We start from the raw sequence: 72089 nt of genomic DNA on the forward strand, positions 1-72089 counted from the left end.
TCCAGACCAATCTTTTCTAGATATAGATACAGTTTTCTCCAAGATCTGCTTAATCTCTCTGTTGGATACTTCCACTTGACCATTAGTCTGGGGGTGATATGGTGTTGTTACTCTGTGTTTCACTCAATATTTCCTTAGGAGCTTGTTAAATATTCTGGATATAAAATGCGATCCACCATCGCTTATAACAAGTCGTGGAACTCCAAATCTAGGAAAGATATTGTTCTTGAACATCTTGATGACTACTCTTGTGTCGTTGGTGGGTGCGGCTATAGCTTCTATCCACTTGGACACATAGTCAACTACTACCAAAATGTACTTGTTTCCCAATGAAGATGGAAAAGGTCCCATGAAATCTATACCCCAAACGTCAAATAGTTCTACTTCTTGGATGTTCTTTAAAGGCATTTCATCACGTCTTGAGATGTTTCCAGCACGCTGGCACCAGTCACATCGGACAATATAAGCATGGGCATCACGCCATAATGTCGGCCAATAAATACCGGCTTGGAGGATCTTAGCGTATGTCTTGGATGTGCTTGAATGTCCATCATAGGGTGAAGAATGACAATGCTCTATGATGTTTCTGACTTCTTCTTCTGGGACGCAACGTCGAAATATGTTATCAGTTCCTCTTTTGAAAAGGAGTGGTTCGTCCCAATAGAAGTATCTTATATCTTTAAAGAACTTCTTCTTCTGTTGATAGTTGAGGTCAGGTGGTATGATATCAGCGGCTAGATAGTTCACGAAATCAGCGTACCATGGTACTTTGCTAATTTCTGAAATCGTCCCAAGGTTGTCTCTGTTAGGTTCAAGGGGAGTAGTATCTATCTTAGCTACTAGTCTGTCATAGGTGAAGTCATCATTTACAGGTAAATGATCTGGCTTTAAATGATCTAACCTGGAAAGATGGTAAGCAACTACGTTTTTTGTTCCTTTTTTGTCTCTAATGTCTAAATCGAATTCTTGTAGCAAAAGGATCCACCTGAGTAATCTAGGTTTTGCATCCTTTTTTCTTAGAAGGTAACGGATAGCTGCATGGTTTGTATAGACTATAATCTTAGATCCTACAAGATAAGACCTAAATTTATCGATTGCGAAAACTATAGCTAGGAGTTCCTTCTCTGTTGTTGTATAATTTAATTGAGCGGCATCTAGGGTTCTACTAGCGTAATATATTACGTGTAGTTTCTTATCTTTTCTTTGCCCTAAAACAGCTCCTATAGCGAAATCGCTAGCATCACACATTATTTCGAAGGGTTTAGTCCAATCTGGGGTTTGTAGAATGGGTGCTGAGATTAACGCTTGTTTTAACTGGTTAAAGGCTTTGATGCATTTCTCATCGAAAATAAATTTGATGTCTTTCATCAGAAGGTCGGTCAAGGGTTTTGTTATTTTAGAGAAGTCTTTTATAAAGCGTCGGTAGAAACCGGCGTGTCCAAGGAAACTACAGACTTCTCTAACTGTCTTAGGAGGGTTAAGGTTTCTATAACTTCTATTTATGATTTATCGACCTCAATGCCTTTTTCAGATATTATGTGTCTTAATACTATGCCTTCTTTGACCATAAAGTGGCATTTCTCCCAGTTTAACACTAGGTTGACTTCTACGCATCTCTCTAGGATCTTCTCAAGGTTAATAAGGTAATCTTCAAAGTCTAATCCACACACCGAGAAGTCGTCCATGAATACTTCCATGATTCCGTTGAGATAATCTGCGAAGATTGACATCATACAACGTTGGAAAGTAGCTGGCGTATTACAGAGTCCAAACGACATTCGTCTGTAAGCAAACATTTCGTAGGGACAGGTAAAGGTTGTTTTCTCTTGATCCTCGGGGTGAATGGGCATTTGGAGAAATCCAGAATATCCATCAAGATAACAAAAGTAAGAGTGTCTGGCAAGACGCTCCAGCATTTGATCTATGAATGGAAGGGGGGAATGGTCTTTCCTAGTTGCCTTATTGAGCTTCCTATAATCTATGCACAAGTGCCATCCGCCTTCTATGCGTTTAGCGACATGCTCTCCTTTTTCGTTCTGCACAACCGTGATGCCTCCTTTCTTGGGCACCACATGTACAAGACTTACCCACTTACTATCAGAGATCTAATAGATTATACCAGCTTCCAGTAGTTTAAGGACTTCCTTCTTTACTACCTCACTCATCACATGGTTTATTCTTCTCTGATGTTCTCTGGAAGGTTTTGAATCCCCCTCTAGTGAGATCCGATGCATACACACGGATGGGCTAATATCTTTTAAATCAGAGATGTTGTACCCTAAGGCAGAGGGGTATTTTCTTAAAATGTTCAAGAGTCGATTCGTCTCGTCTTAGTTTAAGGTGGCACTAACTATTACTGGGCGGTTCATTTCTTCATCCATGAACTCATATCTTAAGTTCTTGGGTAGTTACTTAAGTTCTTGGGCTGGTTTTTGAGAATTAGGTGAAGGGTCTAGAGTAAGATCCAGACATTCGTTATTGTGAGGTTCTGTTTCCTCTAACTCGTCATCCTTTTCATTCAGGTTTGAAAATGGTTCGATCTTGGGTTCTCCCTGATCAAATTCTCTTACGCACTCATCTATGATATCGATCGCATAACATGCGTCTCCTAGAATTGGTGCCATCAGGAATTTCGAAAGCATGAACTCGATCTTTTCATCCCCTACTTCGAAGGTTAATTTCCCTCTTTTGACATCTATTATAGCTCCGGCTGTTGATAAGAATGGTCTACCTAGAAGGATAGGGATATCTTCATCTTCTTTTATATCCATGACCACAAAGTCTGTTGGAATATAAAGTTGACCGATCCTAACTAGGATGTCTTCTAAAATGCCTACGGGATACTTAACAGACCTATCGACTAATTGAAGGGACATCTTAGTTGGTTACAATTCCCCTAGGTTTAACCTTTTACATACAGCTAAGGGCATTACACTTACACTAGCGCCTAAGTCTAGGAAAGCTTTGTCGATAACATGGTTTCCTATAATGCAAGGTATAGAAAAACTGCCAGGGTCTTTCTCCTTCTTAGCAAGTTTATCCTCAGAAATAAAGTTGCATTCCAAGGGTTTTGGATCGTCGAGCCTACGCTTGTTAGTTAAGATGTCTTTGAGAAATTTGGCGTAAGACGGGATTTGGGTAATAACTTTGGTGAAAGGAATCTCTACATGAAGCTTTTCTATCACTTTTATAAATTTTTGATATTGGTTGTTGACTTTGGTTTGTCTAAGTCTTTGTGGATATGGGATTGGTGGTTTGTACGGGGGTGGTGGTTTGTAAGTTTTATCCTTGGCTTCACCTTCTTGGTTGGTTTGTTTCTCGGATTCCTCAGGTTCCTCTTCTTGGATGTTAGAAGTTTTAGACTCGCTCATTGCTGGGTTCTGAGGCCCTTCGTAAGTGGTCCCACTTCGTAACGAGATAGCGTTAGCTTGCCCTCGAGGGTTTGGTTGAGGTTGTCCAGGAAATTGGCCTCTAGGGGTAGTTTGTGGGGCTTGGTTTTGTGCTACCTGTGAGATCTGGGTTCCAAGCATCTTGTTGTGAGTGATTATCTGATCAACCTTGGTTCCTAATTGCGTTATAAGTTTGTTTACGTGAATATTTTGGTTTAGGAATTCTTTATTTTGCTGAGTCTGGCCCGATATAAAGCTTTCCATGATCTTCTCAAGGTTATACTTCTGGGGCACAACTTGCATAGGTTGATTTGGTTTTTGGGCTTGATAACCTTGCGGTCTCTGAGGTGCATTATTTTGGATAGGGTTCTGGTTTCTATAAGAGAGATTTGGATGATTCTTTCATCCAGGGTTGTAAGTGTTTGAAAACGGGTTACCTTGGGCGTAATTCACTTGGTCGGTATTTAGTTCGTTCAAAAGGTTACACTCTGCCGATTCGTGTCCTTTAGATCCACAGAGCTCGCACTCTGTGTGGACTACAGCTACGGTGTTAGTGTTTGTAGACATATGTTCGATCCTAAGGGCTAAAGCGTCCATTTTCGCCTGCATCACGTCTAGAGAGCTTACCTCATGTATTCCACCTTGGGTCTCCTTTTTCTCTATTGATGCCCGTTCAGTTCCCCATTGATAATGGTTTTGGGCCATATTCTCAATTAGGTCACAAGCTTCTGGATAAGGTTTGTTCATCAGCGCGCCACCTGCGGCAGCGTCGATGCTCATCTTGGTGTTATAATGGAGTCCATTGTAAAAGGTGTGAACAATCAGCCATTGTTCTAGGCCATGGTGTGGGCAGACTCTTAATAGCTCTTTATATCTCTCCCAAGCTTCGAAAAGCGATTCTCCTTGGTTTTGAGCAAATCTAGTTATTTGGTTTCGAAGAACAACAGTCTTGCTAGGGGGGAAATATCTAGCAAGGAATACTCTCCTAAGGTCTTCCCAGGTAGTTATTGAATTGGTTGGAATTGAATCTAGCCATGAACGCGCTCTATCCCTGAGGGAGAAAGGAAATAATCTTAAACGGATCACATCGGGTGAAGCGCCGTTAGATTTAAAGGTGTCGGCTAGTTGGATAAAAACTTTTAAATGTTGATTCGGGTTCTCGGTAGCGAGAGCCGTGTATTGGTTTTGTTGTACTAATTGCAACAAAGACGGTTTTAGTTCGAAATTGTTAGCAGGTATAAGGGGGTTTACAATACTCGAACTAGGTTCCTCATCAAAGGGTTGGGAAAATTCCTTAAGAGGTCGCCTATCACGATTCTCGAATATAGCTTTCTTAATTCGGATGAGTAAGAGGTGTGTACGAGTATAACATTCGGGTTCCGCTAGAGGATCTACTAAATTTCCGGTACTACAGGTTCTTCGCATTTACCGGCTAAAAATGCCTTAGTCTATACGGTGTAACAACAGGGTACGAAATTTGACGAAGTTGAACCTCGGCAACGGCGCCAAAAACTTGTTCGTTGTAATTCGCAAGTGCACGAATAACGTCAAAGTAATATAAAAGAATATCGATCCCATAGAGACCAATCATCAATCTATCGAATACTATCGTTACGGTGTTTATCTAAGGCGATATATAAGAGATATTTGGTTTGCAAAATAACGGTAAATAATAAATGCAGGTAAAGACAGGTTGAATATAATTCACGTCAGTTAAGTGATGTTTCGATTGTCTAAATAGAACTACTTATGAGGCAATATTTTCTACTCTTGAAAAGAATTCATTTAACAGGAAATGTCGCTTTCACATATTCAGAACCGAGTTTACCCTTAAATTAAGGCCTTTTATTGTCACTTATAAAAGGTGCGCAGAACGCTAAAGTAGTAAACCTATTTTTAAGAAATGAGACTCGTAAACCTAGTTGAAAAGTGATTTTGATTTGGAAAGTTTACCCAAGGAGTTTACTTATTTTAAACCTATCAACGCGTCCGAAAACAGTTTCAAAAATAGCTTTTCCTTAAAGTGATAAAGATTCCTAGTTACTATGCCAGGGTGCTTTCGCACTGCTCGAATAATTAAAACTAACTAAGTTTGTTTTAGAAAACTCAAGTTAAAAATCAAAACATCCTTTAAAGTATTTCTACAGATTTCAATATGTGAAACATTACTTTAACCGCGATCCTTACATTCTAACCTTTAAAAGATTTAGCCAGACATGGTAACACAAACGAACATAACGGTGTTAATCATGATGAAAAGTTTGTTTTAGAATGCGAGACGTAAAGAGCGAGTAAAGTGCGTAAAATAAATAAAGTAAAGCGAGTGCGGGAAAATAAATAAAGTAAAGCGAGTGCGGAAAATAAATAAAGTAAAGCGAGTGTGGGAAATAAATAAAGTAAAAGCGATGCGGGAAATAAATAAAGTAAAAGCAATGCGGGAAATAAATAAAGTAAAAGCGATGCGGGAAATAAATAAAGTAAAAGGAATGCGGGAAATAAATAAATATAGCGATAAGTATGAACATGCTCCAAACGAAAGCTTCGATTCTGATACAAAAATAAACCTCCGACTCCTGAAGCTAAAGACGACAGTGACTCGAAGTGACCCAACTCAATCTCACAAAGATGCGATAACCCCCCGATGTGACGGATTATCGCTATTACAAATGATAACTATATGCTTAGTGTTGTAAAACTAAGTTGGATGATAGAAAACGAAATGAGCTATTTATAGAGATTCTCAGCAGTTTGTAAAGACCATGGTGCCCTCCAACTTCCCCTTAGTGGGCTTTAGTGGGAACGTGATTTCCAAAGGTGGCGCCCGCCATCCCTTCATGGCGCCCGCCATGTGTGTAAATGGGGTGGATCATGGGAACGTGGCGGTTACCTCTTAGTTGAGGGCTGGTGACTCATGGCTTCCTCTATAGCGGCCGCCATGTGCAACGCCATGTGTGTAATTTCGCCGAAAAACCCTAATTTTAGGTCTTTTTGCTTTGTTTCTTCCAAAAGTGTCCGAAAGTGCTAAATATCTGAAAACAAGAGAAAATAGAGCATAATACAAAATAAAACGATAATAAAATCCTAATAAACATGTGAAATTCGAGTCAAAAACACAGTGTAATTCGGTGTGATCACACGGTCCTCTAGATAGTAGGCTATTACCTCTGGAGGGTCAATTTTGGAGAACGGGTAGAGTCCGTTGGAAATCTCCCTCTGATATTTGAGTGCTTCCTAGGAGGTATCAAGTGTTGTTTTGGCTCTGACTTGATCAATGATTCCCATGCTCTTCAGATTCCGAGCATTCAGAGGTGTTCCAGTGTCAATGGTGACATCTTCCATGAGTCTGAGCTGAATTAGATGTGAAATTCTGGTATCAAATATGAGATGTCGAAGGTAATGTCACGACACTAATATCTGAGTAAAACAAACAGGATAAAGATAAAGAATAGTAATGCAAGAGACACAAGCAATTGTTAACCCAATTCGGTGCAACTCATCTACGTCTGGGGGCTACCAAGCTAGGAAGGAAATCCACTAAATAGAATCAGTTCAAAGACTCTCAGTACACTCCACAAGTTACAGTCTTTTTCACCTAATCTCTACCCGTGTGACTTCTACCTAAGAACTCTTAGATATGAGAACCCACTCACCCCCCTCAATCACACCAGTGATTTTAAACAACAATTACTTATGAAAAGAAGACACTCTTCAAAGACACACACTTGATCTTACTTACCAGCTTCAATCAAGTAGACACACACTTGATCTTACTTAACAGCTTCAATAAAGTAGCTACACACTCATGCTTAAAAGCTTAGAGTGATAAATTACAACTCACAAATCAGACCAATTCAATCATCTATGGATGAATTGAATGGCTTACAAATCACACGACCACACAAGACACAAACCCTTATTTTCTCTAAATATTTTGCTCTGTATTTCTTGTGTATCAAATCAGGTTTTCCATGTCCTTTTTATAGAAGCTTTCAGCTGGGCTTGGACATCATAAAACCCTAAAACTATTTTCCATTCAAATCTTCTCATGACAGCTGATTAGATCTCTTTGGAAAATAAGTAAATCAGGTTGTAATTAATGATTGAATGCGTTTGTATATCAGATCTTCAATCATACATATATTGCCATTAAAAGCGCAATCACATAACACATAACATTCACCCTGAATGATCTGTGTACAAATGTCATGACATCGGGTCTGACATCCTGGAACAATCCTGCATAATTCCATTTTAAATATCCAGCAGGTACATTATATCAGATGTCATGACATCGTGTATGACATCCTGAAACAATCCTGCATAATTATATTTTAAACTCCAGCAGGTACAAGATATCTTAAGTTAAGACATCACATGCAACATCTTGTGAGCACTCTTTGTTGTACCGAAATTGCTGCCAACACTTAGAACCAACAAGACGGTCCACGAGGCCACTCTCGATCAATACATCAGATATCAGTCTCCCCAGATGGATGTAGTTCCTTGTCTTCATGTTATTTCTGGTGTCTTTAACTGAATCTCTAAGGTATTTGAAGAGGAGTGCAGGTAGACAGAGTTTCAGACCCTTGTGAATGCAGTACAAGATGCACTTCTGATCTGTGTTGATGTAGTCAGAAGAGTTTGAAGCAGAACGATGATGGATGGTGCCTAAGATGATCTTCAGCCAGACCCGGAGGTTCTGATGTAGTTCCTTGTTCTTGGAATGCTTGCCTTCAGCACTCTGTTGGAAGATGGTAGGGTTTATTTCCCGGGACAAGTAGTTTGCCCTAGGGTTTATGTTGTAGATGCGTCTTCCTCATGTCTTCTCCATGTTCAGAAGAGAGGCAATTGATTTCTCAGTGATGACTATCTTGACTCCTAGAACGTAGGAGACAATGTAGTGATCATCTGAGTCTGCGAAACGCCAGAACTCCTTCACCAGATTTATGTACACAGGTCCATAGAGGCGTTGAAAGTAATTTTCCCACCCTTGCATTTTCAGTTCTTCAGTGAGGTCGATGCCATTACGCTTCATATTTTCGAAATCAACCAAGGTTTCACATAGAACTTCAAGCTTATCAAATGGAGTTGCTAGATGAATGTGGGGTTCCCTGTAGATTGGAGTTGAGACGACGCCGGTGGTTGCAGTGGTTTGTTGGCTAGGACTAGGTGCTTGCTCTGTTGAGTTCATCTGTTGGGAGAAGTTCTAAACTGATTGTTATTGAGAATCCATGAAGAACAGTTGAGGATGATGATGAATGTTGAAGAACTTAATGAGGACTGTAGAAATCCTTTGAAGGAGATGAAGAACTGAGAGAGAGGGTTTTGTGAGGTCGTGAGTGTGAAAGTGTGCAAGTTTAGTTTGTGAAATGAATATATACACATTTAGGGTGCATGCAAAACGATAATATAAGGTTGAGTTTAACAGATAGGAAATTGAATGCAACACGTTAACCAAGTAAGCACGTTTAGAGAAGAATGATTACAACTCATGATGAAAGTCTAATCCCCAAATCAGCACACTGCTCGAGGAGATATCAAGAGGTTGTTTCTTGATTACTGCTAGACAACTGTCTAGAAGTTCCAAGGTCAGACGCAAGATGTACCACATGTTACTTTATCTGATCTTCAGGAATACCAAAGGGTTGGATCCTAGAGATTTCTAACTCAGATGACTTCTAACTGGTAGTAGCATCAGAGTCAGATACAAAGTCCAGGTGTTTACTCCAGAGTCTTATTTTTCTATTTTAGAGGCACATTTCATTCTGAACAATTTTGGATGTTTAGATTTTTTAAGATAAAAGAGAATCTATCTTCAACCAGGGGTTTGGTAAAGATATCAGTCCATTGATGGTCTGTATCAATAAGTTTTAATGTTATTACCCCTTTCTGAATATAGTCTCTAATGAAATGATGTTTTATTTCTATGTGCTTAGCTATGGAATGCAAAATAGGATTCTTACTTAAACAGATGGTGGCAGTATTGTCACAGAAGATAGGGATGTTACTCTCAAAAACTTGAAGATCTTCTAGTTGATTATTCATCCAGAGCATCTGAGTAGTGCATAGTGATGCTGAAATATATTATGCTTCTACAGTGGAAAGAGCTATATGGTTGATTGCCTTTTGCTGGCCCAGGATATTAGATTCTTTCCCAAGAACTGACAGTTCCCAGATGTACTTTTACGTTCCATTTTGTCCCTTGCGTAATCTGCACCATAGTAACTAGAAAGTCTATACTCTGATGTTTTCTCAAACATCAGGCCCGTGTTAGGGGTTCCTTTCAGATACCTGAGTATTCTTTTAACAGCTGTTAAATGAGATTCTCTAGGATCTTATTCGAATCTGGCACAGAGATATACACTAAACAGAATATCAGGACGTGTAGCAGTCAAATAGAGAAGAGAGCCTATCATACCACGATAGAGCTTCTGACAAACCTTCTGGCTAACTTCTTCTTTTTCCAGAATGCAGGTTGGATGCATAGGTGTCTTAGCAGGTTTGCATTCCGCCATTTTGAATTTCTTCAGAATGTCTTTTATGTATTTTCTTTGATGAACGTAGGTAGCTTCTGAAGCTTGATTGATTTGAATTCCTAGAAAGAACTTTATTTCTTTCATTAAGCTCATTTCAAATTCTTCTTGCATTAGCTCAGAGAATTCTTGACATACAGAAGGATCAGAGTCTGGATTTAGTAGTCTTTTATCGGAGCTTCTGACTTCTTAATGTTGCGCTGGTATCTGCATTGATCAGAATCAGAACCTTCTTGGACTCATCCTTTCTGAGTGGCATCTGATCATCGAATATTTTATATCTGATGTAATTTTATATCTGATGTATGGTCAGAATCCTGCATAAATGGTCAGAGTCCTGCACACTAAGAAAAAAATCTCGTTAGAGTACCATTTTTGTTTCATCCTTTGTTATCATCAAAATCTTAAAGATATATTGTAGAACCAACTTTGTTCTTACAATAACTCCCATTAGACTTTAATTAGAAAAATTAATCATGATTAGTCTTAAGAATTAATTTTTAATTCATTGGAATTTGATTCCATGACTTTACTCTTGAATGGTTTATTTTGCCACTTCAATGATTTTTCGTGTATGATCGATGGTTGTATGGTTTGTATGCTTGTATGAATCTTTTCAATTCTTGCATGGTTTATGATCCATCCCTCCATTGTGGGTAAAATGTTCTCAATCCCCATGAACGTGTAATAGTAACACTTTCCATTTTTTATCATTTTCCTTTGCGTGCTAATAAACAAGATAAAACCAAAAGCGATCTAAAAAAACTTTTTTCAAAAGAACAAACATAAAACTTGATCCAACATCAAGGATTTTTTCAAATCAATTTTAATTGAATGCCCACATGTGCTTGATCTAACATCAAATACTTCTTCCATTTAATTCACACAGTTCAAACCTCAAACACTTGATCCAACGTCAAGTCCTTTTCAAAATATTTTGCAATAAATTGGATGAAAAAGGATGGGGTGTACGTACTTGTACACACCATTTCTCAGGTACTTGGATTGTCGGTCGTACTTAGGTTCTGGTCAAACACTTGTTATCCGTTCAACAAACTAAACAAAATAGTTTATACTCACCTCACAAATTTCCTAAAAAACTTTTGGGATGAAAAAGAGAGGTTAGGATGCACTTGTCCTTTCAACTCCCGAGTACTGGGATTGTCGGTCATAATTAGCTTGTGTTCTAATTCTTGTCTCCCACTTAAAATCAATCACAACCAATCAAGTATATTTTTTTGGCTTAGGAAAACATTCAAACCTTTCATCATTCAAGCTCAACAAAAAGATTCTTCTTTCAACACCTCAACACTCTGACAATCAACAATACTCATCTCTACACCGTACTGTTTGGTTTAAACACCATCCTTATTTGCTCTCAGTTTAAACAACACTTTTAACACTTTTTCTTTGTTTAAACACCACTCTTATTTTCCTTTTTGGTTTAACAACACTCTTACACCTTCTATGGTTTAAACACTACCTTTTTGGTTTAAACACCACTTCTTTCCGATTTAAACACCACTTTCTTTTTCTTTGATTTAAACACCATTTCTTTTGTTTAAACACCATTAATTAATAACCTTATTTTTCCCTTTTGCAAGTAACCTTTAGTTAATAACACTCATTCGAGAAAAGGACAATCAAAATGGTTCTTGTTGAGTACAACTGTCGCATCCTGCGAAAAAACAACCGGCGAGCCTAAAAATAAAAACACACAGAGCCGCCACTAAACGTTATTTATCCCAAGATAGGGAAAGGAAACGCTCAGAGAAACCTGGAAAGACATGGTCTCGCGACCAGAGAGAAAAGGTTCGGGAGTCGGTTACGCAAGGGGAAGGTATTAGCACCCCTCACGTCCGTCGTACTCGACGGGATCCACGTCCTAGAATAAAGAAAAGGTTGCTAAACATACATCACACACACACGCGGGGAACGCAGGTGGGGTTAAGAGAAACGGGCTCGATAAGGCGTCGCACCTTATGCCTACATATCTTGTCTGGAACAAGAATCAGAGCCACTGTAGTTCGGCTTACGCACGCCAAACAACACAAAACAATCAAACAAGCAAGGGTGGCAAACATGGAGCCCGACAGCCAATCACTGGGCTTACGTCGGCATCCGAACCAAAACACACTCAAAAGGGCAAACGTGGAGCCCGACTGCCAATCACTGGGCTTACATCGGCATCCGAGCCAAAACACACAATCAGATAACAAATAGACACACGCAAAAAAGAAAAAGGTTGCCCGGAGTGGTCTCGCACGACCACCTGCCTACATACCTCGTCTGGCACGAGGATCAGGGCGATGTAGTTCCCCTGAAAGGGAAGAAAGAACACGCAAACTAGTAGGGAGTCGGGAACTCGAGCCTACAAGTCATCAAGCAAACCAGAAGAGACGCCGAGACGTCAGAAGAAATGGCACACACAGACTAACAGGGAGTCGGGAACTCGAGCCTGATAGCTGGCAAACAAAACACACGCAAAAAAGAAAAGGGTGCCCGGAGTGGTCTCGCACGACCACCTGCCTACATACCTCGTCTGGCACGAGGATCAGGGCGATGTAGTTCCCCTGAAAGGGACTAAATTGCTAACCAGAAACCGGGGAAAGATACACAACTAGGGAGCTGAGACTCGAGCCTAATGTTGTCATGCATCGTTAACCCTAAGTTCGGTTTTCTATCCTACTTGCATAAGCAAACTAACCTAACCAGGAAAGAAGCTAGCACACAAGCATACAATCATATATCATCAAATGAGAACAGGTATCTCAAACAAGCATGTCAATCAGATATCCACATAACACGCACTATAGCCAAACAAGGGGCTCAATCAATTAGGTTTGACTGCCTAAGCAAGTCGTCTGTGCAGGCTGTGTTTGCTCTTAACCTTGCCATTACGAGGCTAAGGTGAAGCAGATGAAAGGATGAAGTGAGGATCAGACCTCACAGCTCATATCCCTAACCAGGGAGAGCTGACAAATGAGCATGGGTCCAGAATGGGGGAACCCTTCTATACTCGACTCTGACACAATGTGCACTGCACAGGATCTTGGGCTTTTGATCTCAATGCTTCAACCATGTAATGGGAGCAAGGAGAAGACTCAACTGAATAGTGGGGGACAGGTTGCTTGTCCCTACCTTCCACCAATTGCCTTACTTGAAGGGCTTTTCCTGCTTGGCTTAAAAATAAACATACACAAGCATTGCCTCTTAAGGAGGACTTCAGACAATTTGCCCGGCCCGGTAACAGCCGGGTCTCCAGACTACATGAAGTTTTAAGAAGTTACCTCAATGCAAATTGCTTATGCAAAGCAAAGCAAAGCAATAGTTCACAAGGAACTGAGCAACTAAAGTACCTGGAAACAATCAAACTCAGTCAGTATTCAATCAGACAAATTGTACAGCAAACAATCAAACAGTTTAAACAATACAACACAAAGCAAGCTCAAGGCTTAAGCCCAAGCTCCAACACCTACAAAACAATGTTATGTTAGTGTACAAACATCCACAACATCAATTAAAATCAACTTGTATCATTCTCCATGTACATTGCTTTTTTGATCCTGAAAAATCAAGCAAACATTAGCAACTAGACCACTAGGCCAAGCCTAGGGTCCAAAGGCAATAAAAACTCCTAAACAGCAAGGTATCCACCATCCAACATCAAATTATCATCAAACACAAGCAAACATCATTGGTCTCATGTTTATATCATCCATCATATTCAATTCATGCACAAAACAATCCATATGAGGTCAAATGAACCACCAAGCATACAAACAGAAGTATTGCATTCAAATCCCTATCAAAATAAATCCAAAAATTCTCAAATTAAATACACCTAAACAGGGGTCAATCAAGGTCTACCATGTCAAATTTGAGCTTAATTGGGCAAATGAAACCATGTCAATGAAAATCATCAAAAACAGACACAATTTCATGCTTCAATTCACACCATCAATGCATACATCCAATTCAAAAATTCATATCTCATTGAAAACAAAAAATAAATGGATGAGACCAAAACAGGGAGGTCACACAATGTGTCTAGTTCATGCATATCAAATTTCATGGCCATACAATACAACATGAGCATTTCTCAATCATTCTACCAACCTAGGTCACATGGACTTGCAAATTCAACAACCAGAAATGAAAAATCAAGATTAAATTGAAAATACAGTGAAAAATCCTACAAAAATTCATCAAGCATCCTAACATGTCAACAAGTCATCATGCAAAATTTCATTCAATTCTAACATGCATAGGTTATCCAATTAAATTCAACAAGTTGACATCAAGAGGTGTGACACAAATTGTCACACCTATGTTCCAGAATTTGCTGCTCTCTAACCAGGTATCAAAAATTCATGAAATTTACATATAAATAATCCTCAATGAGTCTACAATCATCACAAAAATTTTCAAGAATTTATTTTACATTTTGTGCATTTCATGATCAAATTGGTAGAAGGTAGTAAAAATGGACACATGTGAAACATCCCTAGGTCAAACAATATTTTTGCCATGCACAACTTTGACCAATAGGTCAAAAAAACCTACACTCATCAACAAAGTCATAGAAAAAATCCTCACAATTTTCTGAATTTTCTCCTATTTTTTATGAATTATTTCATGTCCTTATGAATTTTTAAACAAATTAATTAAAAAGACCAATGGCAATTTTGTAATTAATGCGCGGGGGAGGGAAACAAGTTATTTGAATTTTCAAATGAAAATGAAGATCAAACAGTAACAGGCCAGCAAACTCCATCGTCTTCCTCGCACAACTCAACCTCCAAGTCCAAAATCGGTTTTGCTCAAAACTCAACCAAATCTCACAAATGAATAACCGTTGGAAAGGTCTCACTCTCAGGATCTCAATCATGTCTACGATTTAACCTACAAGTTCCTAAATCTCACGGATCGATCGACTAAAGTTTCACATTCAAAGCTTCGAGTTCAGAGTTCTCCACCTACGGTTATCCATTTCTAAAACCAACAGCACCACTACGATCTATGATAAACAAGCTACAAAACGCCTATAACCAATTGAAAAATCGTGTTACTCGAATACTAACCTCAATTCGAAGGCAGTCGCGATTCGTGGAGTTTCGATGCTTAATTCCTTGAAACAGATGGTCTAGAAGCTACAAGAAGTTGCGTACAAAGCTCAGGTTCGAGAGAGATTGCTCCTACCGCGCTAAATCTTGATTCACCATGGATGAGGCTATGTTGGACAGTCACGATTCCGAGCTTTTTCCAATCCAAACTCCACAAACAGTTTGAGAAGACGATGAGAGGAGTTCAATGCAAGAAGAATTCTCAAGATTGATCAAGAATTGATGATGAATTTTGGATTTGAAGTTTTGGTGTTCTTGAGGAAATTGAGAGAATTGGAAAGGTTTCAGATCTGGTTTTGGTGAATATGAAAATCTGTCATGATTAGATGATGATTATGAATATATACTTCAACTTAATCCACACTTAATCACCTTAATTAACCAAACCAAATGTAATTAGCATAATGTGGTTTAACTTAAGCAAGGGCAAAATGGCCTTTTCACTCAAGCCCTGTGACAGCTCATTGACAGCTCATACATTCTCAATTGATATTTGGAGTGTGTTGGCTCAAATGAGATTTTCACTCTTGTGCATGAAGATGGTGCATGAAGTAATATGGACATGAACAGTACTGTATGAGAGCTCAAAATAGAGTTATGTATCGATACATAACACTTTTTAACAGTATGCATCGATACATAACTTGTTTGCATCGATACAAGGCACTTTTTAACAGTGTGCATCGATACATAACTTGTTTGTATCAATACAAGGCACTTTTTAACAGTATGCATCGATACATAACTTGTTTGCATCGATACAAGGCACTTTTTAACAGTGTGCATCGACACATAACTCGTGTGCATCGATACATGGCCCTTTTTTGCCTTGCACGCATCGATACGAAATTCGTGTGCATCGATACATGGAAAATTTTGCCATGCACGCCCGGTGGTAATTTGACCATATCTCCTCAACCGTTCATCCGATTCTCACGATCTTGGACTTTTTGAAAATGGGAGAGAAAGATCTACAACTTTCATGTTCAACAAAATTCCATTTGAAGCTTTTTTGATGGTGGAAAATTGGGTTGAAGTCGCTCCAAAAACTTGCCATCCTTTTGGAAACTTGAAACCATAGGTCATTTTTCCTTTTGGAAACCTTTGCTATGACCTCAAATCCTTCAATGTGAGTATTTGAAATGTCAAATGAGACTTGTTTGAACATGAATGGAGTATCTCTTGCCCCCTCCCTCCTCCAAATCCATCAATCCAGGCACAGTTGACCACAATTGACTTTTCTGACAGATAGATGAATTTGGCTACGCACTGATCAAATTGAGCCCCAAACTCCTGATGAAATGGCTCAACCATGAAACCCTAGCATCCATGAGCTCAATATAATCACATTATGATCCTCATATACATCATAGCCCCCATCTCCTGATTATGCCCTGATTGGCCCAATGCAGATGATTAAGGTTGACCAGTGGTCAAAACCCTAATCTCAAGGAATCTTCTTCAATCTTCTGATGACATCCAACCATGATGATGATGATGTATTATTACAATCAAGATGAAGATCAACATCCGTTGAGAATCATGAAACCCTAATTCACAGCCCAATCCTCAGATGGCCCATGATCAGTCAATAAACCCTAGGCTTGCACTTAACTTCCTCATCTTCTGATCAAGACTTGGGAGGATAGCTTGCATAATGTAACCACATGATATGCAATATGCAATGCCTAATGTCCTAAAATGAAATGCAAATATGTTAATGCTAGTCCCAAGAGAGGAGGGCAAATTTTGAGGTGTTACAGCTGCCCCTATTCAATCCACTGTGAACCTGTCGATACGAAATAGCCTCGGCTTTCGGATGATCAGGATGAAGAGTGATTGAATACCAAGAACAGACGAACAATTTGCACTCTGATGGGATAATAATTAACAACGCCTGTCAGCATCAGCGAAGAAACAAACTCTGAACTTGTCGACCTGGATACCAAAATAAATGGTAACACAGGGATAACCATGGTCTGAACACCATATCCACTCGGGATTCTCATTCCTTTTTTGATTTTCTTGAACCCCGAAAATTTTCTCTTCTTCTACCTGGTCCGAAAACCACTTCGGTCTGAACTCCGAAAAACTGGCCTGAATACCATAAGTGCTTCAACCTGATAGTCGGAAACTTCACTAATCACCACTCTAAGGGCAACACGTCAGAGGGTACACCTTCAACCAGACACTGACTGATGACTGGGAAGAAACTCGACGTTTACTGAACATCGGACGATGATGTTTACTGACACCAAAAAAAGCTCGACCAGACATTAACCAATGACCGGGAGGAAACTCGATGTTTACAGGTACCGAACAATGATGTTGACATGACATCAAACAATGATGCGGACAGACATCAAACAATGATGCGGACAGACATCAAACAATGATGCGGACAGACATCAAACAATGATGCGGACAGACATCAAACACTGATGCGGACAGACATCAAACAATGATGCGGACAGACATCAATCAATGATGCAGACAGACATCAAACAATGATGCGGACAGACATCAAACAATGATCGACCAAACACCTACTGATGTCTGGGAAGAAACAGTGGTTCCAAACTCACAATGCTGAACTCCTCGGAGCATCGTCTTCGCTGTCAGACAAAACCAAACCTCAAGCGGTAATCACGGCTTGAATCGCGCTGATCGCGTAACGTCTTCTGACTATATCCCCATCTCTGTCCGACGGGAACATTTCCTCCAATATCGCACTACTGGGGAACATTGCTGATCTGACGTTGTGATGCTAATCTCCTCAGAGTAACATCTTCACCTTTGGTGAACCCCAAATCTTCAAGTGGTAACCACAGTTTGGGTTGCGTTGAATACATCCCTTTTCCATCTCCGTCCGACGGAAGGAGTCTTCTCCAGTGTCGTACCACTGGGACAATACCTGTGATCCAATCATGAGGCTATACTACTCGGAGTAACACTTTCATTTTCGGGCAAAATACCTCTCAAACAGTAACCACGGCTTGAGACTAGCTGACGTTTGCAATGATGCATGCTTGATTTCTTCTGCGTAATGCTCCATAATTATGGAAATGCTACGCGATTATTTATTTTTCTATGCAATATGCAATGCTTATTCTACATGATGAATGCATAAAAATATCCCCCTCAAGGGAATTTCTGGGGAAAACGAGACTCTCTGCTGAGGAACTCGCCACTGCTCCGATTTCCACCTTGCCGGGGATAGCACTGCTGCTAGGAAATAGACAACCCTTGCTGGGGATACAGATCCTTTGCACCCAACCCTCTCGAGGACATGCTGGGGAATACCTCCTTTGCACCCCACCCTCTCGAGGACATGCTGGGGATACAGATCCTTCACTGCACTCTGTGGGAATACCACAGTCTTTGACTTGCTGGGGATATAGATCCCAACTCTGCTTTGGGAACCCTCACAGATACTCCCGCTGGGGAAATGAGCAATCTTCAACCTGCTGGGGGAATACCATCCAGACCCTGCTAGGGGAACGACAACTACTCCGCTGGGGAGGACCCAATCAATCCACATGTAGGATACCCTCGGCTGGGGATGCAGATATTCGTCTGCTACGGAAACTCGTCCAATCCACTGGTAGAATGAACACTGTTGGAGAGATATGTCATTGAAAAAAACCCGCTCCACTCGGGGAATTGCTGGAGATATATTTCTTTGAAAAAGACCCGCTCCACTCGGGGAATAGCAACCTTCGGGCCTGGCTGCTGAGGAAACACCGTTGTAAACCTGTCAGGGATAACCATCCTGACTCGGCTGGAGAAGTCACAGATCTCAGATCTGTTGGGGAGCTAGCCCTATGATCCTGCTCGGGGACTTAGCTGGGAAATGAGAAAAGTTGGCACCGAACACCCGTCGACTCATCAAACCACGGTATCCACCTCCCAATCTCGTATCAGCTTTCCACTTTTGAGAATTTCCAGACTCGTCTGGACCTTTTCTGCTCCATCATCTTGCATCTCAAATCGCTCCGCGCTCGACGAGAGACGTACTCCTGGGATTTATACAGAAATTTCAATTTTCCGACTTTGAAGAGTCTTCTTGGTTAATTCCAAAGTTCGTCGGACGTCTCGTCGTCTCTCCGTCCTTTCTTCATGCACTCGTCCCTGATCGAACTCTGCGGGGAATTACATACTTTCCAATCTTCCGACTTTGAAGAGTCTTCTTGATTATCATCAAGGATCGTCGTACACCGCAACGTCTTCGTCATTTCTCACATATTAGTTCCTGAGCGAACTCTCTGGGGATCTATTACAAAGCTTCCACATCACAACCTGCAAGTGAGTGAAGAATATCTAACAGTTCCTGCAAAACAGATTGTTAGATAAAACCGTGCCCCAGGCGTGTCAAGATTTCAACACTTGGGTCACTCAACCTTCCAAATACGATTTCAAGCTTTCCATCTTATAAACATGCATTGGAAGGTACCTGTATGTCTTAAAATGCAAAATTCTTTATCAAAAATATCTGGATGTTTTTGCAATCAAAGCGGTAATGAAAAACAAAAACAGAATTATTTGACTGAATGTGCATTTTATTGATTTGAAAAGTGTGGCTCCAATGAGCAATACAAAGGAAGCAATTCCTGAAAAGAGGTAATTGCGCACAAAAGGAAAAATCTATCCTAATGGCAATGTGAAACCCGCAATCTCATCGAGTTCCAACTCGGTTACACCCCATATGTCCTCAGACTCTCCTTGCTTTCTGCCTTCTGAACAAGACGATTCCAACTGATCCCTACCGGGTATTATCCATGATGCCTTAACCAAAGCGCAAACGATCATGCTAGACGCAGTTGTTCGTTTCAATCCCTCTTTTGCCTGAACCGCCCTTTCGGGTTTTCAGTCCACCGGGATACCCATTTTTGCCCAAGTCGCCTTTTCAGGTTTTCGACTTGCCGGGTGTACAATTTTCATTTATATCCCTAATTTTTGCCCGAACCTTTCTTTCTGTTTTTGGTTCGCCGGGATGCCCATTTTTGCCTGGACTATTTTGTTCTTTTCGTCCAGCGGGTCAATTATACGAAGTATTTTTTAACTGCGTCCGCATTCACAGGGGATGGAAAATCTTCGCCATCCATGGTCGTTAACAACAAGGCTCCGCCAGAGAAAACCTTCTTGACCATGCTGGGGATTCATGACTGAGTGTCCATTTGCCCCTTCGATCGTTTTGAGGAGGAAGAATCCTTTTCAGCACCATATCACCCACGTGATATACCCGAGGTCGTACTTTCTTGTCAAGAGCACGCTTCATTCCCTGCTAATATAACTGCCCCTGATAGATGGCTACTAGCCTCTTTTCTTCAATCAAGCTTTCTAAGTAAGAAAGGCGTGTGCCCCAGCAGACGTACGTACCGCGGTACAGTACCCAGGATACCAGCTTCGTACTCGGTCACCATCGTTGGTACATTCCATCGTGCCCCGGGAAACACTAACTCATCCACCTTATCCTCCCCATCAAACATCATAATCCGTTCGGATTCAGGGTCAGGCCCCTCCTCCGGGATCGGTTACTCTCAATCTTTCGATTAGAGCACCTCGAGATGTCCTCATCAGGGAACTCAAACGTCCTCGGTTGATAACCCTCAATAGGTTGCAGAGAGATGTAATCAGACAATACACCCTTTTATTGCTTTCTGAGAGTATTACGAATTGATCAACATTTTTCCCTTCTCACAACCCGTCCGGTAAATGCTGGATTCTCAAACCCATACTCGATCAGATCCATCTCGGAAATCCACAAAGTGGTATGAACCAGCATATACTGTCTCAGTCGGCGAGCAGCCTATGCCAAAGTACAGCAAGTTTTCTCGAACAGTGAATGTATTGTTTCACAGTCGGTAAACTTTTTGCTAAGGTAAATTGCATGCTCTTTTCGACAAGACGCGTCATGCTGACCCAATACACCTCGTAGACCCCTCGAAGGCCGTCAAGTACAGATTGACAATTGTTCCTTTCACAGGAGACATCGGAATCAGAGGTTCCCGCAATTTTCTTTTATTTTTCCAATGCCCATTGGCAACCATTATTTCACCTGACCGTTTGATCTCTTTTTTTTCAACACCTTGAATATAGTTTTGCACGTGGCTGTTAGATGAGATGTGAACCATGACAGGTAGTTCAATCTATCCATGAAACCACGAACCTCTCTTTTTCTTTCTCGGTTCAGGCATTTCTCTTATTGTTCCTTTGTTTTTTTTTTTTTTTTTTTTTTTTTTTTTTTTTTGTAGGATGAGCCTCGATTCCTCCCTTACAATGAACCCCAACAGCTTACCGGATCGCACTCTGATATTGCACTGACTTGACTTCAACCTCAGTTTGAATTGTCTCAACCGGTCAAACGACTTGGCCAGATCTGCCAGATGCCCCTCTTCCGTTTGGGACTTTGCTATCATGTCATAGCATTGCATTTGGTTTCATGATGAATCATGTCATGAAACAAAGTCACCATGGCTCTCTGATGCAGGCACTGGCGTTCTGCTTCTTTAGAGGACAGTCTCCTTTCCATGGTAGCTTGTGCACAACAATATCGGTATCCAACCCTGGCATATCCTGACATGACCAGGTGAAGCATCCACATGCTCTTTCAACAAGGCTACCATTCTGCTCTCGATTCGCCTCTGAAGCGGCCCTAATTTCACTTCCTTTCTGACCTCGGTGCTTGGAATAACGATCTTGCATCGCTCCTCGGGCGACTGAATCACCTTCTCCTCTTGTCTCAACAACCTGGTTAATTCCAGTAGATCACAGTCTTCTTCGCCTTCTTCTTCAGCCTGATTGCTCGGATTGTCGAAGTCATATGAGGGGTAACCAAATTGTTATCAACGAGATCCGGAGAATTATTTTTTGAATTTGGACGAGACAAATCAAAAAAGAAAAATGAAAACAAACATTGCCATTTTTATTTGTTTTTAAACTGCAAAAATAAATGAAAAACAGGGAACACCGCTTTTTGACTGAAAAACATCCATTTATTAATGATGCAGAAATGCAAATTTAAACATGAGGTGGCCCTTACAATGGACCATTACGTGTCGGGCAACACATATGGCTTCCATGCATATAAACTGAAAACAAGAAATATTACTCTTCCGGACGAGTGTCAGTGATGATCTTGTTTAGGCCTTTCAGCTTCCTGGTGCACACGGTTTTACCCAACCATCCAGCTTGCAGTCACTGTTGGTCTCTCCACCCACTGCACAGGTGTAATCTGCATCTTCAGCAATTGCACTCACCGTCGCTTGACCATGTACCGGCATGGGATTGGCATTAACGTTTGGAGACGGTGCAAAGTTAATAGCCTTTGAATCCACCAGGTCTTGGACTACGTGCTTAAAAGCTTTGCAGTCCTCTACACTGTGCCCGGGAGCACCCGAATGGAATTCACATTTGACATTTTCATCAAAATTGGCTGGCCTTTGATCAGGTCCCATAGGCGCCAAAGTCCTCAACTGTACCAGCCCCATATCTTTCAACTTTTTCAATAGGACAGAGTATGTAACAGGCGGCCTGTCAAAATGCCGATCACTCATCCTCCTCCTGACTGGATATCCTGCCCTCTGAGACCTCTGCTGAAATGGCTGACGCGGCTGTTGCTGTTGTGCAGGCTGATTGTCAGCAGGAATAGTTACCGCAGCGGTGTGCTGGAAGTAACGATCCCTACTGGGTCCTCTCTGAGCGTAGACCGCACTGGTATTACCCTCATTCTTGCGCTGACCGTTCCCGAATGGCTTCTTCGACCCTGATGACGAAGCATTACCTTGTATCTTCCCCATTCTCAGCCAACTTTCGATTCTCTCCCCAGCCACCACAATGTCTGCAAAGTTGGTTACCGGACAGCCCACCATTCTTTCAGCAAAAATCCCTTGCAATGTACCCATGAAGAGATCAGACATCTCTCTGTCCACTAGCGGCGGTTGAACTCTGGCAGCCAACTCCCTCCACCGTTGGGCATATTCTTTAAACCCCTCGTTGTTTTTCTGAGACATACCCTGCAGCTGGGTACGACTCGGAGCCATATCAGCATTGAACTGATACTGTTTAAAGAATGCCTCTCCCAGATCCTGCCAGCTTTTGATGTCAGCAGATTTCAGCTTGGTGTACCACTCCAGGGATCCTCCGGACAGACTGTCCTGGAAGAAGTACATCCATAGCTTCTGATCCGTCGTATAGGCAGAAATCTTACGAACGAAAGCCTGAAGGTGAGTTTCTGGACAGGAACTCCCATTGTATTTGTCAAATGCAGGCGCTTTGAATTTTTGTGGGATCACAATCCCCTCCACCAGCCCCATGTTGGACATGTTGACAAATCCCGGAGTGGCATGGCTTTCCAGAGCCCTTACCTTTTCAGCCAGCAACTGAATCTCTTTGTCCTGTGGCTGAGCACCATATTGCCCAAATGGCTCATTGTGCATGGAGAACTGATCGGCCTCTCTGTCTTCCTCCCTATCTTCCTCGAAGCCATAGAATGGAGGCACAAAATTATCCTTCTGATTCTGCCCCAGACCGGGCCCACCACCAGTAGCAGCACCAAATCCACCAGCATTGTTGTTTACCATACCCACAGTTTCTCTCTTTTCACCGTCTCTGGATCCACCGAGCCCCTGGTTGGAGACACCATCCAGGTTAACAACACTGTTAGCAGCTGAAGCTCGCTCGAGCTTCTCAACTTTGTCAGCCAGAGCTTTTTGACCAATTGCAAAACCTTGCATTATGTTGATCAGCTCGTTCATTTTATCTTTCAGCTCAAGCATATCTGCGCTGGGAAGTTTCATGAGTCTGGGTATTGCGTCTGGTGAAGTATCTGTGAGGACGGGTCGAGTGCAAAGGTACAGTTCTGCGAGCACGAGCAATGATTCCTGCAAAACAGCAAACAGGTTAATATGCATGAATGCAACGTCTGTCCATATGAGGAAGATTCTGTCTTTTGATTCTGGTTTCATCGAGACAGATAATATTTCACCAATAGCATTCTGACATTTAGATGTCTCTCAACCAGATTCTCAATCCATAATACTCCCCATATGACTAGACGTGGGTTTGGTGCAGATGAATGCAAAATGGGAATGATGCAGATGAATGCAATGGATTGTGCCATCCTCCAAGTCATCTGATCCTCTATTGCTCTGAATCCCAGCCCGGATCTCTGAACCGATCATAACCATCTGAGGGAATATGTAACCATAAATCCGACTCAAGGGTTCCGAAATAAACGGAAGACAGATACATCATCATCACCACTGGTCTCTGAGCAGACACACCATCACCATCTGAATCGGCCCAGGGAATCCTGAAATAAACGGATCCCCACTGATAAATAACTCGGCCCGGGGAATCCTGAAATAAACGGATCCCCACTGATAAATATCGGACAGCACTCCGGCGTCACGGCAATAAACGGCCATAAATCCGACTTATAAATAAGACTCTCGGAACAAAAGTCACCATCTGAGTCACCATCTGTACCTGTTAAAATGATCATTCCCTCCCCACTCACGGGTGTCATCTAGGCCAGGGTAAAGTCGAAAGAAACGCAGCATAAATAACCTTTCGCAGAATACCATCATATACACACCCGAAGTATGTAACGATAATATCCCACCAGGGTCTGAACTGCTCGTGATATCAATGTTCCGCTAAGTGGCGCCATACCACCCGCTTCCCATGAATCACTCTATTCCTAGGTTTCCTAGATTTCACTCATAGCCTGGGTATTGGGCCTTTTACCTCGAGTAACTCCCACCCCAAAACAGAGGAACCACCTGTACAGAGGACGGCAACAATATGATAGTATGATGCATGCAGACATTAATGCAAATATATACACAGGTTAGAATAATAAATGCAATAAATCACACAACAAGCAACCTAAACTAATCCTAAAACGCTAGGAAGGACTCGCTTAGGGACGATGGACCAGCATAGGTCTACATCCGTGTCCCCAGCAGAGTCGCCAGCTGTCGCATCCTGCGAAAAAACAACCGGCGAGCCTAAAAATAAAAACACACAGAGCCGCCACTAAACGTTATTTATCCTAAGATAGGGAAAGGAAACGCTCAGAGAAACCTGGAAAGACATGGTCTCGCGACCAGAGAGAAAAGGTTCGGGAGTCGGTTACGCAAGGGGAAGGTATTAGCACCCCTCACGTCCGTCGTACTCGACGGGATCCACGTCCTAGAATAAAGAAAAGGTTGCTAAACATACATCACACACACACGCGGGGAACGCAGGTGGGGTTAAGAGAAACGGGCTCGATAAGGCGTCGCACCTTATGCCTACATATCTTGTCTGGAACAAGAATCAGAGCCACTGTAGTTCGGCTTACGCACGCCAAACAACACAAAACAATCAAACAAGCAAGGGTGGCAAACATGGAGCCCGACAGCCAATCACTGGGCTTACGTCGGCATCCGAACCAAAACACACTCAAAAGGGCAAACGTGGAGCCCGACTGCCAATCACTGGGCTTACATCGGCATCCGAGCCAAAACACACAATCAGATAACAAATAGACACACGCAAAAAAGAAAAAGGTTGCCCGGAGTGGTCTCGCACGACCACCTGCCTACATACCTCGTCTGGCACGAGGATCAGGGCGATGTAGTTCCCCTGAAAGGGAAGAAAGAACACGCAAACTAGTAGGGAGTCGGGAACTCGAGCCTACAAGTCATCAAGCAAACCAGAAGAGACGCCGAGACGTCAGAAGAAATGGCACACACAGACTAACAGGGAGTCGGGAACTCGAGCCTGATAGCTGGCAAACAAAACACACGCAAAAAAGAAAAGGGTGCCCGGAGTGGTCTCGCACGACCACCTGCCTACATACCTCGTCTGGCACGAGGATCAGGGCGATGTAGTTCCCCTGAAAGGGACTAAATTGCTAACCAGAAACCGGGGAAAGATACACAACTAGGGAGCTGAGACTCGAGCCTAATGTTGTCATGCATCGTTAACCCTAAGTTCGGTTTTCTATCCTACTTGCATAAGCAAACTAACCTAACCAGGAAAGAAGCTAGCACACAAGCATACAATCATATATCATCAAATGAGAACAGGTATCTCAAACAAGCATGTCAATCAGATATCCACATAACACGCACTATAGCCAAACAAGGGGCTCAATCAATTAGGTTTGACTGCCTAAGCAAGTCGTCTGTGCAGGCTGTGTTTGCTCTTAACCTTGCCATTACGAGGCTAAGGTGAAGCAGATGAAAGGATGAAGTGAGGATCAGACCTCACAGCTCATATCCCTAACCAGGGAGAGCTGACAAATGAGCATGGGTCCAGAATGGGGGAACCCTTCTATACTCGACTCTGACACAATGTGCACTGCACAGGATCTTGGGCTTTTGATCTCAATGCTTCAACCATGTAATGGGAGCAAGGAGAAGACTCAACTGAATAGTGGGGGACAGGTTGCTTGTCCCTACCTTCCACCAATTGCCTTACTTGAAGGGCTTTTCCTGCTTGGCTTAAAAATAAACATACACAAGCATTGCCTCTTAAGGAGGACTTCAGACAATTTGCCCGGCCCGGTAACAGCCGGGTCTCCAGACTACATGAAGTTTTAAGAAGTTACCTCAATGCAAATTGCTTATGCAAAGCAAAGCAAAGCAATAGTTCACAAGGAACTGAGCAACTAAAGTACCTGGAAACAATCAAACTCAGTCAGTATTCAATCAGACAAATTGTACAGCAAACAATCAAACAGTTTAAACAATACAACACAAAGCAAGCTCAAGGCTTAAGCCCAAGCTCCAACACCTACAAAACAATGTTATGTTAGTGTACAAACATCCACAACATCAATTAAAATCAACTTGTATCATTCTCCATGTACATTGCTTTTTTGATCCTGAAAAATCAAGCAAACATTAGCAACTAGACCACTAGGCCAAGCCTAGGGTCCAAAGGCAATAAAAACTCCTAAACAGCAAGGTATCCACCATCCAACATCAAATTATCATCAAACACAAGCAAACATCATTGGTCTCATGTTTATATCATCCATCATATTCAATTCATGCACAAAACAATCCATATGAGGTCAAATGAACCACCAAGCATACAAACAGAAGTATTGCATTCAAATCCCTATCAAAATAAATCCAAAAATTCTCAAATTAAATACACCTAAACAGGGGTCAATCAAGGTCTACCATGTCAAATTTGAGCTTAATTGGGCAAATGAAACCATGTCAATGAAAATCATCAAAAACAAACACAATTTCATGCTTCAATTCACACCATCAATGCATACATCCAATTCAAAAATTCATATCTCATTGAAAACAAAAACTAAATGGATGAGACCAAAACAGGGAGGTCACACAATGTGTCTAGTTCATGCATATCAAATTTCATGGCCATACAATACAACATGAGCATTTCTCAATCATTCTACCAACCTAGGTCACATGGACTTGCAAATTCAACAACCAGAAATGAAAAATCAAGATTAAATTGAAAATACAGTGAAAAATCCTACAAAAATTCATCAAGCATCCTAACATGTCAACAAGTCATCATGCAAAATTTCATTCAATTCTAACATGCATAGGTTATCCAATTAAATTCAACAAGTTGACATCAAGAGGTGTGACACAAATTGTCACACCTATGTTCCAGAATTTGCTGCTCTCTAACCAGGTATCAAAAATTCATGAAATTTACATATAAATAATCCTCAATGAGTCTACAATCATCACAAAAATTTTCAAGAATTTATTTTACATTTTGTGCATTTCATGATCAAATTGGTAGAAGGTAGTAAAAATGGACACATGTGAAACATCCCTAGGTCAAACAATATTTTTGCCATGCACAACTTTGACCAATAGGTCAAAAAAACCTACACTCATCAACAAAGTCATAGAAAAAATCCTCACAATTTTCTGAATTTTCTCCTATTTTTTATGAATTATTTCATGTCCTTATGAATTTTTAAACAAATTAATTAAAAAGACCAATGGCAATTTTGTAATTAATGCGCGGGGGAGGGAAACAAGTTATTTGAATTTTCAAATGAAAATGAAGATCAAACAGTAACAGGCCAGCAAACTCCATCGTCTTCCTCGCACAACTCAACCTCCAAGTCCAAAATCGGTTTTGCTCAAAACTCAACCAAATCTCACAAATGAATAACCGTTGGAAAGGTCTCACTCTCAGGATCTCAATCATGTCTACGATTTAACCTACAAGTTCCTAAATCTCACGGATCGATCGACTAAAGTTTCACATTCAAAGCTTCGAGTTCAGAGTTCTCCACCTACGGTTATCCATTTCTAAAACCAACAGCACCACTACGATCTATGATAAACAAGCTACAAAACGCCTATAACCAATTGAAAAATCGTGTTACTCGAATACTAACCTCAATTCGAAGGCAGTCGCGATTCGTGGAGTTTCGATGCTTAATTCCTTGAAACAGATGGCCTAGAAGCTACAAGAAGTTGCGTACAAAGCTCAGGTTCGAGAGAGATTGCTCCTACCGCGCTAAATCTTGATTCACCATGGATGAGGCTATGTTGGACAGTCACGATTCCGAGCTTTTTCCAATCCAAACTCCACAAACAGTTTGAGAAGACGATGAGAGGAGTTCAATGCAAGAAGAATTCTCAAGATTGATCAAGAATTGATGATGAATTTTGGATTTGAAGTTTTGGTGTTCTTGAGGAAATTGAGAGAATTGGAAAGGTTTCAGATCTGGTTTTGGTGAATATGAAAATCTGTCATGATTAGATGATGATTATGAATATATACTTCAACTTAATCCACACTTAATCACCTTAATTAACCAAACCAAATGTAATTAGCATAATGTGGTTTAACTTAAGCAAGGGCAAAATGGCCTTTTCACTCAAGCCCTGTGACAGCTCATTGACAGCTCATACATTCTCAATTGATATTTGGAGTGTGTTGGCTCAAATGAGATTTTCACTCTTGTGCATGAAGATGGTGCATGAAGTAATATGGACATGAACAGTACTGTATGAGAGCTCAAAATAGAGTTATGTATCGATACATAACACTTTTTAACAGTATGCATCGATACATAACTTGTTTGCATCGATACAAGGCACTTTTTAACAGTGTGCATCGATACATAACTTGTTTGTATCAATACAAGGCACTTTTTAACAGTATGCATCGATACATAACTTGTTTGCATCGATACAAGGCACTTTTTAACAGTGTGCATCGACACATAACTCGTGTGCATCGATACATGGCCCTTTTTTGCCTTGCACGCATCGATACGAAATTCGTGTGCATCGATACATGGAAAATTTTGCCATGCACGCCCGGTGGTAATTTGACCATATCTCCTCAACCGTTCATCCGATTCTCACGATCTTGGACTTTTTGAAAATGGGAGAGAAAGATCTACAACTTTCATGTTCAACAAAATTCCATTTGAAGCTTTTTTGATGGTGGAAAATTGGGTTGAAGTCGCTCCAAAAACTTGCCATCCTTTTGGAAACTTGAAACCATAGGTCATTTTTCCTTTTGGAAACCTTTGCTATGACCTCAAATCCTTCAATGTGAGTATTTGAAATGTCAAATGAGACTTGTTTGAACATGAATGGAGTATCTCTTGCCCCCTCCCTCCTCCAAATCCATCAATCCAGGCACAGTTGACCACAATTGACTTTTCTGACAGATAGATGAATTTGGCTACGCACTGATCAAATTGAGCCCCAAACTCCTGATGAAATGGCTCAACCATGAAACCCTAGCATCCATGAGCTCAATATAATCACATTATGATCCTCATATACATCATAGCCCCCATCTCCTGATTATGCCCTGATTGGCCCAATGCAGATGATTAAGGTTGACCAGTGGTCAAAACCCTAATCTCAAGGAATCTTCTTCAATCTTCTGATGACATCCAACCATGATGATGATGATGTATTATTACAATCAAGATGAAGATCAACATCCGTTGAGAATCATGAAACCCTAATTCACAGCCCAATCCTCAGATGGCCCATGATCAGTCAATAAACCCTAGGCTTGCACTTAACTTCCTCATCTTCTGATCAAGACTTGGGAGGATAGCTTGCATAATGTAACCACATGATATGCAATATGCAATGCCTAATGTCCTAAAATGAAATGCAAATATGTTAATGCTAGTCCCAAGAGAGGAGGGCAAATTTTGAGGTGTTACAACAACAGATGTGAGGGTTACTAATATCTTCCCACTGCATAACCGATTTCCTTACCCATTTCTCCTCCCCTTGGGTTTTATTTATATTTTTCCCTTTCTTTTGGAATAAATAAAGTTCGGTGGCGACTCTGTTGTATCTTAGAGCGTGCGATGCACTCAGGTAGTTTTCACGGTGTGATATTTTCCATGTTGGACAAAGATAATGAAGATGTAGATAATAATCCGGCCAAATGAATTAATGGTGTCCTAGGTAAGTTTTCCCGGGTGATAACTCACATTTTGTGAGTTATAACAAGACTTAATACTTGAATTTATATTTATATTTTCATTATTCATTAACTTAATTGATTTTATTTTTCTATTTTAGAGTAGTTTATAGAGAGCATAATAGGTGTTCCCTTTTGTTAGCTTTTATGTATTTGTTTCTTGTGTAGAGTTAACTTATTATGAGGCATGACATGACAGTCTTGAACAACATTTTAACCCAAATGAAAGTGGAGAGTTGAATGCAACTGAAATCATGGAGAAACTTCATTCATATTCCTAGGTCACACATGAAAACAATCTGTAGAATGAAGGATATTTGAATTCATTGTGCAAACAGATAAGAGCAAGGCACTAGAGGATAAAACTATGCACCATAGTACACCCACAACAACATCATGCTCTTTTGTTTACTGCAAAGTACAATTCTGCCTAAATCCCCACACCACTAGCCTGCCACGCTATACCTTGACTCACATAGTATGATTGTACATGATTCTAATACGATACGAGATGTGAGAATTGGAGCGAATATTGTTGTTTTTGTTGGGCAATAATGCACAAATATCCACAAGTCCATGATCCAAGAGCAAACACAAACCTTAGCGAAAGTGACTATAAAAGGATCTCTTAGAGGAAATGAAAAGAAGTTCATAATTTTTGGAGATAGAAACCTAGTGAAGGAAGTGAGCTGAACAAGGTAGGGATTCTTCTTCTCATGATTTCAAGTGTATGCTACTAGTTCTAGCGTGACAGAAGTCGTCTTTTGGTGACTAACCATTGCAAGAAGACGAAGAATTTACTCTTAGGTTATTATTTCTTTTTCACTTTGTGTTTTTGAATGTTTAGCTTAGGAACCACTGTTGCTGCCTGTACTAAGCTCACAATGAACTAAAACCTTTTATATTGAGCAATGTGAAGTTAATATAAAGTATTATTTTATATTTAATGATTAGGGATGACAATGAACCGAACCAACTCAAATATAGTTTGAAACTTGATTCGATAATTAAATCGTTGAACTAGGTTCATGAATCAAATGAGTTGAATATGAGTAAAAAAAACTAAGTTCGTTAACTAAATGAGCTGAACTTGAATTATGCATAGTTTGACTAGTTAGGTTCTTGAGTCAATTCGATTATATATGAGAAGGATTATATTGTCTCTAAGAGTTGGTTTAAAGATTTACTCCAAATATTAACCATGTATTTTCTTTAAATCTAACGGTTTTAATTGATCATTTATATTTTCAAATGAGAAAAATATTTCTAAAAACAACTATACAAATAAAATCAACATCATATAAATATCATTTTAAAGAAAATAATTAAAGTCAGTGAAACAAGCAAGCTGAACCAAACGAGATGAACTGAGTTGTTCGTGAACTTACAATGAGTCGAGGTTGAGCTTAAAAAAGTTTGCGTCGAACTCGAACCAGGATTTAAACTGAACCAATTCTTAACGAGTCGAGCCGAGCTAAGGCGGGTTCGACTCGATTCACTTCAAATCCTATTAATGATGTGTTGTTAGTGTTTTGTTTTGTCGTGTGTTAAACTGATATAAATTTACTTCTTTGACTGTTCAACTTAGGAAACAATACAAGCTTATTGTCGTGAGAGATCCAACAATAAGTGGATTTTATGATAAAAGTGATTGAAAACAGTAGGATATAGATATTCACTATATTAGCTACTTTAGAGATAAAAAGCTACAATAATATAGGATATTCAGAATAAAACAAGACATGCCGTGAAGTTACAAGTGAGGCTTGAATATTTTTCCTCTTGCTTTAATGTGTATATGTTTATGATGTTGTAGAGATACACCAAGATATTTTGCTGACATCTCTTGTTACGAAATAACACATCATGCACACACATCTGAAAAAGTTATATTAATGGATCATTGTCCGACATGCTCTATATTATTGAGCTCACTTACTTTTTTAATTGTTCTTAACGTTGTTCGCTACCAAACCAAACTTATGACAACCATAAACTATTTTTAATTTTGCTCATTCTCATTTGCAAAAGATATTCTTTACAAAATCAACCTAAGTTATTTTCCAATCCCAATGGTTTTGACATCCTTACTATTGTATCACTTGCTAACTAAAACATAATATATACTCTCATGTGATATTACTCATTTTCAACCAACACCGGAACTCCACGATGAGTGTCAATTATACTTCTTAAAATTACAAATTTATGACAATCTCAAGTGATTAAGAGCTTTCAAAGTCTTCAAGGTTATTATGAGGTTAACATCACGTGAGATGAGAAGCTTTGTATATGTGTATTTCTCTGTTGTAGTTAGGTTCTTCCTTCAATGATGATGAAATATCTATATTTGTATCAATCCTGAATATTAGACTTCTTTAAAAATAACAACCATTCTAAGAGTGAATAATTTACCTCCTGATATTCATGAGAGTGTGGTCCACTCTCTCACAACTTCGATCGTCGTGTTACAGAAGGATGACACATCATTCATTTACATCATAGGCAATTTATCCTAAAGAAGGGGGAGACATCTAACAAAAAAAAGTGACACATTCAAGGTGGATGATATGATAAAGTTGGTACCGGAGATCTCATGTCGCCTCTTAAATCCCCTTTAGAAATATACTAATACATAATACACATTCATTATCTAAATTACATATGGTGATACAATTATCTGATTAAAACATCAAACTTTGCATAAACAAACAAACTTATTAATCACCTGAATAACTCAAACAGATGTTGATACATATCAAGTGAACTTGAAAAAAAAGGCGAATAAATGTGCATTCCTTTTCGTTATCATGACAAGTTTTACATACCATTTAAAAAAAACAAATGGCAACGAGCGTATAGTACTAAATGATTAGGAAATACACGTTTATTAAAAGAAATGGTAGAAGAGAATTAGCTATTAGAAGGGCTTATAGATCATAAGTTCTGCAATGATTCCTTGAACTGATGCAACTGTGGCAACAAGAGTGACTATAAGGCAAAACACACTTAGAAGTTTTATCCCTATCCATATAGAAGAATACTTTGGCACTTTAGCTCTTGTTAGGTACATCTCTGTTGGAAAGTACACAGTCAAGGGAAAGAATGTTATAGCTCCTAGCAAACCCACAACGCTGTTGAAAAATGGAAATATTATAGCCATTAATGTTGTGATCATCACATATATTGTCCTCCATATCAACCTGAATATATTCATTCTCCATATACCAACCAATGGAATTCTTATATTATATTCTTTTATCATCAACTTGCTTTGTGGCCACTTCTTAATACCCCAATTTTCCACAAGGGAAAATACAGGTTGTGCAAAAACCTGATAGGCTCCGGCTAGATGAATAATGATGAAAAGATTACCGATATCAACGAGCCAAAACGGTTCGTAAAATCCAAATCCAGTTAAAAAATTTCCGGGTGCTTTATTCCCGAATGCTGCATACCCTACAAGACCACATAATGCATAAAAGAATGTGGTGACTAAAATTCCAACGAGTGATGCTTTCTTCATGGCTTTATTTTCAGGTGGACTTGATTTTAGTGTATCCTGTAAAAAAATCAGATTTCATCATTTTAATTTAACTTATGAAGAATCGCGAGTACGATAAAAGAAGGATATATAACAACATGTTTAACATAACATCACTTGCCTGTATCTCAAGAATAACCATACTGAAAGCATATGCAAAAGCTATGTTTCCAAGTGCTTGAAAGGTATTCCAAATCTTATTTGAACCTGTGACATCCACTCCAACAACTACTCCTGTAAGTCCTGTCTCCAAATGGTGTCCTCCTTCTGTATATTATAAAATATAATGATGTATTTGTCATATTAATTAGCATAACTACAAGTACTATTTCTAGTTAATTTTATATTACTCATGATGAACCTGCAATTTTCGCTATGGAAAGACCGATGCCGATAGATGCATAACCAAAAGACATGACAGCAGCAACAATAGAGAGCCATGAAAGTTCATGGAAGTCTGGGATTTGGCTTAGAAAAAGCTGAAAGCTCCCAAAGATGGCCGTATATGGATAATTGGCAGTATTACAATCAGCTTCATGGCCATACTTATGAAAGCAATTGGATTTTTTTATAGCCCTGGAAAGAAAGAAAAAAACAAGCAAGTATTATCATTATTTTTTCTATTCTCATAGCTTTATTTAAAAAAATCAATTATAGATTTAGGTGAGAAATTCTTACACTATACTAATGGATGCTGTGAGTGTGTAACCAATGGTACAACCCACAAGATTTGTGTATTGTGACAATCCACACAACTTGTGCTGATATCCTCCTGAAGATAAGGAGATTACAATGTAACAATCATTAACAATTTATCAGTTTTAAATTACGGTATGCAACCATAATTGCACCCGTAATATTAATATTGTAGATCCGACTGCCTCCGCAATCGCATAAGACTGTAATTGCAGTGTGATTTAAAAATTGCACATCTGATTTTATTATAAACCACATCATACAATTCCAATCATGATATTTCAAGGATTTTTATCAAAAATCAAAATATTAAAATCCTAAAATTCAATTTATGAAAAAACATAACATTAAATATTTTTCAACATTGTATTTCAAATCATTTTTATAAAAATTCACACTGCAACTGACGCAATTCACATCGCAAAAACTGCAATTGTCGTATCCACAACCGCACCGCAATCACATCCACAACCGTAAGCGCAATTTAAAATCACGTGTCACGCTATTATAAATCAATAAAAAGAATCAATATTTTTAATAAAGAAAATACATAAATTTTTAATAGAAGAAAATTAAAGTTCAACAAATATATATATATATATATATATATATATATATATATATATATATATATATATATATATATATATATATATATATATATATATATATATATATATATATATATATATATATATATATATATATATATATATATATATATATATATATATATATATATATATATATATATATATATATATATATATATATATATATATATATACTAACAGTGTAAAATATTATAATTCTATTAGATGATAATGTAAAATTAGTTTACGCTTTCCCTTTAATCTCAAATAATTATAACAAAATTAAATAATTAAATAGGAACACTTGCTTCTAATAAATTTAAACTAGATCTATATCTATCACTCATAGTAAAATACAAATGTTCATTAGTACACTTAAATTAAATCTCATTCATTAAATTAAAATTTACCTCATAACCATTTACAAGATTGGGTGTAATCATTTCGACTTTGGTTAAAAAAATATTAAACTTGATTCAATTCATTTCGACTTTGGTCAAAAAAATATTAAATTTTATTTCAATAGATCCAAATCTATGACTTTGAAAGTGAAACATTAAACATGTAATTTTTTTACTTACCTAAAATATTTTTTACAGCTTCTATGTAAGTCCGGTTTCTGATTCCATTGACAGGATCAGGATACCTATAACTATCACAAAGTAGACAAGAAGTGAAATAAGTGATGATGGAGAAGAGCATGACAACGGCAGATCCTGCAATCCATCCCAATTGCGCAACAGCCCACGCCAAAGATAACACTCCAGATCCAATCACAGCAGTAACTATGTGCGCACTTGCAGTCATCCATGTTCCTTAAACATAATCAATATTAACTACAAAACAATAAATAATTTGATCTATAACTATAAATAACTAACACAGACACAGACACAAGACTCAGATAAATATTTAGAATAATTAAGTTTTGAAAAGACGACATAATTAAATATATAATTAAATTTTGTCTATCGAATATTGGATTTATATTAAAGGTGATGGTGCTACAGATATCTTGATAACACGATAAAATACACACCTGTTCGTTTTATGGAAGCATCGCCATCATATTTACTATCTTCTGTGAATAAGCTACTTTCAACTGTCATGCTTTTCTTTTTGATTTTTTTTTTCTTTGAAAAGTGAGATGAAATTCTTAGCCACTAAGTCCTTTTTAAAAGAAAATTTAAGAATATTTTATTACATAAACAAAGAAAAAGTTTGACCAAAAGAGAATATTTTATGAAATATATTTTTTTATTTTTTTATTACCAAAAAAGATAATTGATTAACTCTTTAAGGATACGTTCTTATCTGGGATGTTTTTTGAAATATTTACTCCTATAGGATTGATTAACTAAGTTAGTTTTAAAACGGATTGATTCATTAGTTAAAGATAAGGTTATCTGATCTAAACATAATGTAATTTATATACCATAGTTTATCAAAAAAGAGAACTTAAAAATATACAATAAGAATTTATTTTGACCAAAAATTAAGGCAATGATTTGTTACTATTATATTTATTGTATTTATTGTGATTTAAATAACTAATAGTTTATTTCATAAAAATAATTACGAATTGGAAACAATAAGAGAAATAGGGAAGAAATACAATTAAAATAAAACAATCTCTTTAAAAATAGTCCTATGCATTGCATCAATGTTAAAAGTAGTTTTTTTAGTGCATCGAACCAAAGTAGTGTCAATATTATATTGTACAAAATTTAACACGATTAAATATGAATTAAATCAGATTTTATAAAATAGTTATTATTGATAAAATAAAGGTTTTAATTATTTTAAACCGGTTGAATGTGACAAATCTCTATATGGAGATTTCAAAAAATTTAGACGGTTCTAATTACAATTGTGCCAAAAAGCTATAATTTTTTGATTATTTTTATTTTTTTAAAAAATCAATTAATTGTTATACCGAAATTTAAAAATTAATCACTTTATGCATTAAACTAGATATGGATATGTAGATTATTTGGATAATATAGGTAGAATCCTTTTTATTACCAAAAATATTTCTATATAGTTATAATATTTTATTTTTATACACAAATTCTTTTAAATAGTATACCATGTCATTCAGGTTGTATTAATCCATAACTTTTTCCATTTTTATTTATACTTTTTTATTATCAAGTATATATATATATATATATATATATATATATATATATATATATATATATATATATATATATATATATATATATATATATATATATATATATATATATATATATATATATATATATATATATATATATATATATATATATATATATATATATATATATATATATATATATATATATATATATATATATATATATATATATATATCTTTTTACTAAATAACCATAATAACTTTTGACTGAACACACATAATTTTTCAAAATAAATAAAAATGTATTTCCTTCCAAAATCATGATAACAAATATATTAATTTTGTTAGCCAAAAACTAGATTTATCCTTTCTGAGAGTCTCTTTAAGAGTACTTAAATTTGTTATTCCAACTTTTTTTAACTTATACTAACATTTGAACGTAAAAGTAATTAACAAATGTTATAAATAAATCTCAATCAAGTCTTTATTTGTTTAAATTTATTCTTTCAACTTTTTTAATTTATACTATCATTCGATGTAAAAGTAATTAACAAATGTTATAAATAAATTTAAATCAAACTTTTATTTGCATGTTAAATATCAATCAATCATTGGTTACTTTAAATAAAAGTTTTTCCCACGTTCCGACCATAACCAAAACTATTTCAAAATTAAATTCAAATTTTAAATTTCTAATTGATATGTATTTTTTTCATCTCTTTCATTACTTTCTCTTTCTATTATTTCTTTAATTCTCTTTTTATAAATATAAATATTGTTCATTTTACAAATAAGTAAATTATTTTATATTTGATATTTGTATCTAAATATATTTTATATCGTATCAAATAATTTTTTTATCTCATGAAATATTTTATTTTAATTAATACTTTGTTCTAATTTGATAGACAAAATTCTTATTTCAAAATATCAAAATTTCCTTTTTTTTCTTCTTCTCACTAGTCTTTTTTTATATGATTATTTAATTGAATTGGATTTATTTAATTATCTGTTATTTTCAATTAAATAATTTATTTTAAATTTACATATATAAATAAATACAATTTATATCATATCAAATAAAATTTATATTTTACGGGTACCATCAGTATAATAGATATTTTATTTTAATTAATAATTATCTTAATCTAAAAACAAATATTTATTTTCAATATTAAATATTAATTTTTCTTTTATCTCACGTATCATTTTTGTTTAATTTTAATACAATTGAATTATTATTATTGTTCACTTTAAAATTAATAATTAATTTTAAATTTAGATACATGTCTAAATATATTTTATATCATATCAAAAAATTTATCCGTGCGACTGTTCAGATATCTAGTTAGTTTATGTTAAAATATTGTCTAAAATATAAAGAGTAAAAAATGATTTTGTTTTTTGTTAAGATATATGTTGTTGAGATTTAAATAATAATAAAAAAAAATATTTTCAAAGATTTACATTGCTAAAAATATATTAAAATAAATAATTCATTTCAACTCTACTTTTCTAAACTTTTACCAAAAGCGTTGTCATTCTTTTGCATGAGAAATTCAACAATGCTCTTTTTAAAAAGCGTTACCTTTTTTATACAGGATTCTTTTCTGAAAGCATTTGTAAAAAATGACACTGCTTTTTATAAAAAATTGTTAATTTTCTACGTAAAATCATACCGTTAACTCAAACCATAAATGTTAATTAAGGATGGATAATCGATGCTAATTTATTTATAACTTCGAGTAAATCAATTTTATTAGCATTGAATCAACGATAGTTTTTTTATTATTGTCTTTATATAATTATGTTGTAATAAATTTCTATCATTATAAATAATTTATCATTTTTATTATAAATATTTTTTTAATATATATCTTCTCCTTCTGAGTATAACTCTGGTTTAAATTAAAAGTTTTTTATTTATTTGCTAAGTTCCTCATTATTCTTCAAATTTGATGATATGTTTCATTGTTTAAGACTTTTAACTATTGGAAATACTCGAACATAACGCAATAGAATATCATAACTCTTGACTTTCTTTTTTTCTATTGAATTGACTTTATGACTAACCCCTATTTTCACCACTGTGACTTAACACATTAATATTGGTTTGTCTTACATCCTAAAAATTAACAAGTATATTATGATTTAATACACGAAAATAGATTGGTGAGTCATATAGTCACTTCAACAAAAATAAGGAGTCGAGAGTTCTAATATTTTTATTTGTTATTTACCATAATCAAGAGTCCAAAAGTCATTTGAGATGGGAAAATTGGAGTGTAAAAGTACATGGATATGCACTAAAATATGAAATTTAAGTTTCAATAAGTAAATGAATCAGTAAATATGTTGAACAGCGTCGGAAATAAAGATAAGAAATCTAACATCCTGATTTAATTTCCGTACTTATTTATTAGGTGCTTATTTTAATTAATCATTATTTAGTGTGATAATTAATTAAATATATATTTTTGTGATTATTTAAATTATTCGAATATATGTGTTATTTGAATAATTGAATTTTATGAGTATAAATAACAATTCTCTAGTAATGGGCCTAATTAATTAGGATGAGTGGATGAAAATATTATCTTATACCCCTACATTTATCCTTATATTCCTACATTTTATAAAAAATACCAATTTTATCCTTATATATTTTTAAATAATTTATTATTTAATTTTTTAAATGTTTTTTAAATTATATTTTACATACCGGAAGACTTTGTAAAAGAATTTCGGTAGTCATTTTTCACGTATTTTTTTAAAAAAATTTATGTACCGGAAGACTTTACAAAAGAGTTTCGGTACAAAAAAATTGACTACCGGAACTCTTTTACAAAGTCTTCCGGTATACAAAAAAAATCAAAAAATGTTTGAAAAATGAGTACCGGAACTCTTTTGCAAAGTTTTTCCGGTTCACAAAAATTGACTACCGGAACTTTTTTGCAAAGTCTTCCGGTACACAAAAAAATGTTAAAAAAATATTTGAAAATGACTACCGGAACTCTTTTGTAAAGTCTTCCGGTACATAAAATTTGACTACCTGAACTCTTTTGCAAAGTCTTCCGGTACACACAAAAAATGTTAAAAATATACTTGAAAAATGACTACCGGAACTCTTTTACAAAGTCTTCCGATACACAAAAATTGACTACCGGAACTCTTTTGCAAAGTTTTCTGGTACATAAAAAATATTAAAAAAATACTTGAAAAATGACTACCGGAACTCTTTTGCAAAGTCTTCCGGTACACAAAAATAAAATTTTAAAAATATTTAAAAAATAAAATAATAAATTAATTAAAAATATATAAGGATAAAATTTATATTTTTTATAAAATGTAGGGGTGGAAGGATAAATATAGGGGTATGAGGTAAAACTTTCTGAGTGGATAAGTGGGTTAAGCCCATTTTGAGTTAAAAAGATAGTAAGAGTTCTAGAGATTAATTTTAGTTTTGTTAAACAAGAGAAGAAGAGAGAATAAAATAGAATAGAAGAGAAAGAGGAGAAGAGGAAACTAGAAGAAGAAAGACCTAGAGATTTCATCTATACTAAGGTAAGAGTGAGATTTCAAGTGGTTATGGGTAAACATAATGTATGTAATGTATGTGGATAAGATATCATGAACTTAGAATTTTGATTTTTGAGAAACCCTAATATGTGTTTATATTTTAATCCATGAAATTGATGTTTATGTTATGCTATGATGTTTCTATATTGAATTCCATTAATGAATATGTGTATAGAACATGATTTGGTGTATAATTGCATGTTTGAGTTTCACTTAAAAATGATTGATTTGGGATTTTGGTGAAAATTAATGGAGCTTAGAATCTTGTTTCTATGATCCTAATAGTTGTTATTATATGATATCTATCTATCTATCTATCTATATATATATATATATATATATATATATATATATATATATATATATATATATATATATATATGTGTGTGTGTGTGTGTGTGTGTGTGTGTGTGTGTGTTGTATAACTATTTATTTCATGAAAAATGATGGATTAATGTGGTTTTATGATGAAAATTCGTGCTGGACAGTAGCATTTTCGCAACAGCAAAATTCTAGTTTTTGACAACATTTTTGCAACCTGAAAATTCTGGTTTTTGACAGCATTTTCGCAACAACAAATTTTTTGGATTTTGACAGCATTTTCGCAACAGCAAATTTTCTGGTTTTGACAGTATTTTGAAAAACTTATAAATTCAATAACTTTTGAACCGTAACCCCGTTTGAAGTGCTGTTTAGACCGTTACGAAGCTAAGAATATTATCTATAATGTGATATTCATTTTGATAACAGTAGATTAATATTTTATCAAAAGAATCCTAATATGGATGTATGTTGTATGTGTGGTGAATGTGAATGAAATATTTTCTATTGTTTGGCATGTATTGGATGGTTTTAGATGGATTCTGTGAAGAAACATAATACTTGAAATTAGGTATGTGATGATGTGAATTGGTGAATTTGATGAATAACATGAATTGACTTGTTTGTTTTATGTTATTGTGTTGTGATGAGATGATGAATGTTATTTGATGTATTGTTTGGGATTGAAGTCATGTTAGGTGTATGTTGTGCAAATGTTGGATGTTGTATGTTTATGTATGATTAAGGGGTTGCGATCGGCTTAATTGCATGAGTCTTGTTGTTGTTGCACACTTACACTAGCGTGAGTCTATGAAAGAGGCAATGTTGGGTGATCTCGCGTAGATTATTTGCTTGTCCCAAACCTAACGCCGAATGGGGTTTGAAAGCTTAAGGCCGAATCGAGATTTAGAGGAGGTTATCTAGTCTATTTGAGAGATGCTCCGCAAGCTGGAAATGATAACAGATGGGATCCACATGCATATTGCATTGAGTCGCACGTGTCAGTGTAAATTGTTATTTGTGTGATTATGTGATATGATTGTGTGGATATGATTTTGGTAGATATGCATATACGTGAATTTTAGGTGATCCATTTGATATGAATTGTTGATGTGTTGTTGATATGATATGTGTGCATATTTGTGATATATTTGATGAAATGGTGGCTTGTATATATTATGGAATCATGTGAAAGTTGTATACATATTTGATGATGATGGATGATAATATGTACATGAAATCGATAAGTTGTGAAATATGACTTTTGTACATCGTTTAGTATTTATAAATGAATACTTGTGAATTGTTGAGCCATGTCGTATGATGATAAACATGTGATTCTTTAATAAGATGATATGATGCATGTTTGTATGAAGCGTGACGAATTCTAATAATATATGTAAGTTTGTTATACATTTCATATTATTATGTTTTTCTATAATGATTTGAATTCTCACCCTTATGTTGGAATGATGTTCTATCGCGGCATCGCTCAGGTACCGGAGATACTGGTGCTTCGCACAAGGATTAGATTCGGAGGTTAGTTCTTGTTGTGTTTTGACTAGTTAGTCTATAGTGCTCTGGTCATCTAACACTTGGGTTTATGGGATTATTTGTATTTGTTTTGATGTTGAGAGATATTGTTGTGCTATGTTTTATCTTGTTATTTGGATATGCTGGATTTGATGTTGAGTGGCCTTAGAGTCCAAAACGATATTTTGTGGTAGATGATTTATGGGAATCGTCACTATTTACTATTTATGAAAAGAGATGCTATTCCGCTGTGTGAGTTTGCATGTTGGTTATTTGATTTTGATTTATAATTTGTGTTACTTGTATGTGACCATGACATGTGTTGTTTCTGGCAGAAGTAAATGTGATGCCCTCGTCTATGCATGCTTTAATTTACTCTGATTATGCAATTATATGTTGTATTTGAGTAGTAGTAGTTTGGGGGGTGTTACAAGGAACACTCACAATTTTTAAACAATTATTATGATGTCAATAATTATCTAGTAAAGAAGGAAATGTTAATTGGACAACTTGAATACTTAGAACTAGTAAATATAATGATAATAACTTGCATTCTCTACTAGTATATATATATATATATATATATATATATATATATATATATATATATATATATATATATGTATATACATATATATATATATATATATATATATATATATATATATATATATATATATATATATAAATTGATACTAGTATATTATTTAGTAAAGAAGGAAATGTTTATTGTCATTCTACTAGTATAGAAAGTATCTAATGTATCATATTATTATCTTAGTCGTTAAGTTAACAGTATTAAGAGCTTTTACTTAGGTGTTTGCAAAAATGTTTCTTTTATTAGTATGACATTTCACTACGGTTTAGATTAGTAACCATAGTGATATGTTAAGGAATACATGTTTCGAATTTCAATACCAATAATTTATTTATTTTTGGTTAAAAAATGAGTGTGACACTTTTACTACCTACCAAAGCACAAATGGCGGTGCACTCTTAATGGGGAATAACCATGCCTATAAGATTATGGGGTATGGTACAATACGAATCAAGATGCATGATGGAGCGGTAAGGACTTTGAGGAACGTGAGACATGTCCCTAATTTGCGAAAAAATCTTAGTTCTCTTGGTGTATTAGAGGAAAATGGTTGCAAAATAATCTTGGAAAATAGAGTCTTAAAGGTTATTCGTGGTTCGTTGGTTATGATGGAGGGGGTTCGTCATAGGAATCTTTATCCTCTTATGGGGGACACTGTCACAGGTGATTTGCCAGTTGGAATTAATAGAAGTAAAGACCAGATTGAATGTACGAGGATGTGGCACATGCGCCTTGGGCATATGTCTGAAAAAGGTCTATCACTACTTGGTGATAAAGGTTTGCTGAAGAACATGGAAAGGCCATGCATGGAATTTTGTGAAGATTGTATGTATGGCAAAGCACATAGGTTGCGGTTTTCTACAAGCAAGCATAAAAGCAGGGGAATATTAGACTATGTGCATACTGACATTTGGGGTCCGACTCCAGTTACTTCTCAGGGGGGTTCCAGGTAATTTGTTACATATGTTGATGATCATTCGTGGTATGCTTGGTTTTATTTTCTTAAGCATAAGAGTGAGGTATTTGATATTTTCAAGTGCTGGAAAGCAATGGTTGAGAACAGAACGGGTAGAAAGTTGAAAACTCTGCGATCGGATAATGGTACAGAGTATACGGATGGAGCTTTCAAGAGGTTTTGTGATCAGGAAGGCATTGTTAGACACTGGATGGTAAGAGGCACACCACAACAGAATTGAGTCGCGGAAAGACTGAATCGTACACTTCTTGAGAAAGCAAGGTGTATGCACTCTAATTTTGGGTTAGGTCGAGAATGGTGGGCAGGGTCGGTTGCTACAACTTGTTATGTAGTAAACAGATCCCCACATTCTAGTTTAGGTGGAGACACGCCCTATAGGGTGTGGTCAGGTGAACATGCTGATTATGAAAGATTGAAAATTTTCGGATGCACAGCCTATTATCAAGTTAAGGATAACAAACTTGATAATAAAGTCAAAAAAGCTATCTTTCTAGGATATGCAAAAGGGGTCAAAGGTTGTCGTCTTTTGAGTGTAGAATATTCTAAGTTTGTGATCAGCAGGGATGCAACATTTGACGAAAAATCTTTGATAGCTTTGTCAAAAGCTATTAAACCTAATGATGGTGATGTGACGATATCAAATAAGCAAGTTATTGAGATAGAATCTGAAGACCAACCATATTCTTGTCGTGGTCAAGTGGAGAATCCTATCGCTAGTGAAGACAAGGAAGAGGGTGAACGTGATCATGAGGAGGTTCAACAGGTAAATACGCATGTGTTACAACAACAACAATAAGAATATTTAGATGCCACTAGGCCAAAGAGAAATTATAAACTAGTTCAGAAGTTTGGGTCAGACAAACCTCTGAGGCATTATGGGCAGGTTAATTTGGTGGAATATGCACTCTCAGTTGAAGATGATGAGCCGGTCACCTTCAAGCAAGCTATCAAAGACAAAGATATGGAGAGTTGGTTGGTTTCTATGGAGGAAGATATGCAATCTCTTCACAAGAATAAGACATGGGAGGTGGTCTAATTGCATGTAGGAAAGTATGTGTTAGATGCCCAAAAGTGCTTATTTGAGCTATCATATGTGGGCATCTTTCACTCTTTTTCCTTGCTAAAAATGGTCAAAACCACATTTGTTTTACATGGAATGCATTACATTGACAAACAAGCTTGGTGCCTTTGATGTGTGTGTTATTGTGCAGGAAAGGCATGAATTAATTGATAATAAAGACACAAGAGAATTGGCAAAGGAACCAAAGAAAGCAAGCATTTCATCTGCCTGCTCGCTAGGCGAGTCTGTGGCGAAGCTTTGGTTCGCTAGGCGAGCTCAAGGCGAAAAGCTCCAGTAAATTAGCAAATTAATTCGCTAGGCGAGCTCAAGGCGAATGTGGTAGCGAGTTCATTCTGTTTTGGGGAAAAACGCAGCTAGCACTCACTCGCTAGGCGAAGCTCTAGCGAGTCCCCAACGAGCATTCCAGTAGCAAAACCTCTCAACCTCGCTGGGGCGAAGGTTGAGGCGTGTCCTTCGCTAGGCGAAGGTATGTTCGCTAGGCGAACATCACAGTTCACCAAGGCCCTGTTTTCTCTGGGCGCAGGGGCCTTTTGTGCCCATTTTTGACCCTCGCTAGGCGAGCCATTCTGCTCGCCTAGCGAACATGACAGACCAGCTGAGGTCTATAAGTAGCAGGTGCCACTTTTGAGCACCATACCTCATTTTTACCAACTTTTCCATTTTCTGTACTTTCTTCTAGATATTTTCACTATGCCAAACAAGGGATTAGACAGCGCTTTTTTTGACATTAGACAGCGCTTAAAAGCGCTGGCTATACTGGCGCTGGTATAGGTCTTAGACAGCGCTTAATTTACTAAAAAAGCGCTGGCATAGGGGGGGTTTAGACAGCGCTTTTTCAGTAAAAGCGCTGTCTAAAACCCCCCTATGCCAGCGCTTTTTTAGTTAATTTCATGTTGAAATTAACTAAAAAAGCGCTGGCATAGGTGGTTAATTCAACAAAATATAGTGTAAAGAAGCGCTGGCATAGGGTGGGCTATACCAGCGCTTTTTTAACTATGTTGTAGTTATGCTATTAAAATCATGACAATTTGGATATTTATTATGATTGAATGTCAAATGATTGGAAATAATTTAGAGGACTAACACCCTATATGAATAAACAACTTATTTCCGCGTTTATCATATAATTGCTTATATTATAAGTCATTTCTATGAAAAAAAGAAGAAGAGGCAATAAGTTACTACCTTTTAATTGTGGATGTCAACAAAGCTTGTTAGCAATAGTCCTCAATTGAGTCCTAAGGAAATGAACACCCTATAAAATAAACAACAGCTTATTAGACATTAAACAGATCAAGCAATGTATCAATCAGTCAGTAAAGTAATCAACTAAAGTACAAGCAATTCAAGTAGGGTAATATGTCAATCCAAAACTAGTTCAGCATTGTCAAAAACCAATTTAATACCAATCCAACTTAGCAAAATATTTTCCAAACCAGTCCAACACATTCAAGCAAATAACAAGTGTAGTTCAAATGTGCAATATAGTTCAGCAGTCCAACATAATTCAAGTTTAATCAGTTCAGTTTCATGGCATCAGAAAAAAAACAATTCAACAAGGTAAAATCACAAGCCAAGTCAATGCAGTTCCATTCAATTAACTTTGACTCACATCATTCCCATTCTAACAAGCTAGCCTTTCTTTAACTGTCTAACAGCTGACCTGCATTTTCTAAACTTGCATTTCAGTTTTTCATTCTAACACTAACCACACTAATTAACTATTTCATTAACACTAACACCATCTCCCTTTAACAGTTCTATCTAATCCTATCCAACTTACACGCCAATGCTAACAATCACATTTAACACTTGCTACAATTCATCATCAGTATAATAGAAACCTAATGGAAGCAAACACAAACCATCTCCCTTTGACATGGTGATTAATATCAAAAATATATACATTTGTTAACATACCACAAAAGAATCAACTGCCCTAACACACAAAAGAATCAACTGCCCTAACACAAGAGAATCAACTGCCCTAACACATGAACCACAAAAGAATCAACCCAGAAGCAAACCTTTATCACTAATAAACTGCCCTAAATAAAGAAAGATGAAACGAACAGAAAATGCACTTACAAAAATGTAAACGGTGATGAACGAAGTGAGTGATGAACGCAGGAATCAAGAATGGAGGTTTGGGAGAAGCAGTGATGATGAACGCAACGAGTATGAACGCAGTGAGAAGAAGGTTGTGGGAGCGAGGGAAACAAAATGGGTCTTAACGTACTGAATGAATTCATATATTATAATTTACTAAAAAAAAAATTTGGTAAATAAGGCCTTAGACAGCGCTTTTATGAAAAGCGCTGGCTAAGCTCACAAATTAAAATGGCCTTAGACAGCGCTTTGAAGGAAAGCGCTGGCACAGGAGGGGTCAATAGCAGCGCTTCTAAAAGCGCTGTATAAGGTAGGCCTTATACAGCGCTTTTTTTAAAAATTTAAAAGGCCTTAGACAGCGCTTTTGGGAGAAGCGCTGTATAAGGTGACCTTGTCAAAAGCGCTGTATAAGGTAGGCCTTATACAGCGCTTTTGTTGTGATTAATTTAAATAATTTTAAGGCCTTAGACAGCGCTTTTGGGAGAAGCGCTGTATAAGGTGGACCTTCTCAAAAGCGCTGTCTAAGGTAGGCCATTTAGCAGCGCTTTTAAAAAGCGCTGTCTAAGACCATCCATTTAGCAGCGCTTTAAGCCATCTACGTATTCAGTTTCCTTATTTTTATTTTTTTTTAACGTGTAGCAGCGCTTTTGGAGAAAAGCGCTGTCTAAGGGGCGCTGCCAAAAACCTGTTTTGGCGTAGTGTTTACAGCATTGTTTTGGGAACTCTTATGCCCTAGTTTTTCATTTCTCTTCATCTAGCAACCATCTTCCACAAAAAGAAGGTGGATTCCCATCCAACTTCGATTATCCGACTTGGATGTTGATCAACCTTCTTTCCTTACTTGCCGACCAAGCTACCATGAAAATGAGTAGCTAAGTCATCCATTTGTCAAGGTTAGATGTAGGTGATTTCTAGCTTTGTGTGTAAATGTAAGGATCCTCATATGTAAACTCTTTAACGGTAAATATATGATGAAAACTTTGTTTCTATTTAAAACTCTTTGTGTTGGTATTTGATCGAGAGATGTTTACCGATTCTTGACCTAGGTTTTCATCCAAACTTGTTTGTTAGCTAGAGATAGTAACGAATGATTTTGTTCACCATAAGGTTGAACCAAAAAGTTGTCATTTTGATAGATTGTGTTCGAGAGAAACAATGGATCAAAATAGCAAAACTCACAATGGGTGTTCGAGAGAAACGCATTGAGAGGACCTTGTGAAATTATTTATCATCTAAAGGAGTTTATAAGATTGTTGACCGAGCTAATACATGCAAAGTGATCATTGAAACCTAACTTTGACAATATTTCTCATATTAATCAAAACATAACTTTTACCGCAATTAATTACTTTGTATGCAAGATAACTTTATTAAAACCAAAACTCTATTGTTACATTAAGTTAAGATTAATTCAACCATTGAACGGCAGTGATATCTTACAATCTCTGTGGATACGATAACAAAAACCCGACACGAAATATACATTTCAACAAAATGGCGCCGTTGCCGGGGATTGTAAATTGATATTGCGAGCATCGCAATGGTTGTTTAAGTTTTAGCTTGTGAATTTTTGACTTGTGCTTGTAATTTGTTTGGTTTAGTGTGCAGCTTACGTTTTATGCGAGGGCAAATCCCTGTGGACAAACTTCTTTTTGATCCTGAGATCGAGAGAACCGCAAGGAGGCTCAATAGCAAAACGAGACGTAGGAGGCAACAGGCTAGGCAACGCCAAGAGCAAGGAGAAAGTTCTTCAACCACAAATCCACACCCATTCATACCAAACATGGAGCCACAACCACCACCACCTATTTCTACTCCATGTATCAATAGTCCAAGGAACACCGCTCAGTTTGCCAACCAAACAGGAAGGCAAGCTGAGATGAAGACGGGAACTCTGAATTTATTATATGGGAGTCCATTCACCGGAATGGACCATGAAGACCCATTTGCTTTTCTCACAAAATTTTATGAGATAGCATTGGCTGCCGGAGTGGATCAGGCTCAGGAGCTTCCGTTGTTCAGACGATTATTTCCCCACGCTTTGCTCGGTAAAGCAAAGGATTGGTATCTCGATCAAACACCTGCCGTAATGACAGACTGGAACGTGTTAGAGGAAAAATTCATTGAAAGATTTTTCTCCCATAATCGATTCATGGAATCAAAGACGGCCATCTCGGTGTTTTCTCAAGGAACCAGTGAATCTTTGAATGAAGCGTGGGAGAGATTCAAGTCCATGCTTAGGAAATGTAAAGGGCATGGATTTGATGAATTAACTCAAATCCATATCTTCAGAAATGGACTTCAACCAAACTGCAAAACGTTGTTGGATGCCACCTCGGGTGGCTCGTTGATGTCAAAGAGTGCCGAAGAAGCCACAAACATTATCAATCGTATGGCTTTGAATGATCTTCAGAGTCAAAGTCGTGGAAATTCTTTGAAGAAGGCGGGAGTGCTTGAGTTAGGGACGAATGATGCCATCCTAGCCCAAAACAAGCTCATCTCACAACAAGTGGAACTCTTAACGCAACAAATCAAAGAGTTAAGAGAACCGTCCAAAGCTAAACAAATAGCTTGTTGTGAACTTTGTAAAGGTGAACATGACACCGGATTTTGTCCACCTCCCGGTTTTGACGAAGTAAACTACATGGCCAATCAACGGGACTATCAACCGAGACAACAACAACCTTATCAACCACAACAACAACAACAACAACAACAATTCCAAGGGAACCAAGGGTTCCAACCTAGAAGCAACTATTATCATAACCAAGGTTATGGAGGTGGTTCTTCTAGCCGTCAAAACCCTCCCCAAAATCCGTATCAATCTCAACAACCGCCGGTAGTCAATTCTAAATTGGAAGAGACATTGACGCAATTCATGCAAATGTCAATGGCCAATCAAAAGAGTAATGACGCGGCCATAAAAAATCTTGAAACTCAAGTTGGGCAACTTGCCAAGCAACTCGCTGAACAACAAACCGGTCCTTCTTTTTCGGCTAATACGCAAACAAATCCTAAGGAGCATTGTAAGGCGATTATGACGAGAAGTGGGAGGGAGTTGGGTAGTGAAAATGAAAAAAGAGTTGAGAGTGAACGAAGAGAGAAAGAGAAAGAAATTGAGGAGGAAATAGTGGAGGAAAATGTTGATGGTGAAGTAGGAGTGTGGAGTGATGAGGAAGTAGTTGAAAAGAATAAAAATAATGGTGAAGTTGAAAAAGAAAAAGGTGTGGGGATTGAGGAAAATAAAAGTGATGAGGTAATAAGGGAGGTAGTGAAGAAACCTAGATGGAAGAGTGCTAGAGTTGCAAAGGGAAAGGAGGTAGTGAGCGCTACTCCTATCCAAAACCTTCCTTACCCTCATGCTCCCTCCAATAAGGAAAATGAACGGCATTACGCCCGGTTCATGGATATTTTTAAACAGTTGCAAATCAACATCCCGTTTGCCGAAGCCTTGGAACAAATGCCAAAGTATGCCAAATTCATGAAGGACATACTAACCAAAAAACGGAGGTATACGGAACCGGAGACCATCGTCCTTGATACGAGCTGTAGTGCCATTATTCAAAGGACGCTTCCTAAGAAAGAGGTTGATCCGGGAAGAGTTACATTGCCGGTTAAAATTGGTGACGTGTATGTCGGAAAGGGACTTATTGACTTGGGGTCGAGTATCAATCTTATACCTTTGTCAATTATCAAGAGGCTTGGCAACATCGAGATTAAGTCCATCCGAATGACATTGCAATTGGCGGATAAGTCGACGACCCATCCTCATGGCGTAGCCCAAGATGTGTTGGTGAAGGTCGACAAATTCTTTTTCCCGGTGGATTTTATTGTAATTGATATGGAGGAAGATGATGATGCTCCGCTCATATTGGGCCGACCATTCATGAAGACCGCAAGAATGATGATAGATGTTGATGACGGTTTAATGAAGGTGCGGGTTCAAAATGAGGAGGTCACATTTGATCTATTCGAAGCGATGAAGCATTCCAAGGATAGAAATGATAGCTTTCGCATCGATGTGATTGAAGACGCTATTATGGAAGTTTCAAAGCATATTCATGAGATATCTCCTATGGAGTTAGCTCTCGACGACTCATTGGAGGTTTTCACTGTTGAAGAGGAGCTAGCTCTTGAGGAATGCTTAAAGGAACTTGATAGTTTGGAAGACCTACAACCGTGGGAAGTAGAGGAAGAAAACTTGAAGAAGGAGGTCATTGACGAGAAAGCGCCAATTGAATTAAAAGAGTTACCTTCGACTTTGAAATATGTGTTTTTAGATGAGACCGAGGCAAAGCCGGTCATCATAAGCAACCTTTTGACCAAAGAAGAAGAAGCCCGTCTAATCATTGTGCTAAAAACCAATCAAGAAGCTATGGGTTGGACTCTTTCCGATCTAAAAGGAATTAGTCCATCCTATTGTATGCACAAGATTTTGATGGAGGAGGATTTCAAGCCGGTAGCTCAACCACAACGCCGCTTAAATCCTACAATGAAAGAGGTTGTAAGGAAGGAAGTGGTGAAGCTATTGGATGCGGGAATAATTTACCCGATCTCGGATAGTCCGTGGGTTAGTCCCGTGCACGTGGTTCCGAAGAAGGGTGGAATGACCGTAATCCGTAATGACAAAGACGAATTGATCCCGACTAAAGTTGCAACGGGGTGGAGAATGTGTATAGATTATAGACGGTTGAATACCGCGACTCGAAAGGACCATTTTCCACTCCCATTTATGGATCAAATGCTTGAAAGACTATCGGGCCAACAATACTATTGTTTTTTGGACGGCTACTCCGGGTACAACCAAATTGCGGTTGACCCGGTTGATCATGAGAAGACGGCTTTCACGTGTCCGTTTGGAGTGTTCGCATACAGAAAAATGCCCTTTGGGCTGTGCAATGCACCGGCGACCTTCCAACGATGCGTCCAAGCCATTTTTGCCGATCTAATAGAGAAAACAATGGAAGTCTTCATGGATGACTTCTCTGTATTTGGTGGGACGTTTAGTCTATGCTTGGCAAATTTGAAGACGGTGTTGGAAAGGTGTGTGAAGACCAATTTGGTGCTAAATTGGGAAAAGTGTCACTTCATGGTGACCGAGGGGATCGTGCTAGGCCACAAAGTCTCTAAAAGGGGGCTTGAAGTGGATAGAGCTAAGGTTGAAGTAATTGAAAAATTACCCCCTCCGGTGAATGTGAAGGGCATCCGTAGCTTTTTGGGGCACGCGGGGTTCTACCGGCGCTTCATCAAGGACTTCTCAAAGGTGGCTAAGCCTTTGAGCAATTTTCTCGCCAAAGATCAGGTATTTCTCTTCACCGAAGATTGTTTGCAAGCTTTTGAGGTTTTAAAAGAAAAATTGGTTACCGCTCCAATAATAGTCGCTCCCGATTGGAATGAAAATTTTGAACTAATGTGTGACGCGAGTGACTATGCTGTTGGAGCGGTACTTGGCCAAAGAAAAGACAAAACTTTTCATGCTATACATTATGCGAGTAAGGTTCTTAACGAGGCTCAAATAAATTATGCCACAACGGAAAAAGAACTACTCGCGATAGTGTATGCGCTAGAAAAGTTTAGGTCCTATCTTATAGGGTCGAAAGTCGTTGTGTATACCGACCACGCGGCGATTAAATATCTGCTAACCAAGCCGGATTCGAAGCAAAGGCTCATCCGTTGGATCCTCTTGTTACAAGAATTCGATGTCGAAATCAAAGACAAGAAGGGGTCGGAAAACTTGGTAGCGGATCATTTATCCCGCTTAGTGAATGTCGAGGTTACCGCATCTGAAAAGGAAATCCGGGAAGAATTTCCTGATGAAAAATTGTTTAAGGTTCAAGTTAGGCCGTGGTTTGCAGACTTTGCAAACCACAAGGCTAGTGGTTTCGTGCCTGCCGACCTAACTTCGAACCAAAAGAGGAAGTTCCTTTCGGATGCGAAGTATTATGTTTGGGATGACCCATACTTGTTTAAGTTGGGTAGCGATAACCTGTTAAGGAGATGCGTAACTGGTGATGAAGCCCAGAGCATCCTTTGGCACTGTCACAACTCGCCTTATGGCGGACATTATAATGGGGTTAGAACGGCCACTAAAATTCTTCAATCGGGATTTTATTGGCCAACTATTTTCAAAGACGCACATATCCATGCGCAAAGTTGTGATAGCTGCCAAAGAAGCGGTGGGATAGGTAAGAGAGATGAGATGCCTCTCCAAAATATCCAAGAAGTGGAAGTGTTCGATTGTTGGGGCATCGATTTCGTAGGACCTTTCCCACCCTCTTACGGGAATGAGTACATGCTTGTAGCTGTTGATTATGTCTCCAAGTGGGTTGAGGCGATTGCCTCACCTCGGGCGGATGCCAAAACGGTGATAAATTTTTTAAAGAAAAACATCTTCTCCCGTTTTGGAACCCCCCGAGTGTTGATAAGTGACGGAGGGTCACACTTTTGCAATGCATCTTTGGAAACAATTCTAAAACATTATGGTGTGTCGCATAGGGTGACAACTCCGTACCACCCTCAGGCTAACGGGCAAGCGGAGGTCTCTAATCGAGAGATTAAGAGAATCCTAGAAAAAACCGTGTCCAATTCTAAAAAAGAGTGGTCCCAAAAATTGGACGAAGCATTATGGGCCTACCGTACGGCCTTTAAAGCTCCAATTGGCCTAACTCCATTTCAATTGGTATTTGGTAAAACTTGCCATTTGCCGGTTGAATTGGAGCACAAGGCCTTGTGGGCCCTAAAGTTTTTAAATTTTGAAAATGAGGCGGCCGGTGAAAAAAGGAAAGTACAACTACTTGAGTTGGAGGAGATGCGCAATGCCGCATACCACTCAAGTTGGTTGTACAAGGAAAAAGCAAAGAAGTATCACGACAAGAAGATCCGTAACAAAGAATTCGTGCCCGGACAATTGGTCTTATTGTTCAACTCCTGGTTAAAGTTGTTTCCCGGGAAGTTGAAATCAAAATGGTCCGGGCCATTTCGGGTGAAAGAAGTAAAAGAGTACGGGGCCATTATCATTGAAGACATGGACGAGAAAGATAGTTGGACCGTGAATGGCCAACGATTGAAAGTGTATCTCGGCGGTCATGTGGATCGCGAGAGTTGTGCTCAGCCTCTCGATGCTCCTCTGTGAGCATCGCACCGTCGAGCTTAGCCGACGTTAAACAAGCGCTAGTTGGGAGGCACCCCAACATTGTAAGTATTTCCTGTTTTATGTTTTCTGTTGTATTGAGTACACTGTGCTGAACCCATGCTGGATGACTTGCAAGTGCAGCATTTGCCAATGCACTTGCTGTCATGCTCGCTTGCAGCTTGCTAGGCGAGGCAGAAGCGAGCATGCTCGCTAGCGGCTCGCTAGGCGAGGCAGCAGCGAGCGCTGCAGTACTGTTTATTATTTAAATCTCAGCAGGGCCATTTTGCCCAAACCCTCAAAAACATTTCTGAACGGCTCTGCTGAGAAATTTCGCGAAGCTTCTCAAACTCTCGCATTTGCATCGCTATCACCAACCCTCGCTCCTTCCGTCCGATTGCAAACTCTTCTCATTTCAATTTTTCCGAATCCGTGTAATTAAGGTTTGCCCTACTTCATTTTCTTTTTGTGTACTCTTAAAATTCCAAATATGAATTGCAAATAGGGAAGTGTAGTATGGGAAATTGAGGTTGCATGTGATGTTGTGGAGTTTGCAATGTTTGGATACTTAGGTTTTCAAATTGGGGATTTAATTTTACTTTAAGTTTTGCATGCAATTAGGCAATCCCCAATAGCATAGAACGATTCATGGTCATGAGAAATTATTAGGTTCTGTGTGGGAACCATTAGAGTACGGGTATTGGGGAAAAATTCTTTGAATATGCAGAGAATCCCAAAACCCGTAAGGTTCGCTAGCAGCTCGCTAGGCGACCTGGGGCGAGCGTTCGCTGCAACTTCGCTAGGCGAAGCAGCAGCGAACATGGCAGTATTTTAAAATTATGCTTTGATGACTAACCTGTTGTTTGGTGTGTGTGGTTTCTTTGTATCTTTTGCAAATGGAGTCTAGATCTGGAGCTGGTAAGAAAAGGAAGGGAGCATCGACTACATCTCGAACGGTTCCTATTCAGTTCGACCAAGACAAGTTTGTCGGCCCTAAACAGGCCGCCAGATACATCGCTCTGGAGAAGCGAAAAATACTTCCTGAGAAGCGTTTTCTGATCAACCCACAGGGCACTTACAGAACTTTCGCCGGGTTGATAGACGCCAAGAAGTGGGATAGGTTGATAAGTCCCTTAGAGCATTACGACATTGCTACGGTGCGGGAGTTTTATGCTAACGCACTGCCCGACGACGACGAGCCCTTCACTTGGGTTTCTAGAGTTGCCGGGCGTGCAATTCCATTTGACCGGGATGCTATCAACCAAATCCTAGGGGAACCGCTCCAGCTGGGAGCTGACCAGAGAGACCAGTACCACACCGACCTCAGACTTCACAAAGATGTCCCTGCCATTACCGCCGACCTGCTTTTACCTGGGAAATCGGTTGAGCCGAACCCATCTGGGGTTCCTGTGAGATATCACCGGGAGGACATGACTCTCATGGCTCAGCTGATACTACTCTTGGTTTTGACCAACATCCAGCCCAAATCACACACCTCTACTGTGCCGATCCCAGTGGCACATTTAGTCCATTCCATCCTCACAAATGTCGAGATAGATGTCGCGAGGATAATCGCCAATGAGTTGAAGACCGTCGTTGAGAGCGGGCTTAAGTCAGGGGCTCGTGTTAATTGCCCATTGGCTTTCCCGTGTTTGATTATGAGCTTATGTGTTCAGGCTAGGGTGAGACTTCCGTCTCGTGGGCAGGTTCGAATCCCGGCACCGATCGATGATAGGTATGTGGCTAAGTACTGTAGAGCTAAGACTACCGGTGGCAGTGTAGCCTCAGGAAGTACTCGGGCTGCTGATGGTCCTAGTGCTTCTTCTCCCGGACTTGATCCGTACCTGCGGGCTGTTTGTGACTACAGTTTTGAGTGGATGGCAGCATCCCAACGAGCTATGATTGATATGCACAGCAGTATGCAGAGGTTGGAGCTGCAAGGTAATGACCCCTCCGGTGCTCGAGCATTGTTAGCGCGTGAGCAGTTTATGCTTAACGCTAATTGGCCTGTGGACAAGCCAGTCTATGGTGAGGGGGTGGACGCTGAGGCTGCTAATGATGATGATGTTGATGATGAGGCTACCGGTTCTGAGGCCGGTAGCGAAGAGGAGTCCTGAGCCCTTTGTGGGTTAAGTTTTTGTGTGTTTTCAGTTTTTATGTTATTTCTTTTTGTATCTTCGGATTTTGTATTTTGACTATGGTGTGTACTATTGGGGTGTTTTGTCCCCCACGAACAAATTTATATTTTCAGTAATGTTATTTATTTTTGTTTTTAATTTTGTGTGTTTAATAAATTTTTGGGTGATTGAGTGGCAAACCCTTCTAGATTGGTTGCTCCTCAAGAAGTACCCAATGAAGGTGCATCCGAGCTTGGATGGCAATGATAAGAATAAACAAGTGAATGAAGCTAAGGTACATGGTTACCGTCGGCTAGAATTTTAGAATGCATTAGGAACTTTACTCTTTTTGGTAAATTGAATATTGTCTTTTTGCAACATAATTGAATGAATGCTTCATCTAGAACTTAAAACCACAAATTGTGAGGAAACCTCCATTGTTCACTTAAATGCTGGATTCTAATAAGTTTTGTTGATTCATGTGATTCATTATTTGTCTTTTATTATTGTGAAATTGTGGAAGCAATTAGAAATGATCAAGGCACTTGTTTTCTTTTGAGCACAACTACATCCAAAAACAACTTACCTGTGAGCAGAGAGAGTATTTGTTAACCCCTTTGAGCCTAAACAGTTGAATCTCGGCTTGAAATAAAGCGAGATCTCAAAAATCTTTTTTTTTACAACCCGAAAAATCTTGATTATTGTTCTTTTGCCGTAAAAAGTTAAGAGCATTCACTTAGGGTGTGGAAGAAATAAGTTGGGGAGAACGAAAAAGAATTGGTAAATACCACAACTCTTGAAAAAGAAAAGAAAAAACCGAGCAAGCATAGAAAAATATATGTATAGAAAATATAGAAAAGAAACATCTGTTTGTATATATGATGTGAAAGAAAAGAACAAAAATAAAAGAATAAAAATGAATGCTTGCTTGGAAGAAAAAAATAAAAATGGAGTTGTGGAATATGTGTTGTGATGGTTACAAATAAGAAACAAATGAAACAAAGTCGAGTAGTGTGAATAATACTGTGAATGTCTCTTTTGCATCGGCACTTTCGTTTCAATGGCCTTAGAAATGACCCTTGTTTGTTAACCTAACCAAGCTTCAACCGAAAAGCCCTTAGTGATCTTTTTGCTTCCACAGTACCATTTTTAATTGTTAGACATTGTATGAATCTATTTGATATCTTCATCATTTGTTAGTGAGTGAGATTAGTCCCGCGGTTGCAAACGCGCAAAACCTTCATTCCTTATTCGAAGAGGAGAGATAGGATGATTCATTCAGAATAGTATTGTTGTAGATAGATAAATATTTTGCATTGCTATTTAAGTTTTAGTTCCTAGGTATTATTTTATTCGAACCGTTGGGAACTTGTATTTGCTGATTTCGCTTGTGTTTGAGCCGTTTATCCAACTTCGGAGAAACCGTTTCTTAAAGCAAATCCTCTTGTCCTTCAAGAGGCATACTTTGCTTGAGGACAAGCAAGAATCTAGTTGGGGAGAGTTGTTAGATGCCCAAAAGTGCTTATTTGAGCTATCATATGTGGGCATCTTTCACTCTTTTTCCTTGCTAAAAATGGTCAAAACCACATTTGTTTTACATGGAATGCATTACATTGACAAACAAGCTTGGTGCCTTTGATGTGTGTGTTGTTGTGCAGGAAAGGCATGAATTAATTGATAATAAAGACACAAGAGAATTGGCAAAGGAACCAAAGAAAGCAAGCATTTCATCTGCCTGCTCGCTAGGCGAGTCTGTGGCGAAGCTTTGGTTCGCTAGGCGAGCTCAAGGCGAAAAGCTCCAGTAAATTAGCAAATTAATTCGCTAGGCGAGCTCAAGGCGAATGTGGTAGCGAGTTCATTCTGTTTTGGGGAAAAACGCAGCTAGCACTCACTCGCTAGGCGAAGCTCTAGCGAGTCCCCAGCGAGCATTCCAGTAGCAAAACCTCTCAACCTCGCTGGGGAGAAGGTTGAGGCGTGTCCTTCGCTAGGCGAACATCACAGTTCACCAAGGCCCTGTTTTCTCTGGGCGCAGGGGCCTTTTGTGCCCATTTTTGACCCTCGCTAGGCGAGCCATTCTGCTCGCCTAGCGAACATGACAGACCAGCTGAGGTCTATAAGTAGCAGGTGCCACTTTTGAGCACCATACCTCATTTTTACCAACTTTTCCATTTTCTGTACTTTCTTCTAGATATTTTACAGCATTGTTTTGGGAACTCTTATGCCCTAGTTTTTCATTTCTCTTCATCTAGCAACCATCTTCCACAAAAAGAAGGTGGATTCCCATCCAACTTCGATTATCCGACTTGGATGTTGATCAACCTTCTTTCCTTACTTGCCGACCAAGCTACCATGAAAATGAGTAGCTAAGTCATCCATTTGTCAAGGTTAGATGTAGGTGATTTCTAGCTTTGTGTGTAAATGTAAGGATCCTCATATGTAAACTCTTTAACGGTAAATATATGATGAAAACTTTGTTTCTATTTAAAACTCTTTGTGTTGGTATTTGATCGAGAGATGTTTACCGATTCTTGACCTAGGTTTTCATCCAAACTTGTTTGTTAGCTAGAGATAGTAACGAATGATTTTGTTCACCATAAGGTTGAACCAAAAAGTTGTCATTTTGATAGATTGTGTTCGAGAGAAACAATGGATCAAAATAGCAAAACTCACAATGGGTGTTCGAGAGAAACGCATTGAGAGGACCTTGTGAAATTATTTATCATCTAAAGGAGTTTATAAGATTGTTGACCGAGCTAATACATGCAAAGTGATCATTGAAACCTAACTTTGACAATATTTCTCATATTAATCAAAACATAACTTTTACCGCAATTAATTACTTTGTATGCAAGATAACTTTATTAAAACCAAAACCCTATTGTTACATTAAGTTAAGATTAATTCAACCATTGAACGGCAGTGATATCTTACAATCTCTGTGGATACGATAACAAAAACCCGACACGAAATATACATTTCAACAGTATGCTATTGGTTGTAAGTGGATGTATAAAAGAAAAGAAGATCATATTAAGTCGTGCGGTACAAGATATAAGGCTAGACTAGTGGCCAAGGGGTTTTCACAAAAGGAAGGAGTTGATTACAATGAGATATTTTCTCCGGTGGTGAAACATACTTCTATCCGGGTGCTATTAAGTTTAGCAGCTCATGGTGATCTTGAGTTGGAACAACTAGATGTGAAGACAACCTTCTTGCATGGAGACTTAGATGAGGAGATATATATGAATCAACCTGAGGGATACAAGGTTGAGGGTAAAGAGAGTCAGGTATGTCGCTTGAGAAAATCACTTTATGGGTTGAAATAATCTCCTAGACATTGGTACAAGCGATTTGATTCTTTTATGATAAAACAAGGTTTCTCTAGAAGTAGTTATGACAGTTGTGTCTATATTCAGAAGCTTCGTGAAGGTGATTATATCTATCTATTATTGTATGTCGATGACATGCTTATTGCTTCAAAAAGAAAGGTGGAGATAGATAAGTTGAAGTTTAAACTTGGTAAAGAGTTTGAGACGAAGAATTTGGGTGCTACAAAGAAAATACTGGGTATGGAGATTAGAAGAGGGAGGACAAACCGAAGACTGCTCTTGAGTCAAAAAGGCTATTTAGAGCGGGTTGTTGAAAGGTTTGGAATGAAAGGTGCTAAGTCGGTGGTTACTCCATTAGCTCCACATGTTAGGCTTTCTGGTAATCAATCTCCCACTACAACAGAAGATAAGGCATACATGGAAAGTGTACCTTATGCTAGTGCAGTTGGCAGTTTGATGTACGCTATGGTGTGTACACGTCCAGATATTTCACAAGTGGTAAGTGTTATCAGTAGGTTCATGGCAAATCCAGGAAAGGCGCATTGGTAAGCAGTGAAATGGATTTTGTGGTACTTAAAAGGTACCATTAACACTAGTTTGCGTTTTGGTGGAGATGCATGTCAAATAAGTGGGTTTGTTGATTCGGATTATACTGGTGATCTAGATAAACGACGATCTACTACTGGTTATGTGTTTCAAATGCATGGTGCTCCAGTTAGTTGGCGATCAATGTTACAGTCTACAGTGACACTCTCGACTACGGACACCGAGTACATGGCTGTAAACATTGTGGCTGAGGGGTCTTCTAGGTGACTTGGGTGTTAAGCAAGAATGCGTGAGGCCGATGTGTGATAGTCAAAGTGCAATTCATTTGGCTAAGAATCAGGTTCATCATGCTCGAACCAAGCATATTGATGTAAGGTATCATTTTGTATGAGATGTCATAGAGGAAGGTCATCTTTCTCTTACGAAGGTACATACTGATGATAACCCAGTTGACATGTTAACTAAGGTTGTATCAGGTAGCAAGTTCCAACACTGCTTGAACTTGCTAAACATTATTCGATATTCGTCCGAAATTTGAATGTTTCAAATGATGAACGAGGTGGAGAATTGTGGGAATAAGGGAATATTTAACAAAGATAAATATGAAACATTGAGTGTGGTAAATGCAACATACTTCATTCAACATAATGAGTAATAATAGGAAGACAATGGATGATATTTGTATGAAATGTAGATCACTCACGTTATAGTACATAAGTTACTATATAAATGTAAGCTTATGTTTGTCTGATAGAACAACAAGTAATACATAACAAAGTTATTAGTTTTTCTTTATAATCAATTCAATCTTTATTCTTCAGACATTTATATCTCTTCATACAATTCTTTGTTCATATACTATTTTCTTGTTCAATTTTAATGAGAATTGTATTTCATTATTAGAAGTCAAATTTTCGGTGCAACTCCAACACTTATGAGCTGCAGTTTTCAAATTTTTTTAACTTTCCTATTTTGATGTCACACCTTGGGTTGTGGTTGTGACTTCTGAACTTTGGATTGTTTAGTAATTGGAATAATGAAGGGTTTTCACTAGTCTAGATTGTGGTTTAGACAATTACTTTTGTTGTAACCCACATTTTTACAAATATTTCATCTCTTAGTGCGATTATCTTTTTCTTTTTGATCCATCTATGTACGGACATTCTTTTCTCTCCATGTAGATGGATTATGTTGTAGTTTGAGCCATTGAAATCAGGTAATAACAACTTAGATGGAAATGGTGGCAACATGTTTGATCATATGGGAACAAGGATAGTGCAGTGCAGTGCCTGGAATTCCAATCCTCACTTCTCTTGTCTGTGAGGTATATGATTTCAAATATTGGGAGTAAGGTATGATCATCTTCGGTAGAAGATAACCTTTATGATGAAGAAACAAAAGGACCTTGTGCTCCTCAACAACATGGAGTTGATGATCCTTCGAATAGATGGACATTGATGTTATGAATCAAGGATTTGCCAGAATGGATAAAGATTTTGCAAGAATGGATCTCAAATATGGTTTTATGCGAGAATAATTTGGATACATTACACAGGATGTGGCAGACTTTACTTCAAGAACGAATCAGTATGACGTGACAAACTTTTTATTTATTTAATTTTCTTGGTCTTGAGAGGGGCTGGACTGAGGACCTTCTTGTAAATAGAAAGGAGTCTCACAATTAGTCTACAATTTCAGAAAAATATATTTCAATTTCATTTTTATTTCAAATATCTCTCTCACACACATTTACACTTTTATTCAATTGTTTCATATTAAATAATATTAACTTATAACATAAATATATATATTTCATATTTAATAAATTATTTATTATATATTTGAAATTTAATAAATAATACTTTTTACAGAACTACTTAAAATTTAAAAAGATCTAATACATAATACTACTAAAGAAATATTTATTACGTAATATGTAAATAAATATTATTTAAAGATTAATTATTTCAAAATTAAGTATAATTTGTTTAAATATATTAATACAAAATACTATTAAAAATATATTAGTTTGAAATATAGAAATTTTTGAGATTTTAAAAATACAAAAATATAAAAATTTATTTCTTAAGGTATCTAGAGACATTCACGCAATGAGCATGTTGCTTAACTAGTTCTTGTGAAACATTCAAATACAATTAAATTGGGAAATACATAATTTTTTTTTAAATATTTCAACTTGTGTTTCAATATTTTTAGTATATGTTTAATTATTTTTTAAATATGTTTGAATATCATTTATAATGTTTTTAAAATTTTAGGCATTTACACAAATTTTAAATTATTTAATTACATTTAAAAAGTTATTAGAACATTTACTTTTCAAAACGAACTCAACAAAATATTATTTAGCAGAAACAAATATTTTTATTATTTTTTAATATTATTTAATTTTATATTACTTTTAATATAGTTAAAACAATATAACTTTTATAATATATTAATAAGGTAATTCATTTCAAAATAATGAATTTTAAAATGAAATTTATTTACATATTATCTAATACATATTTAGTTAGAAATATTATGTATTATACTTTTTTTAAATAAATATTTTTGAAATAATTATGTAACATGCATTATGTAATAGACTTAAAATATAAATAATTTAATAAATATAAAATATTATTTATAAAATAAATAAAATTTATTAAATATGAAATATGAAATAATTGAAAAAAGTATAATATTTTTGGAAGAGAGATAATCGAAATAAAAGTGTAATTAAAATAATTCAACTATATTCTTGTAATATTGTAGACCAATTATATATTATATATTTCTTTTAGGAATTACTAGAAACTTGCTAAGACTTCCTGGTTTTAAGGTTATTAGCTCTTGAAGGATTGGTCTAGTTCCCTTATTTTTGTACTTATCTCGTATAAAAAGGGCTTAATGCCCATTTTTCATATTATATATATATATATATATATATATATATATATATATATATATATATATATATATATATATATATATATATATATATATATATATATATATATATATATATATTTTCAATGGTCTGGCTCAATGCTGTTTAAGAGAAGGTATGGGGTCGAATGGATCTCAGAAAAGATTAAAATAAGGAAATCTTCAGAGATTTTTTCAAATATCGTCCAAATGCAAGAGAAAAATAGATATTAACTTTATAATTAAATATGATATGTGGGTACTTCAACCGATATTTGATAGTTAAACTAAATAGATAAGAATTGTTGATGAAGTTTACCATCCTTATTTACATAATTTTTATTAGAGTGATATGGAATCACTACAAGAAAAAAAATTGAATTATGACCGAAGTTTGTGACAGAAATATTAGGATGGAATTTGTGATAAAATTTTGACACTGAGGACATAGTTGTTATTCGGTCTCAAATTTAAAACTAATTTATGCTTTTTTAATGAATTTGGGACATAATTTACATTTTTATCTCATTTTTTAAACAAATTTATAAATTGTTCTAAAATTTTGCAAAAAAAAAAAGAGCGAAATACTTGCGCCACAATTTTTTATTCCCTTTTGTCTAGTAGATAGATATCAAAGTCTCTCAAACACATATGAGAAAAGCTTCTAAAAACATATTGCCTCCTTCAGTTTCCATGACTTTCCTCAGATCATTACTCCCCGATCTGAAGAATGAATTTTATTTTTGTGTTTTTGTCTCGGTGAGCCTTTTTATAAAGATATCATTAATCTCTTTTAATGTTCCACTCTATTTTTCTGTGTTTACGGGTTCAAGAGAAAAATCTACGGTCTCTCTTCATCCATCGTCATCTTGATTGAGTGATTGACTCTTAAGGAGATATGTGTAGAATTTTGTTTTGTATATGTTTGCTTAGCATTATTTGAAATCCATTGGTGTTTCAACTAAGGCGAAAATTTAATCACAATTGTCCAACTACAACTAATTCCAATTGCATAATGAAATACGTTTTTAACTAGTTTGTGTTTGCACTTGAAAATATTCCAAATGCTTTCAAGGATAAGAAATATGTTACTTTTGAGTGTCGCATCTCAAAAAATTTGATCCTTCTCACCCTCGTGAAAAAATGATTTGAAAAAAGTCACCACCAAAATTTATTTATTCTAAAAGAAAGAAAGAGAAAATATCGATAAAACCCTTAAAAGAAAAAGAAAATGGTCGTCACAGTCATACTCGGATCCAGGAGTCGATTACACAAGGGGAATGTATTAGCAACCATCACGTCCATTGTACTCGACGGGAACCTTTTAGTTTGATTTGCGATTGAATGTTAGTTATTATTAAGGTGTACTTGATGTATGCAAGGTGTAAGTAAGGTGTTAGTAAGGTGTAAGTGTTTTGTCAGAGTATGACATTGGATAATTATCTCGGGTTCATGGCCTCAGATATAGACCCCACGAAAGTGGTACTTGATGTATGCAATGCTACTCTGCCTTGTTGATAAGATTCGTGAGTTATACTTTCTGGAAAGAGCGAGAATGAGATATTCCTAAAGTTAAGCATGTATTTCAGATTGCATATGAGAAAAAACACGAGCTAGAATTGCAGGGGATGGAGCGGGATGTTGAAATGAATGATTTTGGATATGAAGTGTAATGTTATCTCTAGATGTGTCACTCTGTGAGTAGTATGGAAATTCACAGTTGCATCCCAGATTGGTTAGAGTTCTTTGGAACTGTTGCCTCGTTGATGACTTGAAGTTCCTTGATGGTGTTATTTTGTTATTGGTTCTAATTATTCATCTATGTCGGCAATAAAGTTATTCTACTAATGGATGATGGTAAGGTTCTAGTACCGTTTTGGATGGTGGATACTCTAGAGGACATGCGTGATCTTATATCCATATTGTTAGCTGACTAGTAGTGCCTAGGAATCTCAGGTGTTCCACTGTTGAAATCAGAGTATCACCGTGGAAGGTGATGGATGAAAGAACTCAACCAAATTTATGGAGGATCAGAAGAATAGTTATTCATGAGAATAGAAGTAAGACATTCTAATTCTAAGTGTACTATCTTATTAGAGTAGTACGAGAGAAGTGAAACATCAGGTGTAGACGATTGCAGTATATAGTATCAGGTCAAGTGAAGTTGATAAGGATTTCAATAGAGGGATTATAAAGGTTGTCACAATTGTAGAAGGATTTATAAGAGAAGAGTCATTAGTATTGCGTGTTGTCAAATAATCAGTAAATGATCTCATGAAGATTTGATGAATATTGATTATCCAAATAAAGATAAGACATTGTGGTCATGTTTTGTGTGACTCAGTACGAGAAATGGAGTTGTAGATTTCGGAAGGAAAATGGCCAAGTGATTCCACACAGTATCTCATATGAATTAAGGGGAAACAAGATTAAAAGTTAATCAAGTATTAGAATAAGAGTGTAGTTAAGATCATGAAGTTTTGAGAATTCATGAAAGAAGGGAATTTTCTAGTGAAGAAAAATTGGAAGATTGAGTATCTCAGATGATTGAACTGAATAAAAATCAAGTGTTGACCTGGGACGACAATGCAAGAAGTGTTTATTTTGTTGAGTGGAGGAAATTCGGGGGAGAATTTCAATTTAATGGGAAGAGTGTAATATCCCATATTCCCTAATTAGTTGTCAATTGAGACCAATTGAGTTCCTATGTAATCTATCTCTTGTTAGATGGAACAACTATAGCTCTTATGTGCTCTAAATGTTGTCAATTGAGATCAATAAAGTAACTAGTGGACTCCGAAGAGATCAATCCTTATTTTGGTAACATTAATAATTGGTCAATTGGTACTAGGAGACATATCTCAATTGGAATATTTTCCTCTCCTCTATATAGTACATATTAAATTATATTATGTAAATTATATATGTTGTCTGGTGGAGAAGGAAAGAAAGGAATATGTGGTTGTGAAGAGAAGAAGATAAGAAGAATGAGAAAGAAAGAGTGATCAGAAAAGAAAGAAAAAAAGAAAGAAGGGAGAAGAGAGAAAGAGGAAAGCTTGGAGGAAGAAGAAGAAATTAATGGAGGGAGCATCATCAAACATCATCATCATAAACTCCATCTCTATTTCATCAATCTCATCATCCTCTTCTTGAATCATGTGAGTTCCTAAATAGTTTTAGCTTTGGGGAAAATTGAATGAATTTAGGGGTTGTGGTTTTATGATTCTTACCATGTTTGTGGATTTGAGATTTGATATATGACATTATTGGTGTGTTGCATGTCTATTGTGTGATTCATGACTTATTGGTGCTTAGGGGTGTAAGAATGACGAAATTCATGGTATGGGATGTTTGGGCATGTTAGGAGGTGTTTATACATGGCTTAGATTAGATAAAAGTTGGAAAAATGAATTTTATCAATTATGGAACGTGTTTTTGCGCTTAGCCCAGCCTAGGGGCGCTTAGCACGCCATCATCCACTTTCTAGGCAATTTTCCAGCATTGATGGCGCTTATCACGACACTGATGGCGCTTAGCGGCTGAATAGTTTGTGCGTTTTCCCCTCTGCACTATTTGTGACATAACTTGAGTTTCGTAACTACGTTTGGCGCATAATAGGATGCGTTGAAAAGATATTTCAATGATATATTAGATGGTGAAGTAAGAACATGACTTTATGCCAATGATTGAGAGGATAATGATGATAAGCTATTATGCATGCTATGAACTATTATGGAATGTTGTTTGAATACCATGGTTCTTGTTTCCACCATAATTTAAGAACCGAGAATCCGATGAATACGAGACTAGAGCCATTGGAAGGCTAATCTAATGGGCTAATGTAACATGTTATGCTATTATGTGTGTTCCATGTATGACATTTTGATATGCTAATCTATATACTATGCATTGTTTGGATGTTTTAATTGTGAGATAACATGATTAAAAACTTATGAAGATGAGTGAGGAAAACTATGAGTATAACTAGGTGAATAACATAGAAAGATAATTTAGGTTCTAAAAGTAAAATTATATGGTGAGGCTTGGACACAAGGGTACCTAGGTGTGTACCATGGACGAGTAGTCGCTAGAATTATAGTTTAGTCACAAACTAGTATGCTTTGTATGGAACATGATTTGTTGTTATGAGAATTGATGGATATGAACACCTAAGTGATTTATGTGTACAATCATGTTACATTGATGAGCTAGTCATGTATTCAGAAATAATCCTATTGTCGTGCCCGTCCCAAAGTTCGATGCTTATGAAAAGTAAGAATTGGGATATATGCAATATTGCTTTGCATGTTCAACCAAATGGGTTAGAGTCCCATATGATCAACCAAATGGGTTAGAGTCCCATATGATCAACAAAATGGGTTAGAGTACCATAGTGCAACCAAATGGGTTAGAGTCCCGTAGAAGATGTGGACCTCAAAGTGAGTTAGAGTCCCATACGAGGAATAAGGCTCAAAATGGGTGTTGAGTCCCATTGGGAGAGACGATTATTAGATTGGGTATGAGTCCCATGGAAAAATTTGAAATCCACAAGAAAGTCGAAGCATGATACAAGGATCCATGACCCGTGTAGAGAGTTCCGGCGTAGGGTTGGTCGGGGAAAGATGCCTTGGTATGGTTAGAGTCCCCTAGTTGCTTAAGTCTTTATTCTCTTTGAATGACTTAAGTTGAGAAAACCGATTAGAAAATACTATAGAGCCGAGTGGACCCATATGATAGGGGAACTCACTGAGATTATTATCGCACCCAATATTAATGTTGCTTTTCAGGTATTGTTTGCAAGTTATATTATACAAGAGGAGATGTGCATTGATGTTTCAAGGGAAACTTTTATTTTGATCTTTTTCTGTGGATTTTGTACAATTATAGATATTGTACATAGCTCTTAGAATTGTTTTTAGGAACTATTGTATGACATGTGTCATATGTTGTATTTTGTTTTATGGATATGTATATAAAGATACTGTTAGACACTTATGTTATGACATTCCAAAAAATTTACACTTGTATAATATTATTCTAGACATATATTATACAGGGTGTTATAAATAATCACAAAATATCATGATCGTTGAAAATTTTAATAATTCAATTTCTCTCAATTATACCTCTTGAAATATTAAGTAATGTTTCACAACCATTCTGAATAGGAAAACACTTACTTTTAGAGCAACAAATCTTATTTTGATTTTCTTCATTCAGACTTTTTGCATTTATTCTTCCCTTCACTGCACCATACAAAAACTAATTTCTTTGGTTTAGTTGAAAGACACATACTCCAAGACCTCTCTTCTTAGCAAATGTAATATATAATTCTCTAACCATTTTAATAAACCTGAATTCCATATCAACATATTGTTGAATATTTAATTCTCCACCAATATTTGAATAGTCCGATATAGGAATTTTTTACAAAAATAACCCACTTTTTCAAGGAAATTCCAAAAATACCCCTGGTTTCAAAAAAAATCCCAAACTACCCCACTTTTAGGAGGAGACGCCAATTCAATTGGCGCCTCCTCTTAAATGCTTGAATGGAGGCGCCAATTGGATTGGATAGGGCAGGTGCCCTAGCCAATTGGGTTGGCGCCCCTGTGTAGTACTTAAGAGGAGGCGCCAATTCAATTGAAGACTTAGTGTAAAATGATATTTTTTTGGTAAATGGTATACGTGATAGATAAATTTGATATAAGACCAATTGATATTAATAAAATTTTCCGTTTACACAAAGAAACCTAATGGTGATGACCGGGATCACCTAACCGACCTCCGGTCCCACATCCTCTAGCTACCCTAACCTGTGGCCCTAACCCACATTTATGATTCGGTACCGGTGTTTGAGCATCTGAGGGGCCAGGAGCATCACTTCCAACTACATGAGAAGGCCTGTTGAGGTAGTCAGACAAGTCGGCATAGTCTTCAGTATGCATCGATGGTGTACCGCCGTAGCTGAGCTCATGACCCATGCCAGAGAAGTTGGGTTGTGGTTGACTCATTGATGGGCGATGGGGACGGTTGAAGGGAGACATAGATGTGAACGATGCATTGAGGAAAGGTTGGAAAGGTTGTTGGGGTGTTTGGTAGAGATAGGGTTGTTGGATGTTTTGGTTTTGTGAGGTTTGGGCTTCTTGGCTATGGTAGGAGGAGGGGCGGTTGGTGTTGAATGATCGTTGGGTGTTCTGGCTTAGGTGACTTTGGTAGGGTGATGGGGTGGGTGCGAAGCGATGTTGAGTCTCAGGTTGATGGTCAATTTGTTGGTGGTGGTATGGGGTATGCTCTTGGTATTGGGGTTAGGTGTATGGTATGTTTTGGTTGTATGTTTGTGTGTTGGTTAAACGGAACGTTTGACGGACAGGGGGTTGTGTGTACCCGGTCTGACACTATTGTTGGGGGTTTGATGTTGATGTGTCAGGTGTGTAAGTCATCTGGCGTGGGTCGTACAAGTACATATCCTCGGCGATGAACTAAAAACCAACCGATCTATACCAAGCCATATAAGTAAGACTTGGTTTTTCTTTAATTGGCATGACTGTGTCAGTTAACACATGGTCACGACGGTGCTTTCATTTGTGACACTCCGATCTTGCAAAGCTTTGCCATGGATTGAAGTTCCATTGGTCGTTAACTTTGCGTAGATGCCATTCTCATAGGCTAGCCGGGGGATCTGGGATGTTTTGGGGCATACTGAACCGCAGCTTCACACGATCACTGTTGTGCATCTCCACAGTTGTGAACCGTATTGTTGGTTCTTGTGTTGGAAGCAATTTTGGTAAAACCTAGAGTGTTCACAAGATGTCACATGTGTTGTCTTAATATAAGATAGCATGTACATGCAGGATGTTTAAAATGTGAATATGCAGGATTTTATTGAGATGTCAGACCCGATGTCATGACATCTGTATACAGAACATTCAGTCTGAATGTTATGTATTATGTGATTGCGTTTTTAATGCTAATCTATGTATGATTGATGAGATGATTGAACGCGTTATCAATCGGTAATTACAACCAAATTGACTTATTTTCCAAAGAGATATAATCAACTATCATGAGAAGATATGAATGGAAAATAGTTTTAGGATTTTATGATGTCCAAGCCTAGCCAAATGCTTCTATATAAAGGACATGGAAAACCTGGTTTTATACACAAGAAATAACGAACAAAATATTGAGAGAGAATAAGGGTTTTAGTCTTGTGTGGTCGTGTGATTTGTAAGCCATTCAATTCATCCATAGATGATTGAATTGGTCTGATTTTTGAGTTGTAATTTGTCCACTCTAAGCTTTGAAGCATGAGTGTGTGTTTACTTGATTGAAGCTTTTAAGTAAGAACAAGTATGTGTCTTTGAAGAGTGTTTTCTTTTCATTGTAATTCTTGTTTTATATCACTGTTGTGATTGAGGGGGAGTGAGTAGGATCTCATATCTAAGAGTTCTTAGGTAGAAGTCACACGGGTAGAGATTAGGTGAAAAGACTGTAACTTGAAGTTGTTTACTGAGAGTCTTTGAACTGATTCTGTTTAGTGGATTTCCTTCCTGGCTTGGTAGCCCCCGGACGTAGGTGAGTTTGCATCGAACTGGGTTAACAATTGCTTGTGTCTCTTGCATTATTATTCTTAATCTTTTATCATGTTTGTATTGTTCAGATATTAATGTCGTGACATTACCTCCGACATCTCATATCTAATACCAGAATTTCAATTGGTATCAGAGCAGGCATCCTGCTCTGGTTCTGGGTGAGATCTAGGGACGTTACTTTCTGGTACTATGGATAGAGACGGAGGATCTGTTCACAGACCACCTATTCTGGATGGATCCAACTATGACTACTAGAAACCTCGAATGGTAGCCTTCCTAAAATATTTGGATAATAAGGCTCGGAAGGCTGTTTTAACAGGCTGGGAACATCCAGTTATTAATAAGGATGGAGAAGCTACAACTGATAAGAAGGCTGAGGAACAATGGACCAAGGAGGAGGATGATCTAGCCCTTAGGAACTCTAAAGCTTTGAATTCTATATTAAATGGAGTAGATAAGAATATCTTCAGATTAGTAAACAACTGTGAGGTGGCTAAAGATGCTTGGAACATTCTCAAAACCACTCATGAAGGCACCTCTAGAGTGAAGATGTCTAGACTACAGCTGCTCACTACCAAGTTTGAAAATTTAAGGATGAAAGAAGATGAAAATATTCATGAATTTCATATGAATATCCTTGAAATTGCTAATGCCTCAGGTGCCCTGGGTAAAAAGATGTCAGATGAAAAACTAGTAAGGAAAATACTCAGGTCACTTCCTAAGAGATTTGCCATGAAAGTGATAGCCATAGAAGAGTCTCAAGACATTTCCAATATG

The 72089-nt window shown here is 37.4% G+C and overlaps 1 protein-coding gene and 1 non-coding gene across 2 annotated transcripts; one reads left to right on the forward strand and one right to left on the reverse strand.

Annotated features, from left to right (window-relative positions):
- The first annotated feature begins 4224 nt into the window (after positions 1-4224).
- Positions 4225-4331, forward strand: LOC127099870 (small nucleolar RNA R71). The gene has a single exon (XR_007794335.1). It is a non-coding gene; the product is annotated as a small nucleolar RNA R71 (small nucleolar RNA).
- Positions 4332-33289: 28958 nt separating this feature from the next.
- LOC127092001 (amino acid permease 6) lies at positions 33290-36469 on the reverse strand. Its single transcript, XM_051030767.1, has 6 exons — positions 36386-36469; positions 35928-36161; positions 34736-34829; positions 34419-34633; positions 34179-34324; positions 33290-34075 (listed from the first exon to the last, which is right to left on the reverse strand). The coding sequence occupies exons 1-6, from the start codon at positions 36453-36455 to the stop codon at positions 33434-33436; spliced, it is 1401 nt and encodes a 466-aa protein (XP_050886724.1). The 5' UTR covers positions 36456-36469; the 3' UTR covers positions 33290-33433.
- Positions 36470-72089: the final 35620 nt, after the last annotated feature.

Source organism: Lathyrus oleraceus, chromosome 6 (genome assembly GCF_024323335.1).
Source record: "Lathyrus oleraceus cultivar Zhongwan6 chromosome 6, CAAS_Psat_ZW6_1.0, whole genome shotgun sequence".
Taxonomy (NCBI): Eukaryota; Viridiplantae; Streptophyta; class Magnoliopsida; order Fabales; family Fabaceae; genus Lathyrus; species Lathyrus oleraceus.

Coding starts and splice junctions, on each gene's coding strand:
- LOC127092001 (XM_051030767.1), bottom strand. CDS start 36,455: ATGACAGTTGAAAGTAGCTTATTCACAGAAGATAGTAAATATGATGGC. Junction 36,162..36,385: donor TGCTTCCATAAAACGAACAG/GTGTGTATTTTA, acceptor ATTATGTTTAAG/GAACATGGATGACTGCAAGT. Junction 34,325..34,418: donor TTCCATAGCGAAAATTGCAG/GTTCATCATGAG, acceptor TATAATATACAG/AAGGAGGACACCATTTGGAG.